Here is a 55,733-nt window from a genome sequence, read left to right as displayed (position 1 = left end):
TGGTTGCGCCGCTGTCCGTGGTGCTGAATTTGATATTCTGATCCGGAGATAAACCGATCCAGATGATTTGAGCGTGAATGATAACTACAGCGAATATATTTCTTTTCACACTTCATGTTTGCTCTGTGGTGTTTCGTAGCAGTGGTTTAAGTCGCTATAATGTTTTGAATTTCTTCATCTGCCCGTTCTTGGTCCCACACAGTTTTGGAAATAGCGCAGGTGGCATCACTAAAAAACGTTCTTATTATAAATATTGGTCTTATTTTGTGTATTTTGGGGGAGTTGTCCTATACTTTAATGTATTTCTGATTCAGATTTTCTCTAGCAGTGGTAACAGTGGGGCTGCTAAATGGATAAGACGAAATAAATACTGGCACTCAACTATTGTGTTTGACATATTGCGCAAGCGAGAGAGAGAGAGAGAGAGAGAGAGAGAGAGAGAGAGAGAGAGAGAGAGAGAGAGAGAGAGAGAGAGAGAGAGAGAGAGAGAGAGAGAGAGAGAGAGAGATGACTGGTACTGTAGGTCTCTCCTAATGACCACCCCGACATAAGCTCTAAGGGGCGGTGTCCGATAGAGGGATAGAGGAGAGTCGGTGAACCCAAAGGCTCCACTTTTACGCATCAGTGCTTCATGTAGGTGTTAGTGGAGATCCGAGGTGTTTTGAAGTGGTTTCTTTTCCGTCGTGACAAAGACCATGTTGCTCTTGGATTTTATATAGACACCACCACCAACAACAACAACAACATATCTTATTTATAGACCAGCCTACTTCAATTTAAAGCGTCAATCAGAGTGAAGGGTAGGGTACACCGGCAGAGTGTGTGTGTGGGACAAGAGGATCCAAGTGTCCCGAGAAGTTTCCGTGATGGGAGCACATGGATGGATCTCAGCGCGTCTCGGGTTGTTTGTGTGCGGATATTTAGCGCTTTTCTGCGGGGTAATCATCTCACAGGCTGAGGCGGGCTGCGGGGAGAGGGAAAACCCGAACTGCTGCACCGGCCGAAATAACGAATGTTTCGAGTACACCAAGAGAAAAACAGTCTGCTACTGTGATACCTACTGTCAGAAAACTGGAGACTGCTGCGAGGACTATCAGCGTGTGTGCCAAATATCTGGTGAGTTGCTTGTTGTGTACGAAGTGGTCTCGGTCGCTGGTATTTGTCACCAGGTAACCTCACTGATTGTTTTTTTTTTCATGACCAGTTCAGGTTTTGGAGGCGTGTAAAGCTGCAAGTTCAAGGAGAAAAAGCACCTGTTGAGTTTCTACGTTTTTCACAATGTAGATTCCAACTCTGTGTTTTCCTCCTGTCCAGTGATGCCTGTTGTTCATTGTTTTCCAGCTTGAGCCAGAGATGGTTGGCATAGAGGTGACACGGAGACAGTGAGACATACTGCACATAGCTGTCTCTATTTCGCCCATTATAGCTGTTTGCTTTAAGTGGCCAGCCAGAAATGACCAAGTCCAGGGTGGAGAAGCATCAGCCGTTGGTGTGTTGATCTCTGTGTGTGTGTGTGTGTGTGTGTGTGTGTGTGTGTGTGTGTGTGTGTGTGCGTGTGTGTGTGTGTGTGTGTGTGCGCGTGTGTGTGTTTGGGAGGCTGTATTGCCTATCTTCCACTGGCAGGTGATATGTATGTGTTTACGTTTGTAGTTTTGACCTTTGCCCTTTGCATCGCAGCTTCAACATTGAGCTCCTTGGCCATGAACACAGTGAGTGATGGTGGTTGGCGGGTGGAGTGAGGTGGGGTGGGGTGGGGGGTCTGGGATTTAGCAATCATAATAGAGTCACAAATCAGCCTGTCAGTGTTCCCCTCAAGATCATATTAACTGCGTAGTATAAAGTACATTTTGAATCAAGAGATCAAGGTTAAGATCACTGTCCAGGGAGATTATCCTTAAAATGTGAGTTTGGGAAACTTCTTCCTCTGTCTGAAAGCTTCCCACTTCATCCTGGCTGATGCTATATATGGGCAAACAGAGAGATGGACACCATGGGAACAGACTGCCAAAGATGGTCAGGATTACAGTGGAGCTGTGTCTGAGATGTGACAGGGAGGAAGCACTCCAACCTGTAACTAAAGCAGCTCTAATGTTGGAACATCTCAAGTTCACATGGAGCGATTATCTGTGTGGATACACTCAGAGCAAGACCCTTGTCTTAAGTGCACGCTAACAAGCACCTATCAGGTCAATCCTACAGCCAAAGTGCACTTAAAACACTGCAGGGATCCCCCCTCTATTTAGGTACATTCAAAGTATACATAGTGAACCTTTTGTTTGAGTGCTGACTCTGTGCAGTGATGTGAACAGGCTGGCTACCCCAGCCACCCAGAGTCGAGCCACTTGCTTAAAACGTGCACAAATGTACTGTGATGGCAGCTGTACTGCAGTTTAATAGACTTCAGTGTTTAGGGCAAAGATAACTGAACCACCTGTTATTCTCAGTGATGATCTGGCAGAGCCTCACTGTATAGAAGGAATACCGCACACTCCAAGCTCCAGTTTGTGTTTTTCTATTCCCCAGTGTTTCAACAGGCAAGCTGTCTTCATCAGGGTTTTCCTTCCTATTTAAGGTGTGCTTTTATTCATTTTTTTATTGAGAGAGCCTCACAACATCACATATCTATTTTCCAGCCAAAATCCAATCAGTCAAAGAGGCATGTTGACACAACATTTAACATCCAGCAGCCAGCTGAGTGGATGCCAGGTTTAACTTTACAGAAGAAGCACAGGACCCACCTCAGGTCAGTGTTGAGTCATCACTGCACTGTTTAACAGCAGCTGGTCTGTTAGAGGTCAATTAACGGCTGCCATGTGTATTGCCTGACTCACATGTCAGGTGAGGTTGTTATTAACACCGTGGACCTCATGTGTCTCATACAGCACAGTAAACTGTCACAGATCTCTCTCTGGGACTGGACTCATACAGTGGAGTATCTGCAGGTGTTATGGATTTGATAGTATGCTTATGAAATACTACTTCCCAGATGAACACTGCTCACTATTCACATGACCAGCCTAATAATCACATACAGTTCAGAGAGTATTATATAGAGAGGGAGATGCACAATGTGTTTTTATGGCTTCAGAGGCTTTGAGGAGGAGTGATGAATGTAAAGATGAGAGTGATTGACTTCTGGTTCTGGTGTTTTCTACCCATTGTTGTCAAGTTGGCCGTGACCTTTGAACCCTGTATGGATCAAGGAGTGTGACAAGACGCTGAGGGCAAAAAAAAGCACCTTGGCTCCCTCATTAGCAACACGTGTACTTTGCTGTATTCTCTCTCTCTCTCTCTCTCTCAGCCTGAAACCTGAGCATCTTTACAGTATAAACAAAGCATGTGTCTTGTGACTTTGGCTCTATCAAAATGCCCCTATGTTTTCACACCCCACATTAGACTCCATCTTTATCTAAACCTGATCCTGCAGCTCTGTAATGCATCAAGGAGTCTGTCTGTATACTGTCTGTCACAGTCTGTAATTAACGCCTGTCAGCTGTAGGAGAGTAAAGGGCTTGGAGTGGGTGACATCAGAGGAGAGACAGAGAGACCGGCAGTCTGTTTGCACCCCACGGACACAAACACTTAAAGTGTCTTCAGAGTGATACCATTGTATCCAGAGATATCATTCAGATGTAGTGTTTGGCAGGAATGGGTGTTGTGTGTAAACAGTTTGGAGGATCTGCCTGTCCACTTATCTCAGGAATAGACAAGTGATGCAGAGGTCAGATTTTATTGCTCTGCTATGGGCTGCAAGATATCAGCTTAACACGAGCAGTTGTGCTGGTGGAGTGCGTAAAGGAAAAAACAATCCACCCCAAAACACTTTAACACTGTTAAAAAAAAACAGCTGTTGGTGATGTGCCTTGGATTTCTGGGCCCACTTTGTTGTTTGGTGATGTATTTTTCTTATTCCCGTGGATAACTGGCCAAATGTAGATGGCGTGACATCATGTTGAGATATTTCCAGCTCAACATCGGTGGTAAACATCAGGCTTTGGTGTCAGCCCCTCACACAGCAAGGGCTTCTTTCTAGTGTGTCCATTTTCCATCGACGTTCAATAATCGTACAGGGAGAAATCCACTGTAGAAGAGGCAGAGAGACCAATTTCTCCACTGAACAGTAGCCTCAATAGACCAGAATGCAATGCAGTTACGTTTTGAGTAAGGGGCGAGACTCTCACCTTCTCTCAAGTGGAAAACCTCACTATCTTGCTCTTACTATGCTGTGGCTATTGCTATTGCTCCCTCTTCCGACATGTATAACCCACAGCTGAATGCAACAAGTTCAGGCATGGGTTGGTATGGGTTGTCGAAAGTCATTCTGGGAAATGTAGGAAAATCACTAACTGAAGTAGAAGTAGACGAGGCAGGTTGAGGGATAGTGGGTACACCGAAAAAGGTAAATTACAACACTTCATCACAAAATAACTCCTGGAATGCCGTGAACATCACAGATTGATGGTGTATAACAGTGAAAGGGTTAGGGTTAGGATTTTTCCTTTAAAGCTTTGAATGTTTGTTGATAATTTGCTGTAGGAGTGCGCCTGTTACCATCACATTCTTTCTTTCTCCACTTTACAGTAAGTCTCACATTAAGATGATTGCTCATTCCTCTTAACAGACTCTAGAGATCAAACTGGCCCGTAGGGGGATGGGGTAGCTCCTCTCCTCTCCTACTGTGGCATCTGGTAGTTCTCACTTCAACAGGAAGACGTAGCCTCTGCCTCAGATTCACCAGAGGTTTGCTCATCATTCATCCGCCTCTCCTCTTCTCCTCCAGGCACTTCTGGTTCTCTTCTTTCCCTCTGGGGCACTGTATGTTGTCATGCCGTGATGTTTTCTTTGTTCCAACTCCTCTCACTCCCTCTTTCTGTCTTGCCTTCCCACATATCCCCTATGTGACCTGCTTGAGTAGTGAATGCTTTTACCCAGCTGGGCTGAAACTGGCCAGCTGTTGTAGCTTTTGGGATAAATTGATTTCCATCCAATTTCCTGGTACTGCATGCACTGTATTAGATATTCTTGATAGCAAATTGGTCTTCCTTCTTCTCACCTTTCCATGGTGAGTAAATGTTAAAATAAAATTGTATTACATTGTGAATTTAATTCATGCCGAACACATAAAGTACATAAAGTTGATTGTGATTTGGGATTGACCATATTAATGATTCCCTAAAGGGATTTTTCTTACATATGATGTTGAAGAGGAGTTTAGGATGCATTTCTCTATAAAACAAATGGAAAAATATGTATATGGATTTTCTTTTTGTTCTTCAAGTTATTTTTATCCAGAACTTGGCTAAAGCAGTTTGGATGTGCAAACTTCCACACTTGTGTACTTTTTAACTTTCCAATTTTTGGGACGTTGCCACAACTCTGAGCATTTGTCATGTAAAGTTCACTTCTCTGACTGTTGGTTCTTTTGAGTTGATCTAGTGAAAAGAGCACATCTTTTGATTCATTGTATTCTTTTGATTCCCTGTTGTAAAGGAGCAGAAAGTCACTGCTCACAAGACACAGACTAACAGGAGCTGACTTGCATTGTGGTTTACAGCTACAGTATGTGTGCACCTGTGCAGCGCAGTTGATATTTCTTATGTGTTTATAACATCTTTAGTTTTTATCATGATGCTATGATAAAGTGGTCATGCATGCCAAATGACAGTGACTTCCTAGCTCCTACTTTTTTTTTTCCTACTTTTTTAGAAAAGCTGTCTCAGCTGTGTTTATAATGAATCTTTTTAATTGGTTGGTTTGTTCGGCTCCTCTGCTCGAGGTGTCTACAGGAAACGTTTAAGTAGTAACCTGTTATTATGGTTTAGTCTCGTGTCCTTCACCCCTATTAACAGGCTTATGGTTCTACCCTGTGTTGTACAACATTGTAAGGTTTGTCTAATGGGACCAGGCCACAGGGCTGAGGGAGGGGGGCTGTGGACGTTTTGAGGTGCCGTGGTCCCCAGCTGGACATCTGGCTCCCATCAGAGGAGGTTGGGGGGGGGGGGGGGGGGGGGGGGGGGGGGGGGGGTAGAGGACCAAAAAAAGGAGGCAGATGGGGAGAAAGAACAAGGGAGAATGCGGGACAGAATGATAAAAGGAGAAGAAGATAAAGCAAATTGGGAGGGCAGGTCTGATAGCAGGTCCTTAAGTCTTTTGTTATGAAACCCTAAAATGGAAGCAGAACTCAGGGAGAGAGAAAAAGAAAGCAAAGGAATGCCAATCTTCAAGGTTTTGTGGGCCATTTCATTTAAAAGTGAGCTATTTATCTCTCTGTAACAAGTGTGACTTGAGATTGGCTGCCAACTTTACAGATAAAGGAGAGGACCTTGGATACACATTCATTGGTTTGGTTCACTAATTACATTTGCCTGAAGCTGTGCCAACTGCCAAGAAAATTGGCCACACGGCCGTGAACTCTCTCCAAGCACGTCCACTTCGCTCTCCTTCTACCTTTCCTCTAACCTCCTCTCGTCACCACTTTTTAACCACAGCAGTCTCAGTGTAAATCACCCTCTCTACAGCTATTACACTTAAAACTTTGCAAATAGTTTTGGATGCCCAAAAGTCCATTAGGGAAACATGTTGTCTCCATTCACTTATAGAAGTCTTCTTTGAGAGGAAACTTTTTTAAAGCACTTGAAAACACTTTATAAAATACCAACTGGTGTGAAAGACAAAAGCTGAACATGCTGACAACGAGTGCCAGTTGTTTCCTGTATTGGGGTCAGGGGTCAGAGGTGGCGGCATGCTTTCCAACGGGGGACTTTCTCGTCAACAATGGGGACAGGGGACAGCAGTGGCTCAGTGGGTCAGGCTGTGTCAGACTGTCAGCAGGGTTATCATGTGGGTGGTGGAATTGCTGCACCGGTGGTACCAGAAAAAGAGCGGGGACCACCACAGTTTGTTAATTACCTTCTGACCTCTGGTGGCTCAGGGGGTTGAGACTTCCAGACTTAGTTCCGCTTGTATGTGTGTGTGTGTGTGTGTGTGTCAGTCAGAGGGGTAATACGCCCGTTTCCCCTTGGGTGCGGGAACTAGCTGACCCTTTCAGTCACACCCACCCTGCAGTTTGCCTGCCCTCAGCAGTAAAAGACCTCAACTGCCGCCAACTGCCCTGCCTGCCTGCCTGCATGGGTTTTTCTTCTACGAGAAAAGAAAACCAGCAAAATGAAAGCCGGCCCATGAACTTCAGAGGATGTAGAGGAGGGAAGGAAAGGCGAGGGGACAGGAATAGGGATAAGAAGAGGAGGAGGAGGCAAGCATAGGAAACTGATAGGACTGTGGTGTCTGGTTGGATTGCACTCTTCAAGCGTGATGTCACTCATACAAGTCTAAAGGTGTATTTTGTATTTCCATGCCTGTGTATTTGAGAGTGATGATTGACGGTAGAACTAGCTCAAGGGGGGCGGGTTTATCTGACAAAAATGGTCATTGGTGTGTGTGTGTGTGTGTGTGTGTGTGTGTTCGTGTGGGTGTGTGTGTGTGTGGTTATCTGGGAAAGGCGAGTGTCAGGTGGGCAGCACTAATGTGCAGGAATGCAGAGATTCCACAGTGGCTTTGTGGATCGGCTGTGTCACTGAGACAGACCGCCCCCCCCAACGGGACCATGGGAATGAACAGAACAGGCGGCACCTTGAAAGCTCTCTCTCTCTTTCTTTCTCTCTCTCTCTCTCTCTCTCTCTCTCTCCCTCTCTCTCTCTCTCTCTCTCTCTCTCTCGTTCACACACACACACACACACACACACACACACACACACATGCTTATTCACTTGCAGCATTGTACTGTGGGGTGAGTGTGTATTATGAAGACAGAGTGAGGTAGATTAGATGGCGAGAGAGGATTAGATTCAGTTATGGTATATTTATCCTCTCCCTCCCTATAATTTCACTAAGAACATCTAAGAGGTTCAAGCTGTGTGCACCTGCTTCCATTGTACTGAACTTTTTATTGTCTACACCGAACAATTCAGAAGCTCAACATCACCAATATCAGACTCTATAAAAAAAATCATCCCAGTGTTTCACGCTTTTGCCTTTTAGGGTGCTTGTGTATATATATGTTTGTTTATTTATGCACTTGAGTGTGTGTGTGTGTGTGTATTTTGCAACAATTTTGTCCGTCTCTCAGCTTCTGTGTTTGTATGTTTATGAAGTGTGCCTTTCCTCCCTAAAACAGGGCTGTTAAATGTCTGTTTGCAGCTTTTAAATCTCTGTGAGACCAGGCCAGATTACTGCTGGAGACTCTTGGCTTTGATCAGAGCAGCCATCTAACTAATAGGGCTTCCTCCTCCCCCGATGTAATTGGTTAAAACAGCCTACTGAATGGGAAGCTTGATTGCTGCTGCTGTGTTTATTTGGTGTCCCGTGTGCATATGTGCGTGTGTGTGTGTAAGTGTGGGCCTAAGGGAAACCAGAGAATACAGGATGCCAAATTAGCTTCCTATTTGAATGGCCCCACACACATATGACCTGGGTCGCAGACTTCCTGAGTCTGGGTCGTTGATCTGGAATTAGCAGATGGTAATGACCCAGTCACTTGCTTGCCACCCACCTAAACCTACCTGAATAACTGTTCAGTACTTTATTTATTCAGCTCTGTATTTGTGTTTCTCCTAATGCACCGACCTGCACAGCATACATCTTACAGCCCTTGTCACTCCTAAAGATTGATGATGCACAGATTAGGGGAAAGTCTAGAACTGCCACTGGGATGAAGATCAATTCATAATGTGGAATTAGACTGTCAGTCATGGTAGCACAGCTGGAAAGCGCTCATCCGATGCTCATAAAGATATTTTTTCTTTGCCCTCTGTCACGCCTCATGCCTTTAAATCTTTCAGAGCTGAAGCTCCTTTTACCTCCCCATAATTTACTTCACCTTCACTATCTGTAAAGCTCGAAAATCACAGAGTGACAGAACCTGAAACAACCTCAAACAAGTACAAGAGGTTTCAGGTGTCCTTTATTCGTATTTTCTTCACATTTCATGATGTTCTCTCCATCTACGGCCTTTACTTTCTTTATTCTAGGGATGTGCAAAAGTCTATTTTTTCATGGTTGACAAGTCGGTTGGTTATCTGAACAAGTAATCGACTCGCTGGTGTAATACAAAACGCCAAAATTCAACATAAGCTTATTGGGCTATTATAAGCGTGAACTGTGCGTTTTGACATGTAAGACGATCCAAAATATTTAAAAATATTTATACATCCAAAAGACAGTGATGGCCTACAGACCTAAGAAACAATAAGGCTGAAACTCAAACATGCAAAAAATTAAAGAAAAATAAATAAATAAATAAATAAAATTGTCGACACAGCCTCATAAACGACTAGTCAACTGTTTTGGCACATCCCTACTTTCTTCTGCCATGTGTCCCGAACCCTCAGCTGATCTCTGTGCCTCCCTGTTTCCCCAGCAGCCATTGACTGTGTGGTGGGATCATGGGGTTCCTGGTCATCGTGCACATCTCCATGTGGGGTCGGCAGCACAGAAAGGAGTCGCCAAGTGTCTGTTCCCCCTAGGAATGGAGGCACACCCTGTCCTGACCTCAAACAGCGACGAGGATGCTTCGGAAACAACGCCATATGCAGCACTGCTAAAGGTGAGGCGCTCTCTGTGTGTGACTACATGTGTACATTTATGCACGCAGACCTGTTACATATCAGTTTGGTATTTCAGTATTCTCTGAGGTAACTCTTGTTGACAGTTTGCCAGTTAGCAACAGATTTGCACACGTCTGGTCCAAAGTCTTATCTCCAGCTGCATTACTTCAAATCCATCTGTTAAGCTCTATACTGTTGAATCACTTTCCTGGTAATAAAACACCAGAACCACAGATAAACTTCCAGGAAAGTTCAAGATTTTCATGGAAAACTAAGTACCACTGCCCCTCACATCAGTTCGAGTCATCCAGCAACCCTGGATCAGTTAGTCATATAACTGGGATGAGGTGTTATGGATGAAATGTGGGATGTGTTTGTACCTCCACCTGTATCTGTTTATCCTTCTATATATTGAGAAGATGCTCCGCAGCGGGTAAAAGAGCTAATCTGAAAAATGAATGGCTTTAACATGTTGCTTTTGTCATCCCCCCCCCCTCTCCCCCCCTCCCTCTACTTCCAGAGGTGGCAAAGATCCTGCCTGATTCTTTCAAGAGGAACTTCAAGGACCCTTGGAGGCGACCACACATGCTGATGAAGGAGGAGAAGGCCAGGTAGGGCCTCCGTTAGCAGACAACAAACACAAACACAAAACTACTGACTACTGACCCTGCCTGCCTGCTGCCTTTGTCTGTAGCGTAGGCTTTCATGTATATAGAATCAATGCAGAGAGGGGGTAATTACAGCTGAATTGTGTAGTGTGCCAAATGATTGTATGTGGATCTTTGTCCGACAGTATTTTGCTCTGGGGCTGAACATTTTAGCAGCTGAAGGGCTTCATTCCAAAATGCCATCTATGCATTTAGTATAAAAGTTACTACCTAAAATATATCAGTTATTTAAAAAACACAGTTTATTTCATCCTCAAAATCATAACTACTGATACTCATAACCACAATATGCTCTACATGCCAGCAATCATTTTGTGTGAGAAAACTTTTATTTTTTGCAAATGGTGGCTATCTAATTTTGGAATGAAACTCTTCAGTTGTTGCCTGTTCTGCCAGCTGCATGGCTGTCCTTCAGCTCCTCTGACAGAAATGGATTTTACTCCAAGTTCTTTAGCTGGTATCAATTTGTTTCAAAGTTCATTTTAAGATCAACCTTGGGCTCCAACAGATTAGAGGAGGGAGACCAAGGCCAAGGTTGCCTTAACACACAGAAGCTTGAAATTGCTTTGACTGTGGAAGATAAACCCTGCCATTGTATATTTGCGTCATGAGCTGACCTTTATTGATAAGGCAGCAGTAATCAATGTAAAAGGTGAACCCTCCCTGTATGGCCGTCATCTTTGATCTGAGCTGATTGCGGATGGGCTCAGCGCTAGAACAATCAGACATCAGGGAACAAAATCAAGGCCGGTTTCCTGACAGCCCACAGCCTTTTACACAGATTAAAGTGGACATCGGATACCTTTGTTTTGACTGAAACACAAAGCATCAGAGGATTGGAAGTGCATTACTCATAAATGTGAGCCATTAACCATGGATGACACAGAGTTAGGCTGATTTCACACAGACATCTGCTGCACTGATTCCCCGGTGTTGTCATGGAGAGTGACCCAGGAAATGAGGCTCTGAGATGGTGTTAAAATGACATGAAATGACGATCGGTTGTTGTCTTTGTTCGATGTAATTATCTGCATGAGTGAGTTTCCAAGAAGGTCTGGAATATTTGGAGAAGGCTGTAGTAGATTTAGCAAATGAGGTTTTTGCTTTACTAGTAGAGGCTTAACACAGGATTGCACTACGATTTTTCAGATTTTAAGACCTATTGTGTGTTTTTATATGGAACAACTTTCTTTTAGTGGTGTGAATGTGTATTTTCATTATTGTGTGCAGGAAAATCCACAGGGGAGCACAACATTTTAGACTAGGTTCTGCATGAACAAGCTGAAGCATAATGAAGGGAAGAAAAAAAAGAAACTTAAAGGAAATCCCCAGTCAACGAGTGTGTGTGTGTGTGTGTGTGTGTGTGTGTGTGTGTGTTACAGAGCCCTATTACACTTGTCATTTCAATTTTCAATATCCATAAAGCATAACGATGGGATTATACATTCATGGATATTCATTTAAATCTATATTTGCAGTATTTTTATTGATTTTTTGCTTATATTTATTGCTTCATTTATTTTGACTAAATTGTGCCCAGACTACATAGAAAACCATCAAAATGCAAGCCTGAACACTCCAGATCAGGCCCAGAAGATGAAATATCAACTGTCATTGAATGTGTCCTTGCATGACCCCATGACAAAAGATATTTGCAAATGTTAGTAGGACACAGAGTCTTACGGAATCATTCTGAGAAAAACATCTTTAGGAGTAAAGTTCATATTTCCTTTGACAAAACATCCCAGTGGGGATGGTGTTTAGTCACAACTGACTGAATCAGAGACAAAACAAATACGCTGCGCAAGTTCAAAGTAGCCGCCAGAGAACACAGCGAGTTGGAAAACAAGACTTTATTATTGTTTCCTATGCACAGAGTGAGCTGTGTTGATATTAGGATACTGCAGGTGACCGTGACCCTGCTGGAACACCTTCAAATGGAGCAAATCTTTTATCATCTTTTGTCTGGTTAGAGTCACTGATCAAACATACCTTGGATTGCTACTTTGTTTTCATCAATCCAGCCTGGTTGGATCACTATAACTCTTCAACTTACTACTTCAAGGGCAAGAAAAAGGAGGAATGCCTTTTTTGCGTGTTTAAAATGGGCCTTTAATTCTACGGCTTCATCTGGAAATTTACCATCTGCTTTTCTCTTGGTGATGTTTGTAGTGGCATATGTGAGTGAATGATAACAGTCCTAAGCTTGATCCAAAAAACAAGATACTGGTTGTTGTGCTCTCAGCTACAGTGTTGCGTGAGTGGCAGCCTGTTTTGTTCTCACTCAGACAGACAGGATAACATCTGTGTTTCTGAATGCAAGCTGTGTGATTTGGCTTTGCTTTACACTGCAGACCCTCTGTATGTCTGTATGATTTAAGAATTAAATAAAGTGAAAAAGAGGTGATTAATGAGTTCTATCAAAGCTTTATCAGTAGCAACCATCTATTTTTGACTCTTTTCCCTTCTCTCTCTCTCTGTGCCTGCAGTTATTGTGTGTACCTGCGGGTCAAGCAGGCCAGTGCAGCGTGTAAACTCAAACTGTGGAGCGCCCAGCTGGTCAGAGAGAGACTGGTCTGTGCCGAGTGCCAGAGTGATGCCATGTCAAAAACAGACCGCTGTGGAGGGGACGGCCTCGAGAACACCAGGTGAGCCACACACCAGAAGTAAACCTAATGGTATCTGTGTCAGTCATGCTCCTGACAGTTGTGATATGTGTTTGGGTGGCAGCAGCCGAGAGGTTAGAGTATAGGGGTTTGTGCCCCTTTGTAGCCCCAGACTGGCTGGAAAACACTATAGGTAGGGAAAGATAATGAGCAGTGCTTTCCCTTTCTTCAACAACTACCATCAAAATGCCCTTGAGCAAGACACTTTACCCCCAGCTGCTCTCCAGACTGTGGTCGGACAAGGTGTGAATGTGTATGTGATGCGGCGTGTTGCTGAAAGTCAACATTCCCTGTATGAATAAAGGCTATAAAAACCAATTATGAGCATATTTCCCCCATATTGTAGTTGTTGTTGTTACATGTCTGGTACCAGCATTTTCTGATGTGTTTCTTTTCCAGAACGTTCTGGGCAGCAGCTTCGGTCCCCGGGTGTCATGGCTCCTGGGTGCGAGAGTCTTCCTCTGAGGGCTGCCGGTGTCCCCCCTACTCTGTGCTGTTTGTGTGAGCCGCCATGCAAACCCTCACATCCACATGCAGGGACAAGGTTGCCCCCAACAACTCCTGCTAAACTGTGGGGAACCCTGCCAGCCAAGCCAGACCCTCCACTCCAGACCACTGGATGGGTAACTCAAGGAGATCAGCAGTGTCCTGCCACTTTTTCCTTTCACCTCATACTCTGTACTGTATACACTATTACTAATAAGCACACAGAAATTCTTGCATTTAACTTCATATTTTACAGCCACATTGTGTACTTTTTCTCCTCCAAAGCACAGCGACGTCTATATGCCTTTTTACCTCTGAATCTTTGCTATCTACCTCCATGAATGCAACTGCATTTGATTATGCATAATGTATAAATATATAAATATATTATTTTGCTTTATACATTTTCTACTTTTGATTGTTTATGTGTAATGTATATGTGTCTATATAGCTATAGTTATTTGTATCCACCAGTGTAAACACCAAACAACACTGGCTGCACCCAGTCCAAGCCCCAATCCAAAGGGTCCTGATTCACCAGTGGGTCGGAGCTACTAAAACTGCTTTATCCTGCTTTAAGTCGTATCCCTAGCTAGAGTCCTTGATTCAACAAGTTTTTTCCCAATTAACCATGATAAACAGTTCTTTTCATCAAAAACATTTTCACCAGCAAATCAAGTTGAATATCAGGTATGATCAATTGATTCTCAGGTGTTTAGATTGGTGTCTTTGTCTCCCATCAAGCTTCCTCTGCCATGTCCGCCTCCTCTGATGGTCAGTCGCTGATTTTTATGGTTAACTATAAAGTGACTTATAAGTGAAATCTATCCAGTCTTTTTTAGACATAATACTGTAGGAGAGGAAAAAAAAGAGCCATTTAACAGAATGAATTTCAGTGTGGTTCTCTCTGTCCTACATGTCCGAGACTGAAAGCAATTGCGTTCTAATTTTGTTTTCTCTTACTCCCCCCACCTCAAAAATCCCATTACCTTCACAAGGGAGTTTTATCAGCAAAGCATCATCCAATATAACTCACAGCTGTGTGCCCTAGCCAGGCCAGATAGCCATTTCACTCCCATTTCTTATTAACAGAATCTCCTCCCTGCACTCCCCAAAGCTTCTTGGACAGATACATGTGTCCTTCTGACCTGCACTTCTTCTTTTCCTCCTCCTCTCTTTCCTCCTCTTCTCTCCTCTGCTCTGCTCCTGTTGTCTCTACTGTGACCGGGAGTCTCTCTAGCAGATACTGCAGATTAACCGCAGCGTTACTTTCTTGACTAGAGAACAGGAGTCAGTCAACTGGCTCAGTACCTTCACACATCTGTGGTACTGCTGGTACAAGCAGAGGACAAGTGCAGTCCAGGAAAAGGGCTTCTCTCTCTGGAAACCTGTGACCCTCTCTCTCTCTCCCAAGTCTTTGTCTGTGTTTGTGTGTTTATTTATTTTAAAACAAGTGATGATTTTATTAGTGCAACACAGCATACTCTTGTACACTGTCCATTAGTGAAAATAAACAAATATTCTGTCACTTCTTCTTCTCTTGTCATATTTTCTGACGTGGGTATTTCATTTTATTTTACATTTTCAGATTTTCAGATCAGACTTAGGATTCCTTTTTTTGAAAATTTGTGTCTTCGTTACATAGGCTACCGTGACTTACACCATTCAGAATATCATCAAAGACCACTATTAACATTGCTGGCTTCTCCCCCCTGCAATTACTGCTGTGAACACAGCAGTGCTAAGTATATCCTTAACGTTTGACCAGTGTTTACATGCAGCAATTACAGTTAATAGGGGAGTCCAGTCATATGTACGTAACATAATGCAAACATGTATCCATCAACATATTTTTGTTACATTCTTGGCATTTCTTCCTGTGGTGCGAATGGGATGACGACAGGCAAAATGACAGCCACTGTGTATAATTGTGTTTTTGTGCTGTATTCTCCTACAATTTAGGGTTGCTAATATGATGTAACTGTCAGAGAAGATGTGTGGACAGATGAAAGATGAGTCCTGAGATACTGGACTGCCCCCTCCTCCCCTCAGTTGCTTGTGATTAACCAGCCAGCTGTGTGTCAAAGTTTTGGACCATATGACCGTGAACCCCAACATTGTGAAATAGACGCTGTAAAATAAGTAGATGTGCACAGGTTACATCTGTAAATACATCTTTCACTCATTTTTTTCCCCCAGTTCACAGCAGCTACTGGAGGGAGAAGACAGAGATGCCCATGTTTGAAAGGCAGCTTGCGTCCTCTTTCATAAAATATATGGCTTTTTTAACTGAATGTCTAAAGGTCCAGACCCTGACCTCGACTCTGCTGTGTTTATAAAGTCATTACTCTTAGCCTTGCTGGCAATTTCTACACATTTGTCTGCCACATGTTCCACCACAATTTCAAGACCGCAAGCAATAACACCAGACCAGAACCATCTAAAGTTTGACATATTGCCTTGTTTTGTGCATAAAACCACTACTGATATATCTATTTTATTGATTATGCAACTTTTCCACATTAGTCCTTTGAGGACTCGTAGCGGCTTCATTACCCGGTGTGTTTCATCTCCGAGGCACTTGAACTTCACCTCCTCCCTCACTCTCTCCAGTCCCTCCCCCTCTGCCATCACCCCACTCCTCCCTCCCTCCCTTATCCCTGCTCTCCAGCTCCCTCCCAAACTCCCCTCCGTCAGCACAACTCTTTATTTTCTCTTACTACAACAGTGGCAATAGAGTGCTGTCAGCCTGTCAGTCCATCCCCTCTGAAGCAGGCTTTACCCCCTGGCGGCCCTGCCTCTACTGCTAACCCGCTTTCCAAAGGGCAGGAAGGCCCATCTCTGGCCCAGTGCCTGATGGGGTCCGACAGCAGTGTGTTCTGGGATTACGCCCGCTGAAAAGGGGGGCATTCCATCACTGGCGGCCTTTGTCGCAGCGCGGCCACTGTTTGCTTTCGACAAGACAGCTGTTCAAAGCCCTCACGGCCCCACGGATGGCGTGAAGGGAAAGAAGCCAGGGGTGACTTCCGTTTATTGGTGGTGTCGGTAGATGCGCGGTGCCACCTCCACCTGTGCTCGCTTCAGCAGCACATATATGTTACTACAGTACATGCACATACACTACTCCCTCTCCTGGAATCCCCCCTTGACGTCCTCCTCCTTCTCCTCTACTGGGTATTGGGCGCTGCATTTGCCTGATAAGGGTGTATGTTTGCATCTAGCTTGTTTATGTGTGTGTGTGTGTACACGTGTGAGAGGGTGGGCGGAGTCATATCTTGTGTGTGGGTGTGCAGGGGCGTAGCTAGGAGTTATGGGCCCTGTGCACAGGAGGTGACTCCGGGCCCCCCCTCCACTTTCCACACCACCATTATTCCAGCTATGACAAGCATCTAGGTCTACCCATCCATAACGTAAACACACACATTCTCTGATCAGTTATCGGACAAATCCTTAATTGAAGTTATGGGTTTTGGGCACTAGCCTGATAGCGCTAATCAGCGGCCATAGCCATACTTTCACCAGTAATCTCCTGTTCATATCTGTTTCAAAAATGTTTTAGTCTATACTGGAAAAACCCAGCCAAATTGTATTCCTGCTTAAAACCAGTTTTGTCTCAGATAACACAGATAACAGCTGCTGTCTCAAACTTTTTTTTAAGAAAGTTTTAGTTTCAGTTGTTATTTTCAATTTCAGTTTTGTAAATTTCAACCAAAACCTGTTTCAAAACCAGAGCAGAGTGAAATAAAAGCATAAAATATATTTATAAATATACACTTGAGTACCACAAAAAGCATTTTAGTCCAACCATTTTAGGGGCCCTCCCTCTGCTTTGGGTCCTGGGTAGTCTGTACCCCCATTCCCCCGCCTGCATCGCCCCACTGCGTGTGTCTATATGTGTGTACTTGCACGTGTGTTTGTGTACTCTGTACTGTAATTGGCAGGCCATCCTAATGAGGGCTTGTTGCCTCTGTAGGAGCAGCTGGCCCAACACAGAGGAATGATAATGAATGGACGCCTCAGCATGAAGACCTGGGCGACACACAGCAACACAGCTGGTACACAACAGGACCAGCAGTAAACACAGACTTCTGTCTTGATGAAAAAACTATCATCAATTTCTGAATATTCTGCATCAGTATGAGAATAAATATTTTATGGCTTTTGGTGGATTACAATTACAGCAGAACTAATGTTTGAGAACTAAACTAATGTTTGGGTTGAAATGAAACTTTTTCCCTAAGAATTTGGTCCTTTTTTGATCCCTAGTTTACTACGTGAAAGGAGAAAAGTTTTCATGTGTGCTAGGTTTTCTTCATCTTAAGTGTACTAGGAGGGTAAAATAAATGGAATATTGTTTACATTAATCTACATTAAAATATTGTGTTGCCATGTCTGTGATAGTCTTTATTTACATAGATGATCTAATGCATGATGAACACATTGATACATTACCACAGAAGGTCCACCGTTCAGCAAGACTGTGGCGTCACCCTGTGGTGCTTTTCACTTCCTGCATCACTCTTAACAGAAACAGACACACATTTCATAAACATATTAGATCCGTCTGGTAAATGTGTTTTATTGGGTATTTGGTTTTGAGTAGAATATATAATAGACATACAAAAAACAAAATGAAAAATCATGATAAATCCTCATTAATTTCCCCATTTTCAATAGTTGTTTCAGGAAAGCTTTGTGTTTCAGTTGCTGAAAGACTGGACAGTGGCTCATCTATTCATATCTTGTATTCCTGTGAAAGTATATTTGATTAATTATATCACTGGCAACATTTGTTCAGTTTCTAAAGCATGTTATATTCACATTATTTGTCTTACAAACATCCACTCACTCACATTACACAGCAATCAAACAGATATTTATCATTGTAGACGAGATGCAAAACTGGGGAAAGCACTGAAGAATGAACACATACTTTACAGAAGATTATATCAAATTCACCCTTAAAAGAATAAAACACAAAAAACAGATAAAGAAGCATCTCATGGTAAAGAGAGATACTAGTGGAGAGATAACAGTTAAATATCATGGCACAGAACAAAACCGGAGCCCAAAGCTAGTCTACATGCATACCATAAGTAAGGCAAAAGTGACTGGAGCTTGATTTCCAAAGGCTAAAAGTGTGGTTCTCACATTTCATAATATAACAGATTCAATGAGTGTGTTTTTTTTATACACATGTGGAGGCGGGCCGGGGATTCTGAGTTAGCACAGACATCAGCTTGAGATATAAATCAAACACATTCCAGTTTGGAGCATACATCATGTTCTTAGCCATTTTCTCATTCATTCATTCAAGATGTTCTCACTCATTTGCACTTCTATGGCGTTAATGATAATAAAGCAAATCCAACTGACTACATTCAGACAGAAGTGCAGCTGAGCTCAGTGGAGAAGATGAGGAGATTTTACGTTGATAAGAGACAATCCCTTACTGTGCATCCATTACACACATGGTACAGATCCTTCCCTTCAAAAGCACACAAGACAACAAATGACAATCACCTTGAGGTTGAGTATCTCAAAGAAGCATGTGCAAGTGAGGGTGTGACATCATTCATTATCAATACAAAACTACATGGTGGGAGCAGTTTCTATGCAGTGTTGAGTTTCTGGACATAATCAAAACAAAAATAAAATCAGGAAAATAATCAGTCATTTAAGAAGAAAATAACAAGCAAAGAGCACTATGTGTGTTTACTTGTTTATCTGCCAGAATTATATGTTCCAATACAAAAAGAAAAACCTAAGAATAGGCAGTTTATTCCACAGAGGGCAGCTTGGAAACCCGGGTGAGAGGCCGTTGACCTGTGTTTGTCTTTGTCTCAGTAGGGTGAGTCTAAGTGTTTGTATAGAAGTTGTTTTATTTGAGGTTTTTCATCTGCTGGTTGGTGTTGTGGATCTTGAGATCCATCTTGTCCACTTTGTTCAGCAGAGAATCCAGGGAGGCATCTTGATCTTCAATCTCAGACTGGAGACCCAGTCCCAGGTTCTTTAGCCTGCCCAGGCCCAGAGACATCTCATCTAGATAAGACGCAAAGCACAGCTGAGTTAAGATCAACTAGGGATTAGTAGACAATATCTTAAATGGTTTGTTGTGATTTTGTTATAACATGCATAACATTTTGCACCCGGCCCAGAATCCAGTCTAACCAGATTGGTGACTCTGGGTGAATGCTAACGTCCCAGTGGGTGGATCAGCATACTGGGTAGGGCTGTACAATTAACAGTGTATAATTGTGTATTGTGATTTTAGATTCCACAATTATTAATTGTAACATCTATATTGGCAATATTGAACCATTTAATTTAATTTACAATGTACACTGTAGTTGATTTCAAGATGGTGATATAAGATGCCAAGAGTGAGTTTTCTGCCTCTATCTTTTACGCCACCTTTCTTGTGACTCCATTGTACATTACGATATACTGTATATTAAAGCGGAAATACAAGAGAAATAAAAAAAGAATAGCTATTCTTACCTAAGTTGTTGTCCAGGGTCTGGTGAGCCGCCCTAAGGTGTTTGTTTGGAGGATAGCCATTCTGTTTGGATGAGCTGTCATCTATTGATGCAGCAGCTCCAAATCCTACAACATACAAAGTGGAAATGATGCCAACTAGTTTGTGACATGGTTATGCTGAGGCTGTTGTGCAAACCCTTACCTCCTGTATCTAACTTTCTTAGGTTGGGGTGGCTGGCTTGGTACTTATCTTCATGTTCTCTGCTGTTGGATAGGGCATTCTGTAATCTGAAAAAACATAAAGAAGTCAGATAAGCATTGTTTAACCAGGTAGTGAAGGACAGTAAATGACAAGACCCTGAAAAAGTTGCCAAAAACATCTATAATGAGTATGTAATGGCAACATGTGATGTCAAGATAAGCTAGATTGATTTTACTGTACCTATGGAAATTTGCTTTTTCTGACATGGTTTTGGTCCACTGTTCTACTAGAGGTGAGGTCAATATCGTTATAATGGCGTTGTTGCAACATGCAATCTCAGAATTCCAGAATCCAGAACCTCACATAAAGACTCGATTGAGATGGCATTTGATTATTGAGAAAACCTTGGGAAACAGCTGACATTATTATCATGCTGCTCAAAACAATGAATGGCCCACTGTGCTGTGTTTTCCTGGGAGATAGGAGACATTCCCATCAGGAAATCAGGAAATATATCCTGAAGGAGAACGCTCAAAAACGTTATCAGAATCCGTTTTTTCGCCAAGAATATTTACATATGAGGAATGTTACACCAGCTTGCCCATGGCCCCATGAGGACGCAGTGCTTAAAAAACATCAGGTATGTATGCGGTGAGGATACAGTCAACTATCGCCGGAAGAACTTTAACTGAATTGGCTGTGGTAGGCTGAATTTTTCATTGCCTACTGGGTCTTTTTGGTGATTGAAGAGAGATTTTTTTATCCCATTTGATGTCACAGGAGATGACAGATCTTGAATGATCTGATTCAACAGTGAATTCAAGTCAATTCATAAAAACAAGAAGTGTATTGTAATTCTGGGCTTTACTGGACCGGCACTGACCTGATTAGGTGTTTACTAAAGGAACAGGGTCTCTAAAATGACTGCCTGAGGAGAGGAGCTGGTATTCTGAGAGTGGCATCTGCCATGATCTTCTGGGCTTAATACATTATTGATTATTCAAAGAGAAGTTTGGGGTGGAAGACGCTGCCTGATTGACTTTACATGCATGAGGTGGGTAATCTGAGCCTTTAGGAAGACTGAGAGGCCCCTAAATCAGGCTTAGATGCCATGTGGGATGCTCTCAACTCCAGAATAGTAGAAGAGCAACATCACCAAATACTTTCATAAAGGATCTCGGAGCAGACAATCTCAGGACTGCTCTGTGTTGCAGCAGAGTAAAGTGCAAACCATGTACCTGCAACACTCGCTCCTCTGCAGCCTCCTTCCAATCACTTGATACTTTATACAATCTAAAACATTTCCATTGCTCTAGAAAGGCATCAGAAATGATGTCAGATGATAAAGGACTGAATCATACTTGTCGCTGGCCTGGTAGCCGTTGGGCTGCTCAGGCGGTGGCTTTGTCTCTGGCTTGCCCTTGAAGTAGTTGACAAGGCCTCCCCACACACTCTTGATACTGTTGATGTGCTTCTGGCTGGTCTTCAGGTCTTGATCCATGTTGTCCACCATCTTCTCTGTCCTCTTCAGAACCTCCCCCTGACGCACCAACTCCTGCAGAGAGAAAGAGAGGAGAATGAGAGAGACTAGAGTCATTATTGTGTTAGTTAGCTTACTCTTATAGGGAGGGCCTCGTCATTTGTGCAACAGTAAGGATTATTAGTTTGTCATACCTCTGCTGTTTCAACACCCATCTTCTCTGATTCATAGATGAGGCCGAGGGAACGATGACTGCTGTCCACAGCAGACTGGGCTGTACGCATCACTTCCTGCTGGAGGTATCTCTGCTTCCTCTCTGCTTCACTCAACCCTCTGTCACTGGGGTCATCATTGAAATTGAACCCCCTACTATTAGACCCACACTCTTCTTCATCATCATCATCTGCAAATGGGTTGTGGGTTTTAGGGTAGGCCATCTGTGGAAGAAATACACAAGGTTTAGTATTAAAGAATCTGTTCTGTAGTGATCAGCTGGACAGGGTGTGCTACTTTTTGCAATGTTTGGAAGAAATTTTCAGCCAAAACAGGTTATAATATAATTTAAAAAAAAGGAACTGTTGACATGCTTACGTGACAAAAACTTTAGCTAAAAGTTTAGCTAACGGTAGCTAGATTAAGTTAACTAGCTTTAAATTGTTAGCTTTAGCTACAACGTTATATGACTTGCTAACTTCTGAGCAACAAAAGACAAGGGAGACGTACTATGTTAACATTTAGTATATTTTAAAATAATATAATGGATTGCTCTCAGTGAATACAACATTAATGTAGCTAATGTTGCGGTTTGGTGGTAATGTAACGTTAGCATTAAAGCTAAGTGGCTAGTCAGAAGCCAACGAGGACTGCCTTGAAGGCGATCGAGTAACCGACCAACCACACCCATGAGACCACACACCTATCCACATATCGACCGTGCTATGCCAACACATACCCTTTCTTCTTGTAGAATGAATGTTATCTAAAATAAAAATATGAAGACCACAGATAAACTAAAGAGACAAACCTTTGACCGGAGCTGTGAGACGTTGTTGTTACTCTATCAGCTGACTGCCTCAGTGACAGAATACTTCCGCTCACGTTTGGTGACGTTGCAGCTTGTTATCCCAACGGCTAAAGCTGCGCAAGAAAAACGCATACAGCTAATAAATACATTTTTTTGTTGACGTGAAATGACAGGCATGACACTAAACAAAGTGTGTCCCGTTTTGCCTTTACTTTAACTAAAAATAGTTTTTAATGTCCATCACAACTAGCCACTGTATATTTTTAGCTGCTAGTTATGATTGTGCCCGCTGGGTTGCCGTACTGCGGCTCGACCAGCGCCAGCCGCTCGCCTCTTTCCTCTCCTCTCTAGAGTTCGCTCGTTTTGATGTAGAGGTAAACATGTCTGTAACGGGAGGTGGTACGAGAGGGTTTTATTTCAACACAGTCCTGTCGCTAGCCCGCTCTTTAGCTGCACACCGTCCCGCACCGGTCGAAAAGGTGAGAAAGGAAAGCGCTGTCTGAGCTCGAGAAGACAATTTGTTATTAGTAAGCAACAGGGTTGTTTAGGGTGTACTCCGCTTCCGCACAGGCGGTGGCTTATTTTGATTAGTGACGGTGGAGCCAGGCTGAATTTGACAGGTGTGTCCGTCTGTGTGACGTGGAGCTGATTCGTGTATCTGCAGTATTTCCCCTGTGATAAGAAAGCAGTGCAGAAGTAGCGTCGCTGCTAGTGTGTTGTTACTGAATCAGATAATGACAGCCTTTACCAAAGAGCATTGCGCACTGCAGTCAAACAGGTTTACGCGGGGCTGAGAGAGAGAGAGAGAGAGAGAGAGAGAGAGAGAGAGAGAGAGAGAGAGAGAGAGAGAGAGAGAGAGAGAGAGAGAGAGAGAGAGAGAGAGAGAGAGAGAGAGAGAGAGAGAGAGAGAGAGAGAGAGAGAGAGAGAGAGAGAGAGAGAGAGAGAAGGTTCACTCCAATTTACCCTGTTCTATATTTACTTATACACTAGCTAAAGCAGCTAACCTGTTGCCAGGATGATCATGTCTAATGAAACAGTTTGATTTGTTTGGACAGTGAACTGGGAAGGCGAGCTGTGTTGGGCAAACTGATATTTTCCACATCTCACTTTGATAGCAGCCCACATTCAGCATGATGCCATGCCATCAAAAGAGAGCTGATTTGAAAACAACCCTGCCAGAGAAGAGGATTAAGGGTCTGATGAGTGCTTGTCTTTAGTCTGAACACAGTCTGTTTTGTGCGTCATCTGTGCCTGCTCATGTCTAAGAAATTAGTGCCGGAGATTTTCAAAAGCGATCCCCTTGTGGTTGGTTTCTTTCAGGTCCAAAAGCTGCAATGCATGTGTCCAGTGGAGGTCCGGGGTGTGTTCACTCTGGACGTGCGTCGCAGAGATGCTGTCATAGCCCTGGCTGTGTTTCTTGTGGAGTCTGACTTACAGGTGGGTGATTGCCAGTTATGAACCAAGCCAAGCTGTTGAATCTTTCCAAGCGCAAAGACATTATTCACAAACTTGAGTGCATTTCACCATCACTTGTAACATATCTACAATCCGCCCTGGCAGTTAACGGATAACCTGACGGATTTAAGTCCCAAACATTACAAAAGCTACTACTGAGGCCACAATTTACAGCATTTATTACACAGCGATGCAGTAGCTCAATATCTTCAGATCTGAGGATTTATATGGTTACATTCCCGTACTGTTTTATTAGTCCTCTAGTGCTTACAGCCCTTCACATGACTCCACATATATCACCATGATAAGCTCATTCCCTTAATCTGATTAAACTGGCGATTAGACATGCGGCTGGCTGTGTAAGCCTCTAACCCCCTCACACTGAGACACAGCATGGAAAGCCTCTCAGTCATCTGATTACGTAGCGCACAGGACAGTGATAGTGTCAGGACTTTTCACTTTTCACCGCAGAAACATTGTTAGATTTAGCTCCCTTGACCCACTTTTGATTCAGTATTGAAATAAAGAATAGCTCGGTGTTTTTTGATTTATCAGCGCTTGTCAGCTCCGTGCCGACAAGTGCAGTGTTTTGTGGTGTGTAATGTTTTTGTTTTGCTCTGCTAGCACAAAGACATACTTGTTTCCTACTTGCTGAGCCTATTGAAAGGGTTGCCACGGGTCCAATGGATCGAGGAGAGCTTGGGAAAGAAAGGGAGGGGTAAGAACAATCCTCTTATGTTGGGCCTTTTGTTTTACTCTGCCCTCCATCAAGTGCCTTGCTTTAATTGCAACTCAGAATTTCTTGCTTTAATCTTGCTTTCAATAAATGTTTTTTATTTCAATACAGTCTGAAGGCATGTTTTGAGATGTGTCGAGATGTCTTATAATGCATATAACGCCTTGAGACCAGTTTCCACATCATAAAACACTGTCTGTCTTATTATTATTATAACTTATGTTTTATCTTATTGACCAGATATGACATTTGAACAACATACTGTGCGCTACATTTTCTCAGTGCCAATGCAGTTAGTCTTCTGTTGTGTTTGCTGAGTTGATTGCCTTTTCAGCATTTGACAAGGCTTTGTGTGTTTACCATTTGATAACTCTGCTTGTGTCTTTCTTTTTACTAATATACAACTCTGCATGTCATTTAACTGTCTATATTTGTCTTTTTGTCTTTTGTCTTCTCTTCAGATTCTCTCCCTGTCGCAGAAAACTTCAGCTTCTGTTTAGTGACGCTGTTGGCGGATGTGGCACAGAGGGACCCAGACACCCGACAGCAGGTCAGATCAAGAAGCTGCGGCCTTATTTCTAACTCTTAGGTTGCTTGAAGGTTGATAGCCTCATGTCCACTGCAATTTTGATCATTTTTCTACTGTTTCCCTTGCAGATCCTGGACACTGTCATGGAAGTCATGCAGGGGCTGCAGGAGATGTGCCAGACACCTGATAACCATGACAAAGGTATACACACACACACACACACACACACACACACACACACACACACACACACACAGAAACAACAACAGTGCTTCACTTCAGCCTCACACCTGCTCTTTTGTCTCCAGTCTACCTGTGCAGGTATATTGTCCCTTGCCTGCTGGGTGTGACTCGGGCATTTGGCCGCTACAGCAACACAGACGAAGCTCTGCTGTCCAAGTTGTTCCCCAAAGATTCGCCCCAAGCCCGCTGCGTTACAGAGGAAACAGAGGGAATACGGCGCAGGTCTTTCAATGACTTCCGTTCCATCCTGCCATCCTCACTGCTGACAGTGTGCCAGAGCGACACTCTACGCAGACGCACTGGGACCAACTTGGATGCCTCCGCACAGGTGTGCGTGTGTGTGTGTTGTGATGAGCTGGTTGGGTGTAAGAGGTGGTTTGTGTGTAAAAACTGAGATGTGATTGCAGAATTGAAAATATTCGTTGAAAATGTTTGGTCATTTCATTCTACTAAAAGTGAGACTCCCAGTTTTGATGACTAATATGGCTTAGTTAGAGGTTAATGAAATATCCTGTCCTCACAGGTCAGTCCAGACCCAGCAGGCCACTCGCCCTGCTCCCCTACAACCCCTGGCCCACACTACTTTGAAGGTGAAAACAAAGCATTTATTCCATAATGAAAAACTAAAACACAAGCTACTCGGATTCAGTTGTACAGGCAGTGTACAGGCTGCCAGTCTTCTCCACAATGGTCTCGTTTGTTTACAGCAATTCTTCTAATGTCTCAAAATAATGTGGCAATAATTTATTGATGTTAAAGGAAAAATCCACACTGAAATACATTTAGCACTGTTAAAAATAGCTACTGGCAATGCACCTTGCATTTCTGAGTCCATCTTGTCGTCTGGTGGTGTATTTTCCTTATTTCTGTGGATAACTGGCCAAACACAGATGACGTGACATCATTTCAAGATATTTCCAGCGCAGCTACAATGGAATTCGATAACTTTCACTGATGATATATAACTGCTAATGCTACACATTGCACCTTTTAAGCATTTGGCCATATGTTATCACATCTCTGTGTATCCTCCCGTCCCTTTCTTTCCAGGTGCCTATCTCCCTGACAGCAGCGCTGTAGACCCTGACTACTACTTCTCCACAGTCAGCTCCAGTTTCTCCATGTCTCCTCTCTTCATGGGGGCGGGGGAAGGAGAGGTGGAGGTGCCCGTTGACCTGCTCCGACAGCTCCTCGGCATGGTAAAGTAGCCCACTACCTATTTCTATCACACCAGGTCTGCTGTCTGCCATGGGCCGTTATACCATGGCTTGGCAACACTGTATCTTTACCAGTAGTTGTGTGTGTTGTCCATGTGCAGGTGAAGAAGTTTGTCTCCGACTCCTTTTTAAAAACACTGGATGCCACTATGTCAGAACTTACAGAGGTAAAACTATATTACTATAAGATTATTCAAAACTATATTACCACTTTCTGTTCAACAAAAAAGTACACAGTTTTCAAACTAAATTTGTTCCTATTATCAGTTATGTAATATTTTTCTCTCTATTTGTCTTTTCTGTTTGCCGTTAAGTCGAATCCTGGGATCAACATCTATTACAAAACCTTCAGTGACCCTCTCTATGTGTGTGTGTTCAAAATGCTGAGGGACACACTGTACTACATGAAAGGTAAAACATGATATATATTTTATTTGTTCTGCATTCAAAACGTGCAGCCACCAGATTGTAAATGTTGTATTTTGTAACCCAATAAAATAGACATTGTTTTATTGTGTGAAATCTCCCCACTCTTCCTGTTCCTCAGCCTTGCAGCCAGCGTTTGTGCGGGAAGTGCACGACTTTGTTCTGGAGCAGTTCAGCAGCAGTCAGTCGGAGCTGCAGCGGGTACTTCATGATACGGGGGGGTTGCCGGGGGAACCCAGCCCCCTCAAGCTCCGTTGCCAAGCCAACGCTGCCTGTGTGGACCTCATGGTGTGGGCCGTCAAAGATGAGCAAGGTAATCAATCACAGCAGAGAGGGAGGACAGCAGTGTGTTCAGACTACATAATTAGAGGGGTGCTAGTCTACATTTGTTTATTTATACTGGTTGTATCGTTTCCCCTTCCTGTGTATTTTTTCAGGAGCTGAGAATTTGTGCACCAAACTCTCAGAGAAGCTGCAGTCGAAAACCTCCAGCAAAGTCATCATCGCTCACATGCCCCTGCTCATCTGCTGCCTACAGGTATAACACTCAGAGGTAGAAAGAGGACTGGAATATTTTGCTCAAATAGATGCTCTACTACTTAAGTTATTATAAGTTATGCAAGGTAGATTATGAGTACTTACTTTAAAATTATTGAAGTAAATGTAAAGGAGTATCGGGCATCCTGGTGGCTTGGTGGTCTTTCCTGTCTCTCCCTACTGTGAACCATGAAATAGAGGCAAAATGCCAAAAAATAATCTTCAAAAAGTAAAGGACTACTTACTAAAACAATTCTCAAACATTTAGCGAGTTTTGAGTGAAAACAATCAAGATTGTGTGTATGCTCAAAACATTATTTCCCCCAATACTAAACAGTTGAACCATTTTGGTACCCTTTGCAAATACTTTGATGGGTCATTATCTGCCCAAGGTTTGGATATTGTTCTCATGTAGTTAACAAAGCTATAATATCAGTTATGGGAGGTTATGAGACTGTATTATACTGTAAATGCTAGTCACTACCGATTGTACTCTGATTGGACTGTTATGTTCAAAACTCTAACATCTACTCAGTACACTCAACTAGAGTAGGTATAACTAGTTACTTCTCACTTCTGACAATACAGTTTATAACTAGAAGGGCACTCGGAGAGCGCAGACCTCCGTCAAGGCCAATAGTCCAGTCTTCTATGATATGCAAATGTGCAAGCGCAACCAATATACGGATCCGCTCCAAAATTTAATGGGTTCTTCCTTGGCCCATGCTACACCCTTCCACGAAGTTTCAGGAAAATCGGGCCAGTAATTTTTCCGTAATCCTGCTGACAAACAGACAAACAGACAAACAAACAAACAAACGGCACCGATTACATAACCTCCTTGGCGGAGGTAATTATATGCATCCTGTACAGCATTTTCTCTTCCTCTCTTGGTCCTCCTAGTCCCCTGCTTCTGTGTCTTATGCATCACACCATCCTGACAAAAATCCTGAATTATTGATTGGATATTTATTTTTAATTTCTCTAATTTTCTCTCCCTCTGTGGCAGGGCCTGGGGCGTCTGTGTGAGAGGTTTCCAGTAGTGGCCCACTCTGCCACGACCTCCCTCAGGGATTTCCTGGTGGTTCCCTCCCCTGTTCTTATAAAGCTCTACAAGTACCACAGTCAGTACAGCACAGGTACAGTAATTACTGCACATCCACTGCGGGATTGAGACTTAAAGGTCCCATATTAATCAGGTTTCATGATTTTGTTTTCAAATGTGCTATGGTTCATGATGAGATAAAATTTCTTCATGATGTTTCGCAAATAAGTTTATTTTAGTTAAAGGTTGAATTTAATTAGTTGCATTAAATGAGCTTCTCTAATAAATCAGCTTCTCTATTGATGTTGTATTGATTGGAGTTAGTCTGAAACTGCCTGTAAATATGGATGGATTTTTTGAAAATGCAATAACTTAAACTTTAACCACTCAAACAATATTTTAACATCTTCATTAAAATATCTTTGATCATACATGTATATAAATGGGGGGAAATTTGAATTCCTGTAATAGAAAACCTTTAAGTGTCCACATCTACAATACAACCAACTTAGTTGGTTGTATTGTAGATGTGAGATCCTAAAGGAAATGGCACAGGACCGTTCTGTTACGTTGGTCGGATGCAGTGTCAAATCAACATCAACAGCATGTCAATATCACATCCGAGTCCCATCCACTATTGATCTGCAGAGAGTGTTGATTGACTGAGCGGAAACACACACACAGACAAATTGAAATGCAATTCAGGTTATTGATTTCACTATGGTGCCCTGCAGAATGTACCACTATCTCATAGATTAGCTGCTGATCTGTTATATTATATGCTCTGTACATTCTGTCTGTGCTCTACATACAGCTTCTTTCATTCTGTGCAAGGTCCTATTTTTACGAACAAAGTGTTAAATGATGATGCTTTTTTGTGTTGCTGTTTCTGTCTCTCTGCTGTTATCACTCTTTCTTCAGGCACGGGAGAAATCAGGATCAACGTGACCAATGAGCATTCGCAGTCCACCTTCAACATCCTGTCAAACAGGAAGGACCAGCCCTCCATGTACGAGCAGCTCAGAGACATTTCCATCGACAACATCTGCAGGTCAGACACAAACACCTGGCACAGCTTTTGTTAGAGAGTAGTATTTTTTTTTTTTTTAGTTACATGAATTTTTCATCTTTGTGTTTCTGTATCCTCCCTCTCTGTCAGATGTCTGAAGGCCGGTCTGACCATGGACCCTGTGATAGTGGAGGCCTTTCTGGCCAGCCTGTCCAACCGTCTGTACATTTCACAGGAGAGTGACAAGTGAGCAACATGTTTGAATTAAAAAAACTACATTATGGATTTATAGTCACCCCGCATATTTTCAGGTCTTAGACATTGATTAACAGCTGTTCTGAAAAAGTCCCTTGTCTTTCTCCCAGGGATGCTCATCTGATCCCGGACCACACCATTCGAGCTCTGGGCCACATCGCCGTGGCTCTGAGAGACACTCCCAAAGTCATGGAGCCCATCCTGCAGATCCTCCAGCAGAAGTTCTGCCAGCCTCCCTCACAGCTGGACGTGCTCATCATAGACCAGCTTGGCTGCATGGTCATCACAGGAAATGTGAGTTCATGCATGTACACATACGTACATGCAAGCACACAGTGATCCCATTTACACCTGGCATTCCATGCGGCTTGAATCCAGATTGTATCTGGATGCAAGTTATCCACATTACATTTACATTTGTTATTAAAAAAATGGGTCTTCGGCAGGTGGATAGAAATCCTTCTCCCGCACTTTTCCATGCAGTATGCAAATTCTTCTTCTTTAATGTAGGCCTAGTATTAACGATACAAAATCTTAATCTGTCCCCAATGCCTCTTGGATGCATTTACACCTAGATTTTTATGTGGACAAGTGCGATCAGATTGCTATCCGATCACTCAAGACACATTTTAATACTAGGTGTAAATGGGGTGAATCTTACCCACTTAATCTCTGTCTGCCTCCCCCATAGCAATACATCTACCAGGAGGTGTGGAACCTGTTCCAGCAGATCAGTGTGAAGGCCAGCTCAGTGGTCTACTCAGCCACCAAGGACTACAGAGACCATGGCTACAGGTCAGGATCTGGTGTTACTACAATTACCAGTTGTACCAGTGATGGCAGTAGCCCAGAGGTTTGAGAATTAGGCTTGTGACTGGAAGGTTGCTTGTTCGAATCCCCAAACTGGGAAAAATGTGGTTGGGAAAACTGACTGATCTCCCCTTCCCTGGGACTGGGATGGTACTGGGAATCTCCTTGATGTGAATGTGCATAACCGTGTGAATGTGAAGCAGGTCTTTGCTGGGAAGAAAAACATGCATGCTTAGTCAGCTTTCCTTTGATTAATAAAGGTTTAAATAAACACAAATGAAGAGTTTAGTTCCAAAATGAGATATCCACCATTTAAAAAAACATAATGACACCCCTCCCCCATATTGACTGCTGGCATGAAAGTTAAGCACATTATGGGTTAGTATTGAATTTAGTAGTCATTTATGTTTTTCAAATATTGCCTGATGAATTTCAGGTAGCAACATTTTTCCAAAATGGATATGTAGTGTTTTGGAATGAAACCCTTCAAATATGATTTATTTTTATTATTAAGCTCTATTATTTATTTAATTGTGGTAGTTTTACATCACTGTCTCCTTGGGTTTTATTGCATGTAAAGCACTTTGTAAACATTGTTTTTAGAAAAGTGCTATACAAATAAAGTTATTATTTTTATTAATAATAATAATAAATATAATAATACTGTAAATAGGCTCTCTTTGGACTTATGTTTGTGTATGTCTGCACTGAATATTTCCATGCTTTTGTTTAACTGTGCTCTCCATCTATGCTGTCTTCTCTTCCAAGGCACTGCTCCCTGGCGGTGATAAACGCTCTGGCCAACATTGCAGCCAACCTACAGGGGGAGCAACTCGTGGATGAGCTGATGGTCAACCTTTTAGAGTTGTTTGTCCAGCTGGGCCTGGAGGGAAAGAGAGCCAGTGAGAGGGCCTCGGACAAGGGACCTGCACTGAAGGTCTGTGCTCGCATACATAAACGTTTAAACACAACAGGAAAGTGATAACAGTAATTTCAAGTTGGTAATCTCTCTTTATCGACCCTCAGGCTTCAAGTAGTGCTGGAAACCTTGGAGTCCTCATTCCAGTCATTGCTGTGGTAAGTATCTGTTGAGTCCCCCCAAAAACATTTCTCATTCATTTGGTACTAGAATTTATGTTGAAATACCCATATGGTTCATTGTTAAATAATCTGCGTAAGTTTTTGAGTGGTTACAGGCGAATCCAAGCTGTTGGTTAGTATTTAACTCTATGAACAAATATTTACCCTGCCCGCTGCAGTAAACCAGGGTCATGGGTCATAGGTCGCTGCTGGATGTATTTACACTTCTTATTAGATACTTTTTAAGCCAACACATTTTTGTGGTAATATTAGTCCTTCAAAGATTGTGTTCAGATTTGTGGTATTTTTTCATTGCATTTTTTCATTGCATTTTTTCTCATCAATTCAGCTTATTGTGAAAATAATCAAATAAATTTGAGCAAAATGTTTAAAATAACTTAACATTATGTTTTGTCCAGAATTTCCTTGTGTAATATAATAACATTATATAGTATCTTATTCTCCCTTGTGTTAATCATATTCACGAAGTCTTTCTTCAATGATTACAGTACTGCATTAAGGCTATGACAGCTATGAAACATCATCCGCTAGCCTCATTGCAAAAGATGAAACATTAACAGACAGCAAATAACAAGCATTCATTGACTCATTCAGACAGACTCACAAAAGCTTGAGCAATGTGAGGGAGAAGGCTAAATGTTCAGTAAGAGACCACAAACATGTAAAAGCACAAAACTTGATGTTAGATTTACATACTGTACTAATGACAATAATTGAATATTAAAAAAAACAAAAACAACCCATGTAAAAATCAGTAATATTTCCGAGGCTCATTATAACCCAGTTGGAAGTCTAGACAAACATGGATTTTGTGGGGAATAGGTTGGTAGCAGGACTTTGCGGTCAAGTTTAGCTCTGTGAAGGATTGACCACCCGGCCCATGAAGACAAGGCAGTTTGTGCGGTGCTCGTAGATGAGGAAGAGGAAGGGATGGTCCACAGTGAAGCGGATCTGAGAGGAGAGGGGCATGAAGCCCACCTGGGTCAGAGCCGCTGCCTCTGTCCCCTCCTCATTCACTGTGATGGTTCCCTGGTGCTTCAGCTAGGGAGGGAGACCAGAAGGCAACCATATTGAGATAGGTTGTGCACACTATTGATACCACAAAAAAACACATGTGATCAAGCAGATGAAGTGTCCAGGTGACTGAATGACTCTAGCTTTCATTTTGTTTTTGCCTTTAGGATCAGTTTGGTTAGGTCTGAGTGAAAGCATGACTGATTTAGGCTTACTCACCCAGTTCATGGTGATCTTTTCTGAGGTCATTCCAGTGAAGTCTCCGTTCTCCTGAAACAAGTCAGTGAGGCCCATCTCCTTCAGATTGTCAATCAGGTCATAGTTCTGCTCCAGTTTAAACCTGGGGAACACCACCTCACGAGTCCTGGAGGGACGGAAACAAAAACAGTCCTTTGACTGACATTTCCTCATGCTGTAGAGTCTCGGTTACGTCTTGGCACTTTCATTATTTTCAACAAAGCCGCTTAACTCCCTTTCAGAAGAGCTCCCTTTCAAAAGGTTTATTGCATGTCGTTTTGTAAGCTCAGTTGTTGATTAGTTAGGAGCACGCTGCTGCTGACCTGTTGGTCATGTTGTTGAGCCACTTGTTGACCACAGTGGGGGAGATCTCCTGCTCCAAGGTCCTCATGCCAGAGATCTTCCTAGGCAGGGCAATGAGCATGCTGATGTTTCCCGTGTATGGGAGCTGAAAAGAAGATACTTTACTTCATTATTGGGCTTTCATCGATCGTTATGTTTTCTGTGTGCTCATAGTGAACTCAGAAAACATATGATTGCCTATTGGGAAGTCTATTCTAGACTTTCTAATTGAAATTTCAGGTATGTTGTGTACGATCAGAGTGAGACACACACCTGTAGGATGTCACACTCTAGTTCGTGGTCAGTAGCAGCCAGGTAGTTCCCCTTGTTGCTCATCATTGGCACGCGTACATTTGTCTTCTCGTTCACGCGGAAGTTCCTGTAGTGAGTCATTTCTTTGGGGAATTTCTGTTCCCACGTACCTATTTATATTAACAAATAAGGCCAAAGAGTCACATGTTGTACAAAAGCTGTTTACTTTGCACTCTGAGTAACCAAACAAAACAATCAAGTGTTCTGTAGTTTGTACTATTTTCTTGTAGTTGCATCATTTGAAAGTAGAGGTGCAGAAATGTTGCCCCCTGTTTGCACTCACCTTTGAAGTACAGGTAGTTGAGCAGCATCAGCACCATATTTGGGTCCACGCTCTTCAGAGGTTCCCTGATCAGCCCTTTGGTCAGCTTTAGGATGCGCCGGTTGGCCTTGGCCAGAAAGGCAGGGTCGCTGAAGGCCACCGACTGCGGCTCTGCAAAATAGTAAGCCTTTGTCTCTGTACGGAAAGCATCTTTCACAGAGACGTCCTTCTTTACATAGAGATCGTTCACGGAGCGCAGCGTGTAACCAAAGTTCCTCCGGAAGAGCCTGTGCGTCAGCTTCCTGAAGAGCTTGTGCACTGTTGCGTTGTCATAGTGATGGCTGGCGTTGACAAATTCGGCGAATCCCAGAGCTTTGTAGAGTTGATCATGGGTTCCAGGTCCCGCCCCTAACGACATCATCCCCATAGCGATGGAGATACCAGCCGGTGCAAGCAGGATGTTGTCAGTCTGGTTGACATGGTTACGAAGGCTCCGGTAGAGGTTAAAACCAAAGTGGGCATTCACAATGTTGAGGCGTTGGAGGCGAGACCGACCGTGAAACAGCCGCAGGAGTCTGGCACGGCGAATCTTTGGGTCAGACGGCTCGGCAAAGATGTCAATGTCTGGGGCCGGAGTTGCAATCTCATCTATCTCGTCCCCTTCACTGAAAAAACATCACAAGCTTGTCATCAAGCTAGTTCACCCCAAATTTAATTTCATGTTTGGTTTTAAAACACACCAAATTTTAGCTGTATCATAACCAAGTTTTGAGGTTGAGCCTACAACTTTTCAAACAAATCGGCACCAAATAACTCCAAATAGTCCAAATAAGTCATTACTTACTCCGCCATGAATTTAATATTGACTGTTTGAGAAAACCCACCACAAGTATAATATTTTTGTATTTTTTATAACTCACATGTAGTCATCACTGTCCTCAGCCAGGATCTTATCAAAATCGATGTAATCTTCGTCCTCGAAGCCGTCAAAAGGCAGATCATTAGTGACAGTGTTCTCCTTATGGAAGTCCAAGGGGATGGCCTCCATATCCACCGCCTCTCCCTGGCCGAGGCCTCTGGGGTCCGGGTTAGAGGTAGGGTCAATGAAGTGAGAGCCCAGGTCTTTGATCCCAGCCAGGGATGGGGTGACCAGGAGGCAGGCCGCAGAGATGACTGTGATGACCCACATCCTGAAGGGAGAACCGAGACCAAAATGAAGAGAGAGGCTGAGACAGAGACAGAGTAGAGCAGAGGGGATGGACATTTAGGTCAGCGAACTGTATGCTCTGATGAAAATTTGATAGATTTAATTGATTTTTGTTTTTTTGACATGCATAAATAGCGTGATCACTGGATAAATACCTAAATTATACATTTAGGAAAGGCAAGATTAACAGTTTATAGTAATTAAATAAATCTTTTAGGATCAAATACACGCATTCATTTTGGATAAATATGAAGTCTTTGTCTTGTTAGATTCAGGTACCATTCCCTTTATGTAAAATGTCTTACCTTTGGTTGCTCTGTGCTGGCGGGAAGTGCTGTGTTGGTTCTGTGTGTGGGACTAAGAGCAAGGAGTTGAATACCAAAACTGAACTTTGATGTGGGCTCCTCCTGAACAAATAGACCAGATCAAACAACAGACAGAAAAACTGCTGTGACTAACTGAAATCTTTAACTCTTCACAATTCAACTTGTCACTCAAGAATATTTGATCAATTACCAGTAATGATCTAGTAAGAGATCTTTATAGTTTTTGATATATATGTTTTTGATCTTTATTTTGATCAATGTACAGCATGTCCGTAAAGATTTTAGTTCATTCATACGTTCATGAACTGTGTTTTACCATTCCTTTAGAGTCACATTGTTCAGAATGAGATAATTTCTCTGTTGTTAGATTGTTTGCTCTATTTTGTTCTTTTTCCACTCCACAGTTGACCAGGCGGCTCCCGCCAATCAAAGAGGCCAAGCCCCGCCTCCAGAAGCTGTTCCGGGACTTCTGGCTGTACTCTGTGGTCATGGGTTTTGCTGTGGAGGGATCAGGTAAGCAAGGGGTGAACAGGCAGACAGTCCTTTTGTCCATTTTATTATGTCACATGTTTAGTACAAAGCTGCAAAGAGTTTCTGCACGCAGCATAAAAAAACAGTGAGGGCGCTGAGATTTAAATGATGATGGAGATTTATTTCATGCTGAACTGGGAAATAGAAAAAAAGTGATCTGTGTGGAAAAATTGCTCAAAAAAGAAATTAAAGACAGGCATTTTGGCTCATGCTATCATCAGTATCAAACCACATATAACCGAAAAACACACTTATATGCTGAGGGATGGACGTACAACATAGAAACATCATCATAGAAGCTTTAGTTTAGTATCAGCCGTAACAGTCCAGTGGTTCCCCACATTTTTTTTTTTTGTTATAGAATCGTTTCATGTTTCTCCCTCACATCTCTCCCACCTCTCTCAGGACTCTGGCCGGAGGAGTGGTATGAAGGCGTGTGTGAAATCGCCGCCAAGTCTCCTCTGCTCACCTTCCCCAGCGGAGAGCCTCTTCGCTCAGAACTGCAGTACAACTCTGCCCTGAAAAACGACACAGTCACGCCGGTACAGTGTTCGCAAACCAGATCTTTTTCTCACGGTAGTGAAAGACCTATGAAAAAGCATTTGTTATCATGTGATCATCATGGAAACCCTCTAGGCCTGAGTAGCCTGTGCAGCCTTTTTACTGGTAGAGGAAACGCTGACATACACAAACACACACCAGCAGTAACCTTTAGGTTTTCAATTTGCGTCCTCAAGGCGGAGTTGAGCGAGCTGCGGTCCACCATCATCAATCTCCTGGACCCGTCCCCAGAAGGCTCGGCCCTCATTAACAAGCTGGACTTTGCCATGTCCACGTACCTGCTGTCAGTCTACAGACTAGAATACATGAGGTCAGCTTCCTTACACTTATTAGTCTGGCTTACATTGTTCATTTTTTTCACATAAAGTTGATTTACGTAACTCTATGCACAGGTCTTACCGCAGTCAGTAAGGTGAGATTATGTAAGTATTCGTTTACTCTCATTCTTCTTGTCCTCTTTTAGGATGCTGCGATCCAACGATGCCGACAGGTTCCAGGTCATGTTTCGATACTTTGAGGACAAAGCCATCCAGAAGGACAAATCTGGTGAGGCCTTTACTCTTCGAACCGTTCGCACCTGACTGTCCTTTTCTTCTGTCTTTTCTTCTTCTTTTCTTTGTAATTTATTTTTTTAAATCTCTTTTTTTTTCTCAGGGATGATGCAATGTGTTATTTGTGTTGGCGATAAGGTGTTTGATGTTTTCCTCCAAATGATGGCTGAGAAGGTAGGCGTCATTTCAGGGTAATAAGCCATAGATGCACTTAGTCTTGGTTTCTCTGATTGTTCTAGACAAGGACAAGCAATTTCAAAAGGCTTGGGCATCTTATTGCCCACAGTTTTTATTCCTAAATGTCACAGCACAAAAATCACAGCATGTTTCTCATGTTTTTAGCCCAAGACCAAAGAGCATGAGGAGGAATTGGAGCGACATGCCCAATTTTTGTTGGTCAACTTTAACCACACCCACAAGAGGATCCGCAGAGTGGCAGACAAATACCTTTCTGGATTGGCTGAGACGTAAGTGTTAATCATCCAGTAACCTTGTCAGTCTCCGTTATTTATTTTTTTGTTCACTTTACTAATATATTTTATTCTGTTTTTCTTGTCCCTTCCCCTCCACTAGTTTCCCCCACCTGCTTTGGAGTGGTCGGGTGTTGAAGACCATGCTGGACATCCTGCAGACACTCTCTCTGTCTCTGAGTGCTGTAAGTATCAGAAAATGTCTGGTATGAACACCACAGAAACAGAAATCCTAGGCAGAAGTAAAAACAGCATAGAAGCACAGATCGTAGATGAGCATGAGTGCAAGGTTGTTGGTTTGACTCCCCATAATGGACAAGAAAGAGGCAAGTGAAAGAGGAATGCTTTCTACTGGTACATCTTGTAGTTAACATCAACAGTCAAGGGGCGTTCTGGTGGTAGATACTTTGAAGTATCTAATAAAGGTGAAAATTCCAAAAACATAATCTTTAAAAAAAAAAAAATCTACAGTCAAAAACTGTTGAAAACTAAAGTGTTGAATTGTTCACTGGAGAAACAAAAGGGGAGCTTTTATCGTTGTTTTTTTTAATCAGATGTCAGAGAATTTTTTTTAAGCAGATGCAAAGTATGTTTGAGACTTAAATCTAAACTGTAAGCTTGCACTGAATTCCTTTTCCACTTCAGGACATCCATAAGGATCAGCCGTACTATGACATCCCAGACACCCCGCACAGGATCACTGTTCCTGACACATACGAGGCCAGAGAGGTGAGTTTGGATTGCAGTTACACTCGTGACCACTAGAGGACGGCAGAGTATTTATTTTACATACTGTAGTTACCCTTTTTTCTTGCTAAGCCTTATTTATTTTTGGATTGTAGAATCTGCGGTCCATCAGTTGATTTATCCTGTATGGTTGATGATTGATGATTGTATTTGATGTTTTTTTTTTTTAACACAGGCTTACACTACATGATTTGTTTAACTAACTAAGCACTTTATATGGGTACTATAAAAGTCACTGAGAAAAAGTAGCCCTAATCTCATCAATTTGTGGGGGGATAAATGTTAATTAAGAGAATCAAGAATTAAAATCTTGTGTTGTCCACCAGCACTTATGTAGTTTGTATGATAAAGTATTACTAAATCCTGATTTCCTTATCTCCTCTTAGAGCATAGTGAAGGACTTTGCTGCTCGCTGTGGTGAGATCCTGAAAGAGGCAATGAAATGGGCCCCTTCTGTCACCAAGTCCCACCTACAGGTCAGTTTGTTTAACTTAATCTTGCCTCAAAGACAGTACAGATCTGTTCCTTAACACTAGAAAGACCAGTAGATGTGGGGGGTCTAAGAGAAGGCCAACAAAGAGTCAATTGAAGGGGGTAAAACTAAATATAAGTACTATTTCCTTGTGGGATTTTGAAAATCTAACAAAACTGGTTTATACTGAAAGCGGGTCTAAGAAAAGTCATCGAGGGACTTTCTGAAAGCTGAGATATTTAAGTTCTAAAATTGAAAGCAGCAGTCAGTTGATGTTGGCTTGGCATTTCTGGTCTTAAGCAACCCTTCCTCACTTACAATGCTCATAGAAGCAGTAACCCAAAACCCCAAATCAGTTTACTATCATTTGTATAATTAGTTTCTTTTAGAAAATCACTCTGTTTTTTTTACTTTATATAGTATATTTCCCCTGACTGTCTGTCTTTCTGTTTCTCTCTCTCTCGTTCTCTCTCTCTCTCTCCCCCTCCTTATCTCTCCTTATCTCTGTTGTGCAGGAGTACTTGAACAAGCATCAGAACTGGGTGTCAGGACTGTCCCAGCACACGGGCCTGGCCATGGCCACAGAGAGCATCCTGCACTTTGCTGGCTACAACAGGCAGAGCACTACACTAGGCGTGAGTCACATACACACACACACACACACACACACATACACGCAGGCATCCATGCATGTCTGCACACACACTCTTACTGATCATCACGGTATTGCTGTGCTGTGGCTGTTAGATTGCAGAGACTATCCAACACCAGATTAAGGTAAGAGCGGGGCTAGATTTAGATAACCAATGAAATGACAGAACCCAAATTCATTCTGAGATCAAGATGAAATGTGACGTACTAGCTGCCAATTACAAGATTTGATTCGTCACGCAACATACTGTATTATTTAACACATTTTGAAGACACATTTTGGCATTCGGTTCCGCCTACCATCGAATCATTAAAACATCTCTCACATTTATTTGTTTGTGAAATGAAGAGGCAACAAAGAAAGCGTAATGCCTGTTGTTGCACTCATACAAAAGATCTAATACAATTTATTTTTTTCTAGTAGTGACAGTTACAAAGTTTTTCGTGGAACATTGAGGATGTCTCAATAAGTGACAAGCGCCTCAGCTGTTGGTTTACATTTCTAAAGTGATGCAGCACTTTTGTAACATATTTGAACAGACTGTAAACCTGAAATCCAAAATAGTTTACTTACTGCTGACCTCACAGGCTAGTTGATCACTTGGCCACTGAGATTTGATGCTTATTAACATTTGTCCAACATTGATAGCTTTTCAACATAACAACAAATGTGTCATTTAGTTGCTTTGTCAAAGCCATGCAGTTGTGTTAACACTTACCAGAAGTGTCTTGTATCCTTTATGTGCTTAAACGTATATGTTTTTATTATGTGTTTCATACTGTGTGTAATCTATAGCTCTGTAAACACTGGGGTGGACTCCAGTTGTTTACAGTACTGTACGTCCATGTGTGCATGCATACTAGTCTGTGTGACATTATTTTGCTTGCTATGCATTTCTTATGTTTTCTTGGGCTTGCATTCTGCTATATCCGTCTTTTCATTTGCTTCATTTGTTGTATTTTGTCTTTATTAAACTGCAACGAACTACCTACCTGGTTGCTTGGCTGGTTTACGGATTTGCTGGTTACCTGGTTGCTTACCTGCAATGGACTGGTGGGTTGGTTGGCTGGTTGCCCATTTGGCTAACTGGTTATGCTGGTGGTGTCCTCCGCCCTGTGGCCAACCGTAGGCTGCTTTCCCTCAGGTTGGTCTGAACACAGAATACAACGAGACAGGGCTCAGATATGATACCTTCAGTATAGAACAGCTAACAGTGTTACAGTACACCCAGCTATCTTACTTCCCTGGCTTGTGGCTCTGTGGCTCGGCCCTGAGTGGCCCCTGAACTGTGTTCTTCACTAGACCACCCAGCTGACCGAGAGACCAGCGTGTGTGAAGAAGGACTACTCCAACTTCATGGCCTCACTCAACCTGCGCAACCGCTACACTGGAGAGGTGATGTCTGTTCTTTAATATTAAGACATGGGCAACTTTCTGAAGCAGTGCAGATTCACCTGCAGTAGGACTAGCAATTAGTAATTCAGATTAATGTGGATAACATAGTGGATAACATAAGGCACAAAAATATAATCAAAGAACTCTGTTGGCTGTAATTGTTAGTGATATTGACCATCTATCTTGCTCTAAAATATTATCTATATGTCATTGCCAATTTTGCCTTTGAGAGAAAGATCCACAGGTATTGTATATACCTAATGGAGTCCTTTAGAAATAAAGAAGCCATACATGTTGCTGTATCTTTGATGCATGTGTGTGTGTGTTTTTGTTTGTGTGTGTTTATGTGATGTCTAGGTGGCCGGTATGATCCAGTTCTCAGAGGCGACCCACAGCCAGTCAGACCTGAACAAGCTGATGGTCCGTCAGATGGCCGACGCTCTGGACAGAAAAGACCCAGAAGCCTTTACCCAGGCCATGTTCAAAATGGCCGCCCTGCTTATCACCACCAAAAGTTAGTAGTTTTTGAAATGTATTACTGTTTGATTATGGATTGGAGCAATGAAACATGTCTTTTTTTGTTATAATTGTATGTGTCATTTGGTAGATGCCTTTCTTTCACTCATCTTTTTCTGTATCCTCCTGTGTCTTGTTTATCTTCAGACTGTGATCCTCAGCTCCTGCACCATCTGTGCTGGTCTCCTCTGAAGATGTTTACAGAACACGGTATGGAGACTGCCATCGCCTGCTGGGAGTGGCTCCTGGCTGCACACAACGGAGTGGAAGTGCCAGTAAGTGTATTTATCACTTTTCATGGAATCCAATGCATGATGGAATCCTGATTCCTTCATGGATTTCTGAGAATGACGCCTTACTCTAAATGTGTATTCTTAACCTCTCTTTTCCCTAGTTCATGCGTGAGATGGCCGGGGCTTGGCAGATGACAGTAGAGCTGAAGATGGGTTTGTTCTCGGAGGCCAAGGTGGAGGCCGACCCTCTGGCTGCCTCAGAAGAGAGCCAGCCTGCACCCTGTCCACCCGATGTCACCCCTCACTTCCTCTGGATAGAGGTCAGTGACACTGGGACACAAACTGCTGCCACCCATTTGAGTTCTTGTCCTGTCTTGTCTGTCTTTACCACTATATACTGTAGAATAATAAAGCTGCACTAGGCAACTTTGCATGTGTGTGTAACTTTTTAAAAAAATGTGAACTTCAATACCCAGACATCATGTAATGTGACGTTAGTAAACTGCACACAGCACGCTCATGTTTACCACCCCAGCTGGTCTGTGATTACTTTATACCAGAGGAAACCAAAGGGATGAGAGAGGCAAAAGATCTGATGTTGGTGAGTCAGCTTTCTCTGGATGGAGTGCTCGCTCGCTGCTGTTTAGGAGACAGATTGTATTTCGCTCTTAAGTTTCGATTTGTCACTTTCTGTGAGTGGAGAAGTGTACGTACCTGACACCAGGAGTTCATTTGGGCACATAAGGTGACTTTACGGTGTGTCAGTTAGGAGGGGATGCAGCCCCACTTTGTGATTTAGGCTGATAAGATGGTTGTATTTTTTACATAAACGTCTTGCATGGTGCAGCTTTAAGAGTTGACCATTGTAAACCTTGGTTTGGCTCTCTGCCTGAACTCTGCCGTAACACTTGTGGTATTATACTTCATAGAGTGGAACTGGGCTAAGCACTGTAGGCAAGTAAGGGCAGGAAACTGTCACCTCTCTTTATCTTCATTCATTCCCTCTGCTTCCTTGCTTCCCTCCACAGTTCCTGGTGCAGAGGTTTGAGATAGCCAAGTACAGCAGTGCTGACCAGGTGGAGATATTCACCGCCATTCTGCAGAGGTCGCTGTCCCTGAGCGTTGGAGGAGCCAAGAGCAGCCTGAACAGGCATGTTGCTGCCATAGGACCAAGATACAGGTACCGTGTCTCATTGTTCCAACAGACAAGTGGTTGTACCTTAGACACTGTACTAGAAAGCTCTGACAAATGTATCAAACTTAAGATTATTGTGCCAACACTTCGCTTTATTCCAGGCTGCTGACTCTGGGTCTGACTCTTCTGCATGCTGATGTCGTGACCAATGCCACCATCAGAAATGTGCTGCGGGAGAAGATCTATTCCACAGCCTTTGACTACTTTAGGTAGGAATAATTCAAATCTGTCTTCTTGGCAGATGAAATCTCTCTGTGTGATTTTTTTTTTTTTTTTTCTGTGTGAATAAACCCATCCATTTGTTCATTTGTCCATTAATGTTATTGCCATCTCTCTTTTTCTGTAGTGTCGCTCCTAAATTTCCCACTCAAACAGAGAAGAGGCTGAGAGAAGACATCAGCATAATGATCAAGTTCTATGCCAGCCTGCTGTCTGACAAGAAATATCTGGCTGCCAACCAGCTGGTTCCTCCAGGTACAGCAATAAAGAAACAACTTAACAACTAAATTATCAACATCATCCAATTTAAGAATTAACATTTGTTATTTATGGATGCAATTTTTTCACTTTTTTCACGATTAGTTTTTGGGGATTTTTAAAAAAGTTTCTAATGGGTTATTTTCCTCCTTTTTCCTGCTTTTTATGTTCCATAGTAAATTCCTTTCTGTGAAGTTACACCAATGCACAGCCTGGAGCTGCTCCACTGACAATGAATGGAGGATTGATTTTAAGGACAAGAATGGTGGTCTGAACTATTACATCCAGATGGCTGTTTTAGTATTGTGACACCATTAGTTTCAGACCTGAAAATGCATGCTGATTTTCAAGATATCATCATGGGCTTTATCACAGTGACCTTGTACACTACACAGCAGGGTGGCCTAGTGGTCAGAGAGGGGACATGACAGATATTAGATTAGGGAGTGGGTCAAACTCTCCTCTCTTATTTCTAAGGGAGAAGGTAGTGAATATTCATTAATGCAGACCAAACTGTCTTTAGAGCTTCCTCTTTAAGTAAACAAGCATGTTTTCCAGCTACAACCCAGTGAATCCCTGTAAACCAAACTGTAAACATTTCCCCCGTAAAGTTGATATCTGGTAGAGTGACAGATTGATGATGGAATTGTTGGATAAATGAATGTTTCCTTTGTGCAGACCCCCAGGACATGTCGGTGAACAGCCTGTCTGTAGTTACAGTGACAGACAGCCGGAGCAGTCTTGACGCGGCGGTGGGCCAGAGGCAGCAGGTGGCTCAGGGATGGATCAACACCTACCCTCTGTCCTCTGGGATGTCCACCATATCGAAGAAATCAGGTAAAACACATTACGCTACACTGGAGTACACTATGTGCTGTGCAGACAGTCACAGTGAAACTAAGCCCCGTTGCTCCATACTTAGTATTCATACATGAAACAATTATTACATGAATATAGTTTGCTCTGCCATGATGTATTATTGATGCACTGCTGCCTTGCTGTTTCAGGACTGTCTAAGAAAAGCAACAGAGGCTCTCAGCTGCACAAGTACTACATGAAACGCAGGACTCTATTACTGGCCCTACTGGTACTAACCTTTGCTCTACATCTATTTATATTCACAAATACAGTATATGGTAATACTTACAAAAGTCTTTAGATACCTTTAGGCAGTAATACGCAGGGTGCCTTATTGGGCAACTATGATGGGCAACAGCGCCCAAAGAGATGGCTCTGTATTGCTGTAATCATGACTCTTGTCTCGATTTTTTTACCTTTTGTCTCACTTTATTGTAAGTAGTGTTGCCCATCTGCATTGACCAAAAAACGACTTTGTGTACCTCCACCTCTACAACAAAATATTGAAAGTTGCATGCTTCTTAGTAAAACTACCACCTGTATGTCTCTCTGCAGGCCAGCGAGATTGAGCGGCTGACGACGTGGTACAACCCCTTGTCCACCCAGGAGCTGGCCATCTCTACTGACCAGTCAGTGGAGACCAGCATCGCCAACTGGAGGTCCAAATACATCAGTCTGACTGAGAAACAGTGGAAGGACAACGTCAACCTGGCCTGGAGCATAGCACCTTATCTAGCCCTGCAGCTGCCTGCCAGGTACACAGAGGCCGAGCTGTAGTCCAGACCACCTCAGAGTCCAAGTCAATGCCAAGACCAGATCCAGTCGAGTCAAGAGAGAAAACAAATGAAGATTGATCGGGTGGAGAAAAACTTATCTTTGCAAATTTTTATATAGGCGGGAAAAAGTTGAGTCAACATCCAGTAGTGGCCGAGACCAAGACAGGTCCGAGTCAAAATAGGCATGAGACAAATCCAAGACATCAGAAAAGTGGTCTGGAGACCAGACTCCAGTACTGTGGCCCTTCACATAGGCTTACTCACAGTTGGTCAGTCTGTCAGTCACTTACTCATTTGTCTTTCAGATTTAAAAACACAGAGGCCATTGTGTTAGAGGTGACCCGCCTGGTGCGTATGGATCCAGCTGCTGTGTGTGATGTTCCCGAGGCTGTCAAGGTGAGGTCCTCTGCCTGCTACGTGTGCTCTTGGTTGTCTCTGCCGTCCTGTCAAGGGACAACATTTCAATACTAGTGTGAAAGACCTGGAACTGGACCAATTGGATTGATTCATACTGGACTTGTTTTAGCCTGATTTTATTAGGGGTAGAAAATAGGTACACATTAAAGCTAAGCGGGTTTGTGGGCATGGTTCCCCGGAAACAAGTGAAGCAAAGACGGCAATTGCTAATGAGTTTTGAGTGGGGGGTTTAATCAGTTTGACACGATTGGGGAAAAAAGGGAACTTTGCCAAAGAGCCCATATCTGGTACAGTACAACCAAGTACTTGTGACAGGCTGTGTGGAATTCCATCAAATTTGACAACACAACTTTCAACCTGAATCTTAAACCATAAATACACATAAATAGTGTGAGATTTGATTGATATCACACGATACCTAGACAAGTTGCCAATCCCTGGCTTCCCACTTCCCACAGTTTTTATAATGCCTACCGGTCCTCCCTCCTTAGTATACACTCGCCTGCCATGCTCTTAGACTTCTGTCTCTATGAGATATGGCTGTCTGCACACCCTGGTCTCATTCCTCTCTAATACATTTAGTATAGCTGTTCCCTGAATCCGTCTGTGGCCCTGAATCCGTCTGTGGCCCTGAATCCGTCTCAGTATTAATATTTTAATTGTAACAAAAGTTATAGAGAAGGAAAAAAGTCTTTGTCACGTAATGTAAAGTTTTAAGTGGCTGTATTATCTCTGTCACTTGAGAAATGGTGGTGGTGTTATTGAAGAAATCGCTCTCTCTCCCTCTAGCTTCCTCTCGTCCCGTTGGTTTAGTTCTACCTGGCTGGACTCTTAATGAGCCTCATGTCTGTCTACCTTTCAGAGGGATGGAAGGAGCGGGGGAGGCAGCGTACAGGCTTCCCAGGAGGCCACTGTGATTTACATGATGATCCTCCTTGACATCTCATAGTTGTTTATTCCAGTCACTTTGGTAACTAACGAACACGGCTTCCTCCAGGGGCTAGTTAGTGCAAAGCCAGGCTCGGGGTCACGACCTCAAGTCAGGTTGCTGTCATATTTGATATGGAAATATGGATCTGTGATGCGCGCTGCAATCGACATAGATCCCAGCCAAGCAGCGATTCAAAATGTTGGCTGAAGTTGATTAATTTCTCTTCGTGTTTCTCATTTTTCCCTCTTCTCTCTTTTTGTTGTTTCTTCAGTTCTTGGTGACGTGGCACACCATCGATGCTGACTCTCCGGAGCTGAGTCACATTCTGTGCTGGGCCCCAGCAGATCCTCCTACTGGACTCTCCTACTTCTCCTCCATGTACCCTCCTCACCCCCTCACGGCCCAGTATGGGGTCAAAGTGCTCCGCTCCTTTCCTCCCGTAAGCACACACACACACAGTCAGCTGTTGCATTTGACCTGGCTTTATTTTTGTCCCCCATGCAATAAAATCAATGTGATATCTCAGGTGATTTCTCAGACAACGCTAGTCTGATTTTGATGAAACTGGGAGGGATAATGCATCTTGGCGCTGTGTTTCAGCGTGTAAGAATAACACTGAGTGGCCTAATGGTGGCACTGTAAACAAAGGTCAAACGTTATAACTCCAACATTATATCTCAGACACCACTGGTCCAATTTTGATGAAACTGTGACATTACACAGTTTACCATACCACACTAATTACCAGAAGTGCTTCATCTGTCACATTATGATGAAAGTTGCATCTTGTTTCTGATTGGCCCAAAGGGTGCCTGCATCATTTGTGGGGGACGATGTTTCACTTGTTTATGATACAGTTATGACATACGCTTGTGTGAAACATTTGACTATTCGAGATTGCAATTTATTTTCTACCTTCTCCCCAGTAACTAATTTTCTTCCTCTGTTTCCAGGATGCCATTTTGTTTTACATTCCTCAAATCGTCCAAGCGCTCCGTTATGACAAGGTACAGTTGGTTACTGATTCAGTATACTGCGTTGAGAGCGCAGATATCTCCAGATTAGTAATTTATTGTAACTCTTTTTCCTCTCTTCCTCTCTCTCTCTCTCTCTCTCCCGTTATGACCTGGATGTGTAGATGGGTTATGTGAGAGAGTACATCCTGTGGGCCGCTCAGAAGTCTCAGCTGCTGGCCCACCAGTTCATCTGGAACATGAAGACCAACATCTACCTGGATGAGGAGGGACACCAGAAAGACCGTGAGATATCTCTCTCTCTCTGTATCTCTCTCTCTATCTCTCTCTCTCTCTCTCTCTCTTTCACTCACTCACTCACTCTCTCTCACACACACATACAAATACACAAAACTATGATCTTCTCTCCCTCTACAGCCGACATAGGCGAGCTGTTGGAACAGATGGTGGAGGAGATCACTGGCTCTCTGTCTGGCCCGGCCAAGGACTTCTACCAGAGAGAATTTGACTTCTTCAACAAGATCACCAATGTGTCCGCCCTCATCAAGTACGAGCGCACTGTCTTTGGTCGTCTCTACATGCAAACAGCCTTCTCTTTCTCTGTTTTTCTCTCGTTCTTCTTCCTTCTGTCTCTTAATTTTCTCTGTATCTCGCTTTTCTCTCCCATCTTCCTCACCTTTAGCATTTTCTTTCTCTGCTTTTTTCTCTCTTCCTCTCTCTTTCCCATCTTCCTCACTTAACGTGCTGTCAAGTCGTGATACAATACAATCACAACCTGAGGCAGAGATTGAAAGAAGTGAGAGAATGAGTGAAGCTGAGAAGCTGAACTCTGCCAAAGGCCTCAAAGTAGCACTACAGTGGAACTTTCCTCTTATTTTGGATATCATACTTAATGAATAACACTGGCCTCTAGGTGACCTTCAAGGTGTTTATGAGGTGATAACTAATCTCCCATGAGTCTAGATATTTTCTGCCTTTCCCTGCCTTCCTCCCCTAGTGATTTACTCCCTAAATCCCTTTGTTGTTCATTTATTTGGCCATTGATTGCTCTAATGTCTCTCTGATTATCCATTGGTCTGGAAGACATTGCATGCTGTGTTGCATCTGCGTAGTTTTCTGACAGGGCCCGTTAGCGCTGAGTCCTAGAGGGAGCATTTTTTCATCCCATTAGAGGTTGAGAAAATTCCCCACTTACCTCATTAGGTTGTTAATTGCAGCTATCCAGGGGAAAAACATCTTTAAAGAAACCCCACGTCTCAGGTCCTCTCGCCTCTCCTCTCTATTACTTTCTACCCCAGTGACTCCCCAGCAGAGCCCTAACTGTCACCTGTGGTCTGAAATCACTCAGTGAGATGCCCATGCATGCCACTGTCAGTAAACAGGAAATCAGAGGTAGAGATGGAGGTATGGAAACTCTGTATTCACGTTGTTTTTGTTTGTCATCATCAGACCTTTTCCTAAGGGTGATGAGAGGAAGAGGGCCTGCCTCAAAGCCATGTCAGAGATCAAGGTCCAGCCTGGCTGTTATCTCCCCAGTAACCCCGAGGCCATAGTCCTGGATATAGATTACAAGTCTGGGACCCCCATGCAGAGGTAGGCCTCAACACCTCTTTACCCTCTTTACATTTACCACGATTCACAAATAATGCCGATGGTCCCACTGCACTGCAAGCCTTACTGTATCGCTTTGTGCCTCCATCCAGCGCCGCTAAAGCTCCCTACCTGGCCAAATTCAAAGTCAGGAGGTGTGGAGTCAGTGAGCTGGAAAAAGAAGGTACTGTCAGTGTCGAAGGCACATAAATGTTGTACTTCTCAAATCAATTCTCTGCAGCCAGTCAATGTGTCGCGATGTCTTCCTCTCAGGTCTGCAGTGTCGCTCGGATTCTCTGGACGAGGCGAAGAGTGAAGAGGAGGCCAAGAGAATCTGCTGGCAGGCGGCCATCTTTAAAGTGGGAGACGACTGCAGACAGGTCTCACTTAGTCTCTCACTCCTCACCTTTCACGTAGCCCTCGTGTTCACCTAGCCTTGTCTTCTCCCGTCCATCTGGCCAAAAACATCAACAGATCTTCCTCTAGCTTTATGTCTGTAATGTCTTCTTGTATGCTCTCCCTTTACCATATACTTTATTTTGTTTGCAGGACATGCTGGCTCTTCAGATCATCGGCCTGTTTAAGAACATCTTCCAGCTGGTGGGCTTGGACCTCTACGTGTTTCCCTACAGGGTGGTGGCCACTGCTCCTGGAGTGAGTCCATACAAAACCATTCAATATCTTCCCCTAGATCACTTCTCGAGAGGAACGATGTCCAAAACAGATTTCCCACTAAGATGATACAACTGCAGGTATAATTTCCCTCTGTAATCAAACCCCCTCTCGCTCTTCTGTTATGTAATGATCTTGGGCCACAGTGTGGAGTGATTGAGTGCATCCCGGACTGCAAGTCTCGTGACCAGCTGGGGCGGCAGACAGACTTTGGCATGTACGACTATTTCAGGAACCAATATGGAGACGAGTCCACACTGGCGTTCCAGAAGGTAAACGACATAATATCTCACAACCTTCTGCGTGCTTACTCAGTCATCAATCAGTCATCCACACCAATGCATTACACCACAGCTGTAAGATGAGACCATATTTCTCAGTGCTTACCCTGGCATGCGGTTCAATCTCTCTTCTTCTCTCCATCTAGGCGCGGTACAACTTCATTCGCAGTATGGCGGCTTACAGCCTGCTGCTGTTTCTGCTGCAGATCAAAGACAGACACAACGGCAACATCATGCTGGACAGCCAGGGCCACCTCATCCACATCGGTGTGTGTGTGTGGCTCTGATTTGAATGACTGTATTTCTATTAACTACGCTAGAATTTGTTCATCTTCACACTTTGACTTGATACTGGATCATTAAAAAAAATCCTAAGCTTGTGTGTGTGTGTGTGTGTGTGTGTGTGTGTGTGTGTGTGTGTGTGTGTGTGTGTGTGTGTGTGCGTGTGTGTGTGTGTGTGTGTGTGTGTGTGTGTGTGTGTGTGTGTGTCACCAGATTTTGGGTTCATGTTCGAAAGTTCTCCTGGTGGAAACCTTGGCTGGGAGCCGGATATCAAGCTGACAGATGAGATGGTGATGATCATGGGTGGCAAGATGGAGGCAACGCCCTTCAAATGGTTCATGGAGATGTGTGTTAGGGGATACCTGGCTGTCAGGTGAGTATGTGGCAGTGTGCAGCAAGTATTCGCCACACAGTTAAGCTGGCTAACATGTACATGAAGACAAGTTCCTCTCGTTAATCAGGCCCTACATGGATGCAGTGGTCTCCTTAGTTACCCTCATGCTGGATACTGGCCTTCCCTGCTTCAGAGGACAGACCATCAAGTTGCTCAAGTGAGTCCGAACTCATGGATTTGTCTGTGTGTGAGTTTAGTTTAGTTTAACACACAAACAAAAAATACATTAAGAGAATTAGCATAGAGAGAAAGGGAAAGAAATATACATGTGCAGGTGAGATAAAAAGCCCAAGATGAGCTTATTTCAAAACCTTACTAAGTAAATTACAAACATTGAAAGTTCATTTTAAGTAGTTACAATAATGAAAATACAATTACTGAAATGTAGTTACATAATAGTGATGAGTAAACTGGTACAACAAATGTTAATAAATCATATAAATCTCCAGGATATTAAGGTAAGCGATCAAATGTGTAACTGAGAGAATTAGCAGCCGTCTGAAATCAAAGCCTCTTTTATTTTTCTTTTAAATACATTTAAGGAGGGAGATGAATCTGCTAAATGTGAAAATTTTGTCCAAACTGTGACTCCTCTATATTAAATTGAAATTCAATATAGACATGTGAATGTGAAAATGTAATCCACTGTTGTCGCTCATGGTCTCGTTCCCTCACCTCCAGGCAGCGATTCAACCCAAGTGTGAGTGAGAAGGAGGCAGCTGCCTTCATCATTAAAGTCATCCAGAACTGCTTCCTCAGCAACAGGTCAGTGCAACACACACCTTGACGACTTTATTCAGCTGCCAGTTTACATAATTATTCTTCTTATTCTTCTTCTTCCAAAAGCGTTGTTTATATTTGTCTGATTGCTCATTCTTCTTTTACAGGAGTAAAACCTATGACATGATCCAGTACTACCAAAACCAGATCCCATACTAAACTTCTGTGCCTAAGTATGTGCATATATTGGCTGGTAGATGGTGTGTGTGTGTGTATGTGTGTGTGCATGTGTGTATGTGTGTGTGCGTGTTTGTTAATGTTCAGCACTGAAGATTGTGTGTGGCTCTTTGTTATTGCGGATTGCTGGATGTTGTCCATTGTTTGCTTTAGCTTCTTGTTTCCCCTCAAATCATATTTTGTTTTGGTATTACTTGTCTAATCCTATATTTATTATGTTATGTTGAAATCAATATTATTATTATTATTATTATTATTAATATTATTGCACTGGCATCTTGACTTCTGTGCACTTGGAGGAAAAAAACAACTCTTGATAATCTGCACGTTTAGTAAATATATACTTTAACAGAGTTTGTGCCAATTTTAAAATGATTTGTAATGTTCGTAGAATGTGGATTCTAAAAGCTATTGATTTTAGATGGGGTTGACAATATGTATTGTATGTATTGTATGTTTTGAGATTTAATTGGATACTTGAAGTAGCTGATGTAGACTGGTTTCAGTTCTGACCAATGTGGCCTATTCTGTGATCTTGTACTTGACTGTACTACTGTGCTTCTCTTTTTAATGGACCAATCAGAGTTCTTTGATCCGTGGCATGGTACTCGTCAACTGCTTGTATTTAACAGTGAGGACTGGCTGTATAGACATGGGTTACACTGTCCGTTTTGGTTTTGCGGATTTCCATATTTGGAGTTACCAAAGGAGAAATGATGCACACAAATTCTGGGATGCACTGGGGCTGAGTTTTCTATGTTTAGCATTGCCAAAGGGGGGGATAATGCACATAAATCAAACTTTTTTATTGTCTGTGGTTAAAGGTAAGGCACAGCTTGAGGGTTGGACAGGGACATAAAGTTAGGTGTTAACTACCACATAACCTGTGTCCAGTGTGGCTTTTGGTGAAAGTTGCTTTAGTAATCCAAAACGCAGTGCCCCATGTCCATACGGTTAGTTTAAGCCTTTATGTAATGTTACTGATTGTAAAGATTCTGCCTCTCTTTGTATATTTATATCCATGACCCATTTTCTGTCTCCTTTTCTATCTTCATGCCTTTTGAATGAGAATGCCTAGAATATATGAAATCAAATAAAGATCTATTAAGTTTAATCCTTGCTGACAGTGTTTCATTGAGTATAAAACCTTGTTCTGTCACATAAGTACAGTTACACTTGGCGGTATAAGCAAGTGTTGAAATGCCCTGCAGCAGCAATTGAGAGAAAGCACACAGAAATCAATTATTTACCTGTTAGGAGAGAAAACACTGTGCGTCAAACTGACTGTGTATGTGAGGGAAAACAAAGCAGGGTAAATGCCATAGAGAGTAGGTAAAAGTTATGGCAGTTAGGGGATGTTAGAAACTGGGAAATGCAAACAAATGCAGGGCAACAACTTGAAGTCCTGCAGCGCTGCCTTAATGCCTGTCTTGGTACTGTGGTCCAACACTCAGCAGGCTGTTCACTTTATATTAGTAATTTTAGACCTACATACCTACCTACATATTTCTCTTGCCTTTTGTATCTACACTCTGTACTATTTACCTCCACCAGGGGGCAGCACACAATGACAAATGTCTTTCCATCTTTCTCTTGGGTGCCAGGCAGAAGTACATCCTCAGTTCTGATTTATACACACAAGATATTCCTAATTATTTAGAAAAACAAATAGGCTGCCACAATATCCTTCATCGTGAATTCAGGACATCTCACATGTAGAGAAGACTAGAAAGACTAGAAAACAAGAAAATATTTCTGAAACAGAACTGAGGCAGTATTTGTTTTAATGGTGTCATGCATTTGGCCTGTTTTGCTCAAAGGAAAGTAAAGCCCTAAAGCATTTGCACCTGTCAAACCAAGGATCCAGACAGATGCGATGGCCCTCTCTGCTTTTGAAGAAGAAATGTCTCGTCTTCCAACGAGAGCAGCATTACTTTGACCAACATGTGCTTGCCTGTTTCTGCTGGCTTGAAACACAGGCTTGAAACGCTGCTCCGTGGTTGAAATACCTCGTACAATCTTGTCAAACAGGTTACGTCACACACATGAACTGAAAATGGGAATAAAACTGCCAAACTCAAAAGTGTTACACTTTAAGTTAGGTGGCATTCCAGTGGGCGAGTCTCTGCTCAGTCTCCTAAGGGTGTTAGACTGTGGTGTATGGCAGTGACTGGGAGTGGTGTGCTACATTCTGCACCGAGACCTACAGTGATATGTGAGAAAACTGAAACTAACAATCCTAAGAGAGGCACACTGATCAGGGAATTCTGGGAAAACAGTTGGCATGGCAATACAGCAGTAAATCCATAGCTCAAGAACATCTCAATAATTGCTGAGTGCTTCTAAAGGGAAAGTTGGAAAACGCTAAATCCCTCCATTTGGAAAGAGGAAAATGCAGCAGTGGCTGACTCGGCTCGCTCGCTCTGCTTTCTGACCATCATGGATGAATTATTCATTCATCTTCAGAATGAGCAACTTCAGTGCAGCATCCATGTAAAATTAGGTGAGGGCGAGGGTAGGGTGGGGTGGGGTGGGGTGGGGGTTGAGCGCTGGGCTGTTGGGTGTGTCAGCACATGAGAGTGATAGCCCCGAGGAAAGAGCCAGGACAGCTCAAGTCAACATGCTGGAGGCTGTGCTCCTGTGACTCAAACAATGACTAAGAGAGAGAAAGAGTGAGAGATAGTGAGAAAGATAGAGATCCCATGACAGTACATAGGGCTGCTCTTATAGCTGATATCCCAGTGGCTCTGATTAATACCCATGTCATTTAAGAAAATACAGCTGGTGGTTGTTTGTGGGTGGATTCGAGGTACTACATTTGGTTAATATTTCATTACGTACAGATGTCCAGAGGGGACACACCTTGATGTATTTTTGATGAGTTCAGATCACTCACCAGCGAAGTCTGTCATGGCTACTCCCCATGGTCCTCAAGGTCTACTGATCTAATCCCTGTTGTTTCGTCTAGAGCTTCAAATTCAAGATGTACGGTATACAGGCTGGAAATCTGCACCTAGGACTGAATGAGGCCTGTTGTGTTTTGGCCATGTGGTGGCAAATGTAACTTCAAAGCGTTTAGGTCGGTACACGATCCGTGGCTGTAGGTGTCTGTCTCAAACTGTGGTATCATCTAGTTCTTGTGTAGTATTCTCAGGGTGAGGTACCTGTTTCATGAAATATCTCACAAAAAAATGTTATTTCACCACATGACATTGGAAATGGCATGTGTCCCTCATATTCTGTTACCAATTAAACAAATCCTTTTGGAGCTAAATTGCCCCATTGCGGATAATGATGATGGCAGCATAGGGAAAGTAAGAATAGGGTGTGTGTGGAGGAGAGAGTGTATCTTCAAAGAGAGAAGGGCAGATTGTACACGTTTACCCACCCTTATATACCCAGATATGAACTATATGTTGATAAATATTGCAAAGTTACAATGTGTGGACTTTGCTTGAAGCCACTATCCACTATCAGTTTATCACCTTTAACAGTGTATCATGATTAAACCATGAGACAATGATTCTGATTGCCTTGACGGGTTCAAGTGCTCACATGTGGATACTCTCAAACTCAGACCGGTACATGAGAAAATAAGCTATTATTGCTATGTCAGCATAAGTGAGTAATTATCCACCATGTGTGTACTGAGATGTTTGTGTTTGTATTTGCTCATGCATGAGTGGTATAATTGGGTAAACCCACCTAATCTATTAAGTGGAAACCTCTCTCTCTCTCTCTCTCTCTCTCTCTCTCTCTCTCTCTCTCTCTCTCTCTCTCATCTCTCTTCTCTCTCCTCTCTCTCTCTCTCTCTCTCTCTCTCTCTCTCTCTCTCTCTCTCTCTCTCTCTCTCTCTCCCTCTCTCTCTCTGTATCTCTATATATATCTCTATGTATCTTTGCTCATCACATGTGTTGAAGTGAAGGGGCGTCTTGTGACACATTCATGCTCCCTGAACTGGTGCAGCCGTGGCCCTGTATGCCAGCCATGTGCTATGCAATAATTAACTCTTCTCCAAGCCGTTCCAGCCATTAAAGCTGTAAGGAGTGAAGCTGAGCAGAAAGGGCCATTTGTCCAAAGGCCAGTGCAGACAGTCAGGGCCTATTGATGAGATGCTGGAGCTAATCAG

The 55,733-nt window shown here is 42.9% G+C and overlaps 4 protein-coding genes across 5 annotated transcripts; 2 read left to right on the top strand and 2 right to left on the bottom strand.

Annotated features, from left to right (window-relative positions):
* Positions 1–515: 515 nt before the first annotated feature.
* LOC139927440 (somatomedin-B and thrombospondin type-1 domain-containing protein) lies at positions 516–14,942 on the top strand. Of its 2 annotated transcripts, none has more exons than XM_071919589.2 (5): positions 516–1,116; positions 9,419–9,601; positions 10,123–10,213; positions 12,760–12,918; positions 13,336–14,942. In XM_071919589.2, exons 1-5 carry the CDS (start codon positions 867–869, stop codon positions 13,439–13,441), a joined length of 789 nt encoding a protein of 262 aa, XP_071775690.1. In that variant the 5' UTR covers positions 516–866; the 3' UTR covers positions 13,442–14,942. The 2 variants fall into 2 exon arrangements, with proteins under 2 accessions (XP_071775690.1, XP_071775682.1); XM_071919581.2 differs by having other exon boundaries at positions 9,416–9,601.
* Positions 14,943–17,981: 3,039 nt separating this feature from the next.
* On the bottom strand, positions 17,982–22,818 carry snap29 (synaptosome associated protein 29). Its single transcript, XM_071918534.2, has 6 exons — positions 22,609–22,818; positions 21,779–22,021; positions 21,466–21,659; positions 20,105–20,190; positions 19,924–20,028; positions 17,982–19,464 (listed from the first exon to the last, which is right to left on the bottom strand). Exons 2-6 carry the CDS (start codon positions 22,019–22,021, stop codon positions 19,304–19,306), a joined length of 789 nt encoding a protein of 262 aa, XP_071774635.1. The 5' UTR covers positions 22,609–22,818; the 3' UTR covers positions 17,982–19,303.
* A 94-nt stretch (positions 22,819–22,912) lies between these two features.
* On the top strand, positions 22,913–52,718 carry pi4kab (phosphatidylinositol 4-kinase, catalytic, alpha b). Its single transcript, XM_071918523.2, has 54 exons — positions 22,913–23,087; positions 23,930–24,046; positions 24,689–24,782; positions 25,262–25,350; positions 25,458–25,530; positions 25,638–25,900; positions 26,096–26,162; positions 26,623–26,771; positions 26,891–26,956; positions 27,104–27,200; positions 27,337–27,528; positions 27,653–27,753; positions 28,762–28,891; positions 29,719–29,848; positions 29,957–30,052; positions 30,172–30,355; positions 30,753–30,856; positions 31,640–31,808; positions 31,898–31,948; positions 36,077–36,185; positions 36,609–36,745; positions 36,941–37,074; positions 37,228–37,310; positions 37,419–37,489; positions 37,658–37,782; positions 37,889–37,970; positions 38,431–38,514; positions 38,919–39,008; positions 39,520–39,639; positions 40,959–41,051; positions 41,409–41,565; positions 41,715–41,842; positions 41,962–42,120; positions 42,829–42,980; positions 43,097–43,204; positions 43,342–43,469; positions 44,151–44,309; positions 44,480–44,559; positions 44,886–45,085; positions 45,412–45,502; positions 46,726–46,893; positions 47,408–47,461; positions 47,593–47,713; positions 47,846–47,975; positions 48,878–49,021; positions 49,132–49,202; positions 49,292–49,398; positions 49,568–49,672; positions 49,837–49,962; positions 50,118–50,238; positions 50,467–50,626; positions 50,715–50,804; positions 51,329–51,412; positions 51,535–52,718. The coding sequence occupies exons 1-54, from the start codon at positions 22,989–22,991 to the stop codon at positions 51,584–51,586; spliced, it is 6,294 nt and encodes a 2,097-aa protein (XP_071774624.1). The 5' UTR covers positions 22,913–22,988; the 3' UTR covers positions 51,587–52,718.
* serpind1 (serpin peptidase inhibitor, clade D (heparin cofactor), member 1) lies at positions 32,808–35,328 on the bottom strand. The gene is made up of 6 exons (XM_071919801.2): positions 35,060–35,328; positions 34,161–34,804; positions 33,839–33,987; positions 33,547–33,671; positions 33,206–33,350; positions 32,808–33,013 (listed from the first exon to the last, which is right to left on the bottom strand). The coding sequence occupies exons 1-6, from the start codon at positions 35,326–35,328 to the stop codon at positions 32,822–32,824; spliced, it is 1,524 nt and encodes a 507-aa protein (XP_071775902.1). The 3' UTR covers positions 32,808–32,821.
* Positions 52,719–55,733: the final 3,015 nt, after the last annotated feature.

The sequence above is a fragment of the Centroberyx gerrardi genome, chromosome 8, assembly GCF_048128805.1.
Source record: "Centroberyx gerrardi isolate f3 chromosome 8, fCenGer3.hap1.cur.20231027, whole genome shotgun sequence".
Classification (NCBI taxonomy): domain Eukaryota; kingdom Metazoa; phylum Chordata; class Actinopteri; order Beryciformes; family Berycidae; genus Centroberyx; species Centroberyx gerrardi.
The sequence above is the reverse complement of the archived record's forward strand: the minus strand, read 5'-3'. Positions and strand labels throughout refer to the sequence as shown.

Coding starts and splice junctions, on each gene's coding strand:
- snap29 (XM_071918534.2), bottom strand. CDS start 22,021: ATGGCCTACCCTAAAACCCACAACCCATTTGCAGATGATGATGATGAA. Junction 21,660..21,778: donor TGGGTGTTGAAACAGCAGAG/GTATGACAAACT, acceptor TTCTCTCTGCAG/GAGTTGGTGCGTCAGGGGGA. Junction 20,029..20,104: donor AAGAAAGTTAGATACAGGAG/GTAAGGGTTTGC, acceptor TGTATGTTGTAG/GATTTGGAGCTGCTGCATCA.
- serpind1 (XM_071919801.2), bottom strand. CDS start 35,328: ATGTGGGTCATCACAGTCATCTCTGCGGCCTGCCTCCTGGTCACCCCA. Junction 33,988..34,160: donor CAACTACCTGTACTTCAAAG/GTGAGTGCAAAC, acceptor TAATATAAATAG/GTACGTGGGAACAGAAATTC. Junction 33,014..33,205: donor AAAAGATCACCATGAACTGG/GTGAGTAAGCCT, acceptor CTCCCTCCCTAG/CTGAAGCACCAGGGAACCAT.
- pi4kab (XM_071918523.2), top strand. CDS start 22,989: ATGTCTGTAACGGGAGGTGGTACGAGAGGGTTTTATTTCAACACAGTC. Junction 47,462..47,592: donor AAGCGCTCCGTTATGACAAG/GTACAGTTGGTT, acceptor CTGGATGTGTAG/ATGGGTTATGTGAGAGAGTA. Junction 49,399..49,567: donor TGGGAGACGACTGCAGACAG/GTCTCACTTAGT, acceptor TTTTGTTTGCAG/GACATGCTGGCTCTTCAGAT.
- LOC139927440 (XM_071919581.2), top strand. CDS start 867: ATGGGAGCACATGGATGGATCTCAGCGCGTCTCGGGTTGTTTGTGTGC. Junction 1,117..9,415: donor GCGTGTGTGCCAAATATCTG/GTGAGTTGCTTG, acceptor CTGTTTCCCCAG/CAGCCATTGACTGTGTGGTG. Junction 12,919..13,335: donor GACGGCCTCGAGAACACCAG/GTGAGCCACACA, acceptor TTTCTTTTCCAG/AACGTTCTGGGCAGCAGCTT.